This window comes from Parasteatoda tepidariorum, chromosome 4 (genome assembly GCF_043381705.1).
Source record: "Parasteatoda tepidariorum isolate YZ-2023 chromosome 4, CAS_Ptep_4.0, whole genome shotgun sequence".
Lineage (NCBI taxonomy): Eukaryota > Metazoa > Arthropoda > Arachnida > Araneae > Theridiidae > Parasteatoda > Parasteatoda tepidariorum.
In genome coordinates this window covers 67,970,899-68,038,734 of record NC_092207.1, presented here as the reverse complement: position 1 = coordinate 68,038,734, position 67,836 = coordinate 67,970,899, and the positions used below count along the sequence as shown (strand labels likewise).

General features: G+C 29.2%; 2 protein-coding genes across 8 annotated transcripts in view; one reads left to right on the top strand and one right to left on the bottom strand.

Moving 5' to 3' along the window:
• Window positions 1-15,553: 15,553 nt before the first annotated feature.
• On the bottom strand, window positions 15,554-35,509 carry LOC107442766 (transmembrane ascorbate-dependent reductase CYB561). Of its 7 annotated transcripts, none has more exons than XM_016056403.3 (6): window positions 35,338-35,509; window positions 23,243-23,281; window positions 22,068-22,316; window positions 20,439-20,641; window positions 18,962-19,116; window positions 15,554-15,829 (listed from the first exon to the last, which is right to left on the bottom strand). In XM_016056403.3, the coding sequence occupies exons 1-6, from the start codon at window positions 35,342-35,344 to the stop codon at window positions 15,676-15,678; spliced, it is 807 nt and encodes a 268-aa protein (XP_015911889.2). In that variant the 5' UTR covers window positions 35,345-35,509; the 3' UTR covers window positions 15,554-15,675. The 7 variants fall into 7 exon arrangements, with proteins under 7 accessions (XP_015911889.2, XP_071036100.1, XP_015911886.2 ...); XM_071179999.1 differs by lacking the exon at window positions 35,338-35,509 and adding an exon at window positions 32,684-33,423; XM_016056400.3 differs by lacking the exon at window positions 35,338-35,509 and adding an exon at window positions 29,990-30,173.
• Window positions 35,510-56,120: 20,611 nt separating this feature from the next.
• Window positions 56,121-67,836, top strand: part of LOC107442765 (5' nucleotidase C) — a 36,315-nt gene continuing 24,599 nt past the window's right edge. Inside the window, exons 1-4 of the mRNA XM_071179998.1 lie at window positions 56,121-56,446; window positions 60,319-60,494; window positions 61,479-61,553; window positions 63,308-63,363. Of these exons, the coding sequence (XP_071036099.1) occupies window positions 56,260-56,446; window positions 60,319-60,494; window positions 61,479-61,553; window positions 63,308-63,363 (494 nt within the window). The 5' untranslated portion in view covers window positions 56,121-56,259. The remainder of the gene's footprint in view (window positions 56,447-60,318; window positions 60,495-61,478; window positions 61,554-63,307; window positions 63,364-67,836) is intronic.

The window sequence follows — 67,836 nt, the reverse complement described above, 5'->3', positions numbered from 1 at the left end:
GATAGATAGATAGATAGATAGATAGATAGATAGATAGATAGATAGATAGATAGATAGATTAATAACAACAATAAAGAGAGAATGAAGAATAAAAGAAAAGAGAAAATTACAAAGAAAAACTCGAAGTTTAAGATTTATGAAGTCTTATTGATTGCGCATGAGCTGCAAAGAAACATTGAGAAACATAAATTACATGAGAAGAAATAATCTTGTACTCAACTCACGCGATGACATCTTCAAAAATATGTCAAATTAATTGTAGCTCTGTACTTCTGTCATAACACTTATTCTACAGTCTATTTGTGCTTTAATTTGATATTTTGGTAATCTAGTAACTTAGTTGCGGAAATATTTGTTAATCATTTTTGCAAAATGTTCGTAAATATATGACGTCCATTCCTACGCTTTATGGCTATATTAATACAATATTAGAAAGCACTACTTCTAGGGGTATATTATATCTTTCCGTTGTTTTATTTTCTAACTTTAATTATTTTTTTTTAAATTTTTAATAATTTCTTTTACTCTTATTTCTTTAATTTCAATTCACACACAAAAATTTGTAAACATTTAAAAAAAAACTTAAAGGTACATGCCAAATAAAATTAATGAAAGTTTAAAGTTCGTAGTTGTTGTTGTTCCTATTACGCCTTGAACAAGCAAAGCTAGCCAGCCATTTGCCTTTGCGAATTAAGTCAGGAAGGTGTGCCTTTCGTTTGAAAAGAGACCACTGTAAAGGTGAAAATACATCCTAACTCAGAACCCCACGGAGCGATGGCGGATTCACTTATTCGTGAGACCACTTCCTCAATTTAGACATGGATGAAGGAGAAGGAAACTTTCTCCAGATCCCTGTACCACACGTATATGGCATGCGCTCAGTGGTTCTTAGCAGAGTCGAGGATCAAACTCCGGTTCCTGAAGACTGGAGTTCAATTCTTTAACCACTGGGCTACCACGGCGCTTTAAGAATCATTCAGTAATTAGATCGAAAAATTTACATGAACCCTTTTAAATATGAGCCAACGATGACTAAGTCAAGATAATTACTTAGTAATAAGCGGAACTTAACAAGCCTAACTTGCTACGTTCGAAAATCTTCAATCATCTTTAGGTTTTGCATTCTTTATCTTAATGTCAGGATGAAAAAATAAGTTTAATAATAACAATAATACTATTCGATGTAAAAGTTTTGAATCTATAGTATATGTTTAATATTCTCAAATAACTATCTCTCTTTTCAAGATACTACGCTGTTTTGATACGACATATTAAAACTTTTACAGTATATGTTTATTAACCCTTCTTTTTACTTTCAACAGTGAAACTTGCTATTGAAGCTTCCACCTCTTCCCGACTTGCTAGAGCACTCAAAACTATGAAGGATTTTATACCAAGTGGTACATAGAGTTTCAGTCGTTTCCTGACAGTAACAAACCGAATTTTTTGTGATACTATCACCAACAAAATTGAAATTCATTCAAAATTTTGTTTGCTTACCTTCAAACTAGTATACTGTAACTCTAGTTTGAGCTGGAACCAAATACTGGTCGACAGTCCAAATTTAATCGTTTTTAGACTGCAATAAATAGAATTTAATTTCCATTTTAACAACAAATAGAACTTATCACCTTTCCATATTTCGATCATTTTTCAAGTAGCTTAAGAATTAATTGTTCAAATCTAGCTCTGCCTCTAATGAGGCCGAACTGCTCACTTCACCACCAAAGAAAAATTATAGTCAATCAAAATTTCGACAATTTTCGACATGCTGGAGAGCTCGAATTTCAACTGAATCTTTTTATCTGATTGCAATAAAAGCATAATTTCCAAAATATTGTAAACAAAATTCATTATTAAAGTCTCCAGCCTCTGTGCTTGATTGCACTAAATGTCATAATAGCTCTCAAAATATTTCCAATCTAGATTGTTCAATGGTGCAAATTATCTATTTTCCACCAAGACTATCCACCAAAAGACAATACGTGAATATTGTACCAATCGCTACCATGATAAAATTCTTGTTCACAGGCATCATTTTCCAGGCTGTCAAACAAACTGGCTTCTTAACTACAGACAAAAGTTTGTCTTCCAAAACTGTTGTACGGGATTTTTTCAAATGCATTGAAACCCAAACTTTTTCATAAATATCAACTGAATTTTCATATACTAAGGTTGCTGAAACTGTGATGATTAGAAAAGAAGTCAAAACAGGAAAAAACAGCATAAATGATGATAAAAACATAAACAATGTTCCATCATGAATATATGCAGTCATACCACAGAATGATACTACAGCACAATCTAGCATCGAGATCATCATCAAAAGTGATACATTCGAATCTATCATCAAGCCATCAGTTATAATGCATGTGTATAATGATATTATTTCCTCTTTATTACAATGATCTACAGGACTCAATTTACTCTTTACTTTTTCTAAAGCAAGGATAAGATGGCGGCTGACTGTATAGTAAAAAGCTGCAAACATGACTTGGTTAGAAAAAAACATTGGATCTATAATACAATTAATAACATGGATTGTGACTTTATAAACCGGTTGGTGCATTTTCATTCCAAATGTATAAACATCTTCATGTAATTCATTAAAAAAGATGCTTAAAAAGTTTAATGCGAATATATTACCAAAACAAATTAGTAGCCAAACCTTCAGGAGTAATGTCTCCAAGTTTCTGTATGACAGTTCGTAAAGCTCAAAGCGATGCATCAAGTATTTGGCAAGCCTATAAAGTTTGTGAAAACGAATACAAAGTAACCACCTCATAAAAAATGCGATCAAAGATATTAATAAAATGTTATTACCGTATGAATCATTGTGTTTTTTTTTATAAACTAAAATGGTGGTAAGAAAATATATTGTTGAAAGTATGTTTAATAGTAATAAAATCCAATAATACTTCAGGGGTTCTTTGGTTCGATTGAAAACATCAAATATTCCATAAAGCTTAAATAGTTTCAATATTTCCAAGCAAGAATTATTCCTTTTTCTAACTTTCACTTTTGTGGCCATGGTGGTTAAAGTAAATAAAATTTTTAACACATATAGTAAATCTTAGTATGTATTTTGAAGAAGAATTACTACAACTCACAAAAACCAAGTTTATGAACTTCAAACCCTCATAACTTGGCCAATCTATGCATCTTAACTTCAATTATATATCTACTACATTATAGCTTCTTAGCACAAAAAAGTGATAACGTGATTTCATTTCTGAGAAAGCAATTAAAAATAATTTTAATTATGCGTGAAAATGTTCGTATTTCAAATCTTATCATATTGTGGAAATAATTTTATTAGTATTGTGATAGCGTATCGATAGTTATAAAATATTTATTTAAACTCGATATCTGGAATAAGAGTAGCATAACTATAGCAACTATAAAGCAATATTTCAAACAAGGCTGATACATGAAATAAATTAATTGCAAGTACATGTTATTTTCAAATTGATTTGTTTACTAGTTACAACTCTTTTTTTCTGAATGAAAATAAATTTTAAAATTACATTGTCTTAATTTAATGTAATCTATTTCTCTCATACCCTCATGTATAATTCATAAGAATAAATTGCAAACAAAATTGGCTATGTTTTTTAAGAAAAAAATTCTATTATTTCATTCTATTAAAATCTGATAATTTGGGAAATAATAATACCTCCGTTACAGAAGTATTATTATTTTACAAATTATCAAATTATAAAGAATTTTTGACTATAATACCAACTTTACGTTGGAAGAGGATAATTTCAAAGCCAAACTTTTTCACAATAACTTTCCAACTAATTTTGTTAATAGTCTTTTGGTTCAATTTCAAATTATATTATGATGTGAACGTGGACTTGGATTTAGTTTGGTTATGCATTGATTACAGATTTAAAATAAAATTTCGGTTTTGTATTTCCATTATCTTTGTTTTTATTGCTTGTGTAGAGTCCAGCCAATGAAAACATGGCTTACAGCTTTTGCTGTTCGCCACGTTGTTGTTACAAAACCCTATACTTGTATGTATGTAATTTTGTTGTTAATTATATAATATATATATATATATATATATATATANAATGGTCTGAGTCTAAGTAGAATCTGACAGTGATATAAGAAAAACCATTTATAATTATAATAATAAAATCTGTCAATTTTTGTAAGCTTTTCTAGAATCGGTAGGTGTTAGTGATAATGTATATTGTCACATGTGTGATACTTTGAGTAATTTAAGAGCTTCAATCACAAAATTTACAATAATAATAAGTCTAATTTGAACTAGTGTGACACTGATAAAAACAATTTCTTAGGAATAGCTTTTTTTAAGGCAAAGTAATATTTTTTTAAGCTCTCTGCAGACGCCTCTGCCATGCAGTGGCCTGTGAGGTAGTAAGGCAGTGGCGCAGTTATCACATTTGTATAGAGGTACCTCATTTGCTTACTGATGTTGAGGGCTGTAGCTAGGATTTTTTTCGTCATGTACAATATATATATATATATATATACATATATTTATACTGCTACTACTACTACTGGCAATTAAAGTTGCTTCAGCAGTGAAGGAATGCTGATTACAGTATGATATTTATTATGTAAATACATGATGGTAGAAAAAGCAGAAAGTTAAATTTACAAGAAATTAGGCAGTATATTTCCTCAAAAATTATCACCTCTCTGGCATAAATAACAGCCTTTCTCCACCATAATAAGTAATCAAACCAAGATTTTACATCATTTTTGGGAATCTCGTTCAACACCATTTAAAAACTGAGCTGCATTTCATTGAAAATAGTAATCGGTGAGGAGTGATGAGTCGGCTGCTTGGCAATCATTAACCAAGGAATATACATAGGGGAAGAAGCTTAACTTTTATTGACATAATGTACGCCAGTCCCCTAAGGTCAGGTGTGGTCCCTGTGTATAAAGGAAAAAACGACATTTAGGGGCACAACAACTGAGGTTCTTGAAACGGATTTGCATCCTCTTCTCCTCCAAACCAATAGTGGGATTGGGATGAAGAAGAAAAATTTTCACTTTGCACTGCTGATAAACAGTACTTTACTGTTAATTAAGATATTTCTCTGAAAATACTTTTATATCATCCATGTTAATTAAATCAGCTAACGCATTTTGACATAGAAAGAAAGAATAAAATGGCACTTGGCGGGAAGCAACGTACCCAACCTTGCATATAAAGTTGTCCAACAACCGGGTGACAGCTTCTTTTGCGCATGCGCTGGATCTTATTTCAACTGACGCTTTACTAAATCCGACTATGTTGCTCACCCTGTAAGTAGTTTTCCTGATATAGAGTACCACACCGAGCAGTTCCTCGCTTTTATTTCGTATTCGAGGATATGAACTTCTTCTTTCTACATTCTTTGCATTAACTACCCGTTTCCAGTTGCTCAGATATCAGAAAAACGTGCTTGTACCGGTAACAAGTTGACATATCAAGACAATACGGGCAATCTGTAGGCGTGCACAAACTTGCTCTTAAATTGTCACGTTAACGTAACGATACAGGTCTAAACGTTCCTGAAATGTAACAGATGACATTAGAAATATGAGGATACCATTTGGACAATGTCAAATGCAAGTTGATAGCATGCGCTCTTTATCTTGCCACCAAATAAGGATGTAGCAATCGTGGCTCTTAACGCAAACGTGATATTGGTCAATAAAAGTGCCGCCATTCATAGATCCAGGTTAGTAAGTGATTTTGCTTATGATGCAGCGTCGAGGATAGCAGAAGCCTTCATTTTCTACACTAGCGGTTTGTACTACTGCAATCGTTGTCAAACTTTAGAAGCACAATCTTGCTTTGCAAATGACTACATTTCCATACTCCTAAATGTGGTTGTGCGATACCTATTAACCAGGTGGGGAGGATGTCTTCCTTCCTGTCTATTTGAGATAAGGAAGAGCATTTAAATCTAGTCCGATGTTCCGAATGACCACCATTAACCTATCGGTTCAATATTCTGTGGACATTTAAATGATATTAGCCAACATGAGCGTTATTAAACTAGCACGATAAACCATGACCCCAGTAGTCTATAATCTTTTTTTAACGGAAGTCAAACCTGTACTGGTAGGCTTTTCTTCTGCTTACCGTCTGCGCTACAACTATTTTTAAGCGAAAAATAACGTTCAACTGCAAAAGAAGTATGAAAAAATTGCTGTTGAACCTCAGCTTTCGGATACGTTATAGTTGTCACCACTACCACCTACTTTACATGAAAGTACTGAAGATCTAATCATTTGCATAACGTATTTTTTTTCATCTGCTATGAAAATTTTAAGAGTGAAGCGTGGCATCTTCCTGGTGTAACTTTTTAATGTCCCCTAAGAGTTCTTTTAAAACGAAACAAAAGACGATTACCATGCTAATTTCAATACTTAAAATTCAATTAAATCATTAAGGAATATATTTTTGTCTTAAAACATTTAATACTTTTTTCCCAATTATTCCAATTAAATTTAAATTACTTAGTATTCAGGGATTTATTTAAATAAATAATTCCAGCTTAACAGAAAAGTTTGAATTAATCGGACAATCTAGGGCGCAGTTTTTTATTTTCATTCAAGAAAGCCTCAATAAAAATATAAAAAAATAATGACTTTTATGAAGAATCAATTGATGATTAGAAGACTCCTTGAAATATAAATCAAAGGACTTTCTGTTAAAAGTCTTTCTTTGATATCGAAAGTATCTTCCCAATACACTATCGTCTACCCCACAGTATAGTACTGTTACCAGAAATAAAATCAGAAGAGCCCTGAGATCAAAAGAATACAGTGAGAGCTCTTCAATTCCAAGAAAACAAAAGAAGACGCTCACAAGAGTATGTCATTAAAATTTAATGATTGGACTTCCCAATTAATCTCATTTTACGTTGTAGGACGAAAAAAAAAATAATAACTACAAAGATGTAGAATTGTGCATAATAACCTCTTTTTAATCATAAAAATGCTGGTTTTGGAATACCCTTAATGCGTAAGATGAGTACTGTAGAATGTTTTAATAGGATTATTGTAAGTTGTGTGTGCTTTGAGATCAACAGGCCAAAGTTTTGATAAAAGTGAGTGAAGTTAAAATAAAAATATATATGTATAACTTTCAGTCATACTTGATTTTCGATAACCTATCCGCTTTGTGTGGGGAGCTTTTTATGAAAGAAATTAAAGACATATACATTCGAGTTGTTTTTCGTAAATTTATATTTGATTCAGTGTAAATATTTTCAAGTCTGAGTTTCTTGAATTAGTACGACAATGAGCCGATTTTTATCGATCAGGTGGGAGGTTTTAGAAAAGATAACGAAGGTTATGCTTTAGCCTTTCATTTTTGTTTATTAAAGTCAGTTTAAATAACTTTAACTAACGCAACACACCACACGTGAATTTTTCAATCATGCAGGGACTTCTAAAATGTTCATCTTGTTTTGCTAGAATTAATTCAATAAAAGCAAAACGCTGTAAATCATCTTCCTCATCTTTGTTGGTTAAAAAATATTAAAAATTATCCTTAACTAAAATAATTTAAGTAATAAATTAAAATGATGGTTATAAAACGATTGTTAATTATTTTTAACCATAAAGATATTGATCGAAAATGTATCACACTCTCAAAAATGAATCTCTCCTTTTTGATGATTCAAATATCCTTGAGTTGTTTTCAATTACTATTCGCAACCATTTCATTGTAAAATTATGTGCTTTTCGACGAAACGTGAACTGTCAAATACTTGAAGAAACTGCTTCCTCAGTCGAGTTTCAAATTAATGCATTGTGCAACTTTATATGTAGGTAAATAATTTCAATTGTTGGTAATACTATTCCCTCTTGGGTGAATAATATTGCAATGTTGCGTTAAATTTTAACAGAAAACTATGTGGGTAGATATACGTCAATAAAAAACTCACCGTAGCATTCTTTTCATAAAATATGTTCTTTAACTTTTTTTTATCTAACTTAAATATCTTTTATTCTATAAAATAGGTAAATACAGGTTCCAATATATTCTTCAACTTTTTTTCATCTAACTTAAAATCCCTTTGTTCTGTAAAATAGGAAAATACAGGTTCTTATACGTTCTTAAATATTCTTTATCTAACTTAAAATCCCTTTGTCCCGTAAAGTATGCAAATACAAGTTCTTATATGCTCTTCAACTTTTTTATCCAACTTAAAAAAACCCTTGTCCTGCAAAATAAATAAATACAAGCTCCAATATGTTCTTCAATTTTTTTTTTAAACTTAAAAACTATTTGTCCTTATCATCATATTTATCTCATTTCATATTGCATCCCCTAATAAATTTTGCTTAAACAATATGCATTAAGCCTAATTCTTATACACATACAATGAAACTCTTATACTGAAGCAAGTAAAGATTGTATACTTTCTTTGATATTGAATAATGTTCATTCAGGCATTTTTAAGAAAACCGGGTCCTGTGAAAACGAATCAAAACTTAAAAACTATTTGTCCTTATCATCATATTTATCTCATTTAATATTGCATCCCTTAATAAATTTTGCTTAAACAATATGCATTAAACCTAATTCTTATACACATACAATGAAACTCTTATACTGAAGCAAGTAAAGATTGTATACTTTCTTTGATATTGAATAATGTTCATTAAGGCATTTTTAAGAAAACCGGGTGCTGTGAAAACGAATCAATTTTCTTTAAATTAGAGTAGCCATTTTTTCATATCCACTATCTTCTTCAAAGCTAATTATTCTCTATGCAACTTTAAATCTTGTAATACTATGAAACATGAATATATCTCCAAAGAAAAGAGAAATTTATTTTATTTATTTTTCGTGTGGTTCAGATATTACTGTTTTTATAATCGAATTACACCAAGAAGTTTCCGTCATTAGTATTTATCACATAAAATTTTCAAAATGAGGCTAATGGATTTATAACATAAATAAAGACATATTGATTTAAAAGCGTGTGAAAACGAATAAATTTTCGTAAAATTAGAGTAGCCATTTTTCCATATCCACTATCTTCTTCAAAGCTAATTATTCTCTAAGCAACTTCAAATCTTGTAATACTATGAAGCATCAATGTATCTCGAAAGAAAAAGAAAAATTTATTTTATTTACTTTTCGTGTGGTTCAGATATTAATGTTTTTATAATCTAATTACACCATAAAGTTTGTGTCATTAGTATTTATCACATAAAATGTTCAAAATGAGGCTAATGGATTAATAAAATAAATAAAGACATATTGATTTAAAAAAGTGTGAAAACGAATAAATTTTTGTAAAATTAGAGTAGCCATTTTTCCATATCCATTATCTTCTTCCAAGCTAATTATTCTCTAAGAAACTTAGAATCTTGTTACGCTATGAAGCAATGTATCTCAAACGAAAAACAGCAAAATATTTTATTTTTCATGTATTTCAAATATTAATATTTTTACAATCTCAATATACCATGAAATTAGTGTTCATTAGTATAAATGACGCAAATGGATTTATAAAATAAATAAAAACATATTGATTTGAAAGATAAACATGCATCTTTGTATCATTAACAGTTACACAAAAAGATAAATAGATGCATTATAAGCATGACATATTCGTTTTAATGTAATTGCTTTATAAATTATTCATATATTTCTCTAATCACGCCACCTTACGCGAAAATCATAGAAATAGCAAACTGAACTCAATAAATAAATTAAAGAGAAACGCAATAGCTTATAAACTTTCACGTTATTAGTGCTATCTATCAAAAGTCTGCTATTCAAAAAACATTGTATATTCAAGCAGTTTAGCTGGTTTATTAAGTAATTAATTCATGTTTTTAATCTTTCGTGAAAGATGGTAAGCGAAAAAAAGGTATAAATGAATATCGGGCAGGTTTTGAATTTCAGTTAAATCTAAATGTGTCCGAATAGCCAAATATTTAATTATAAATGTGTGATGAAACGAATGTCAATCTTGGATTTACAAGCATTCACTTTAAACAAAAAATTTTTAAAAATTTAAATACTATATCAATGACAGTATTAATAAAAATTAAATCAAATAATATTTGTTTCCTAAAGAATTTTGTCTTAAGACTAGAAATAAGAAAAGTTTAGAAAAGTATGAGTGGGTGGACGGAGCAGAATGGCTCTTAAAAATTTCTTTAATACTGTTAGTAATATTTTTCAGACAAATCAAAATGCTGCAAACAAACAAACAAAATTTTTATTGATAATAAAGTCACGTTGTGGCTGAAAGGTCTTAAGAGATTTTCATGGTCTTCCTCTTTATGTAATTAACATGCACTGTAAAAAATTGATACTCAAATTTTGCGAAATTTTCTTCGCTCCTGATGAAACCGCTTCCTGGTATATCCTCCGCGCGAACATTTCGTCAAAGTAAAAAAATATTTCGTTTTTTGTTATTCTGGTTTCGTCAAATTAAGAATTAATTTCGTAAATGTAAGGTGGTGAAAGAGCGATGAGCTTTCAAGTTGAGAAAACATTTTCGTCATACATTTGAAAATTCGTGTTTCGTCAAAAAATATGTGATTTCCAAAATTAACGGTTCTATAATTAATAAATGGTTCCATAATAAACGAAATACAATTCATGAATTTGTGAATAGTCGGAAGTGTGAGTTTTATTTCCGAGATTGAAGAGGGCAGTAATTGACAATATACTTGTGCTCGTGCTTAGAGCCAAATCATTGCGAAAATCGCATGGATGAGATTATCACAAGTTTATTTCGTCAATGATATTCATTTCAGTGTCAAATAAAAGTGGGAAAAGTTGTAGTATTGTGATGCTTGGGTAACCAAGAAGGATTTTAAAAGCATCAGTGCCATTAATCTTCAAGAATTGTGATTATGATTGTGACAAATCTTTTCTTACTCATTAATATTCAAGAAGCTACTCATGATCAAGTGTTTTCAAATGATATTTATCCTCCTTCTAAAATGTGTTTTGAGAAATCTAATAAAGTAAAGTCACCAGAAAGGGCAAAAATGAAGTTACGTACTAAGTACCAGTTTACGGGAAAATTTATAGCAAGACAAAATCAAAAAAAGGTGCATGCATTATTATATCACTTTATTCATCAAAACTGGTTATAAAAAAGTAACAGTAACATCTCCAGTGCTTATTTTTGTAAATTGCACACTGCTAAAAAAAAAAGATCACCTAATCATAATGTTCAGGTACTTTTCGGTTGGCTAGGCGAAAATCTCGCTAACTATTTTTTTGGCGACTTTTATCTTTATTTTTTAAAAATTTATATATATGGGTCATTCTCACGAAAACTGTCATTTTTTAGTTCATAAAAACCCAAAAAAGTAAGTGAATAAAAAGCTCTGAAACTTTTTATATTAATAGAAATATGTAATGGCATTAAAAAGAAAGTATATATCCTATAAATTATACTTAATATTTAAATAAATTAATTAATTGCACTGTTTAAAAAGTGAGGGAATGACGCTAATAGTGAGAGAATGATATTTTATTTTAATATATGCTTTTCTCTAAGTTACAGCTACCTCAAGTTTGAAAATGATAACATACTAAGTATATCTAACATTTATTATAATTTAGTTTTATATACTCAAAAGTTTTTAAAGGTTTGAGAAATAAAATTGGCTGGCACGATTGAACAAAAAAAATTTAATAATATACTCATCTTGAATCATTCCCTCACTTCAGGATCATTCCCTCACTTTATACACTAGTGAGGGAATGACAAATTTATTAAAATTTAAGAATAACAGTTACGCCTAATTAATTTCTGAAATCAATCACATACAATTATATTCATACAAGAAAGCAACATATAACTATCCACTTTCTCGATGAAGTTGTATTTTATTTTACTCTAAAAAACGACATGAGGGAATGACAAATGTAAAAAAATTTTCCAGGTTTGATTCATTCAAATTTATTCCACAACGAAGCTTCTTTAAGTTGAAGATGAAAACATACTGCAATTTTGTTCTATGATGCCAGTTGTTAACTGCTGAAGATTTTATTAAAATATTTTTATTCTAAGATGATTGCAGGTGATAAGAACATTGTTGTGAGGGAATGACGCGAAACACTGGGGACAAAGTTTAAAATAGTGCTGTGTTAATATTTTTATCGGAAATCTAAATTTAAAATTAATTTTCGGAATTCTATGTTTCAATATTCTGAAATAAAATACACGAATTTGTAAATTTTTTTATTTTTATTTCAGAAACAATTTTTTTTTTAAATTAACAGTGGGGACAAGTGAGGGAATGGCATATTGGTATATTTCAATTACCTAAAATAAATAAAAAATAAAAATTGATAATTTTATTTTTATTCTTTCGTTAGCTTGCATTCTGAAGGACACTTTCCCTGAATTTTTTTTTTNNNNATAATTTTAAGCAGTTTGAATACTTACTCAGTAGCGTAGGTAAGGCCTCCAGCCTGGCATGTTTTTATTAAACATCCCTTATCACTGGGGAATTTTTCTCCTACTTTATATGTTTTCCCCCCTACTGTACATGTATCTGAAAAAAAGAAAAATAAGTTCATAATAATATGAAATAGTGAGAAAAGCATTTGCAACCATGATTGAGCTCAACAACTATTAAGAATTTTTTCTAGTAAATAAAGAACAATAGAGTTCTAAATAATCCACTATACTGAGATGTGCATCTGTAAATAATATCGATGATTAACCTATTTTATTATTAAAAATCAACTGTAATTGAATCTAGATAATATTCTACTCAAAAATAAAAACTGATGGAAGCAATTTATCTAAAATCTATTGATAAGTCATTTTTTTATCCTGATAATGCACTTCTGAAATCTGACGTAAAATATTTTTTTCCATCTATTGCTTATTTTTTAACCTGAAAATGGAAGCTTAGGATATATATATATATATATATATATAATAAATAAATACAGAAAATACGAAGAAAGTTAAGAAAAACAATAAGTTTCGTTTATTGCGCTCAAGCAGCAAGTAAACAGAACTCATTAGATAAGTTCAAAATGAAGAATAAAACAAAGAAAAATTATAGACATATAAAAAAAGGGGGGGGATAATAAGTAAAAAAATAACAAACATCAGTTCTTTTTGAAAAAAAAAAGAAAAAAGGATTAAATTTTATTTAAAAAACCGGAAAAAATACCAGAAAAAAAAAGATATGTTTAAAGATATGTTAAAAGATTGTTTAAAGATATCAAATAGATTCTCTTTACCTTTAGGTATGCTAACAGAATGGAAATGGGGAGTTTATTATCACTTTAAAAACCTTATTTTCAATAATAAGGATAATTTAAATAAGAATAACAATTCAACAATTTTTTCCTAATATTGTTCAATCAATTAAGCAACTTCCAAAAAATTTTGTAATTACTCCCATAGACAAAGCTAATTATGCTATATTCAATAAAAAAATTTATGCTGAACTTTTACGGAATCAAATAATAGTAAAATAGAATAGGAATGCGGAATTAAAAAATAGTAAAAATTTTGAACTTAGTAATTTCAATAATAATATTGTCATTAAAATATTTTTAGCTTTTTTGCAAGAGATTAAAAATTAATATTAGCAATATACAATTTCCTTACTTAATTATCAGTCCTAAATTTCATAAAATTCCAGTAAAATTTAGAACTATCACATGTGGGTCTAATACTTATTTAACTAAACCTGGCACCATTTTCTCTAACTACTTAAATAAGATTATTAACTATATTACTAAAGAAGGTTTCTCTTGGATTATCACTAATAATCAACCGATTTTAGATTTCATTAAACATAATAAAATTAATTCCTTCTAGACATAATAAAATTAATTACGACTTTTGATTTCCAGGATCTTTTCAATAGCATTCCCCTTTCTAAACTAAAAGATGTCCTTTTGAATTATTACTATGATTTTAAAAATATCCTTTGTTGCGATTTTGTTTATTGGGAAATTCTAATTAATTTTTGTCTTTATAGTAATTATCTTTACACTAGAAAGGATATTTTTCTTCAAATTAATGGAATACCACAAGGATCTAATTATTCATCTCTCTTAGCTAACTTATTTTCGCATTATTATGAAAAAAATTATCTACTCTTAGTATTAAATTTGTTTTTAGATATACTGATGACTTAATTATCTTTAATTTCCAAGATTTTACTCTTTTATTGAATGATATATACCCTGAGGAATTAATCTTACTTCGTAATCATGATGATAATATTAATTTAAATTTTTTGGATTTGGGTATTATAAAAGTTGAAAATATCTGCTTTGTTGATTTATGCGATAAAAGAAATGATTTTAATTTTAATATTAATAAACTAATTACTTGGAATTCTAATGTTTTTAGGAGCATCTATTTAAATACCACTTTTAATGAAATGAACAGAATTAAAAGAATTTGTAGTAATATTTATTTATCCGAAAAACAAATCGGCAAACTCTTTCAAAATTTGACAAAAAAACAATGGATACCCAACTAAAGTAATAAAATTTTATATAAAATCATTGAAATAATCGAATATTTTTGTGGATAATTTTTATAATTTTCCCGTGTGCAAATCCATTTCGGGTAAATCCATTGCCAAAATTATTTACTAAATAATTTCTTTGTTAATTTGTATAATTTTTCCATGTGCAAATCTATTTCGGGCAAATCCGTGGTTAAAATTATTTACGAAAAATTCCTTTACTAAATAATTTCCTTTGTTTATCTATACAATTTTTCCATGTGCAAATCCATTTCAGGCAAATCCGTGGGTAAAATTGTTTGCTAAAAATTTCTTTATTAATTTATAAAATTTTTCCATGTCCAAATCCATTTCGGGCAAATCCGTGGCTAAAATTATGTACTAAAATTTTTTTCCTTGTTAATTTTTTCATGTGCAAATCCATTTCGTTGGTAACTAACAAATCAATGCACAGAATAACAAATCACTTCAGCAGTGCAGTAAGAATGACACTTTAAAACCCTCTTGTTACACTCAATTTGCGCTTTTGTTTTCATATTTTGTAATCTGGCAATCTTTCTGCGAAAACATTTTTAAATCATTCTTGAAAAATTTCCCGTCCATGTAAGTTGATCTGATTTCGCTTCTCGCTTTATAGTCCATTTTTATACTGTTTTTTCTTTTTCTTTTATTTTATTTTCTGTTTTTACATGTTATTTTTACTTATTTTTATTTTCTGTGTTCTCTTTTATCTGCTGTATTTTTTATAAAAAAAAATTTTGAGTGCTCCTCACACTATTGTATTAATATACTTTGCTTTGGCTTTATTGATACAATATCAGGTAGCACTCTGTTTTGCGGATATAATTGCGTGGGCTGATGAAAAGATTATATCTTTTCTTCCGGTTTTTTAAATAAAATTTCATCCTTTTTTTTTAACTGTTGTTTGTTATTCTTTTACTTATTATTTCCCCCCCCCCTTTTTTCATATGTCTACAATTTTTCTTTGTTTTATTCTTCATTTTGAACTTATATATATATTTATAATGGTTTTGCAAATTGATATTTTGTATTTCATCAAAAAAAAATAAAGTACTTATAAAAAAAGGAAATAGTTTATTTCAAATAAAAAAAATGTTGTACAAATATTTCTTGCAACCTTAACAATGAAACACGCATAGCTTTGATGAGTTTTAAGATGACTTTGTTTTAACTTGTTCAGTTTGTTGTGAAATTGGGTACTTCATTTGGAAGAGGTTTTCTTTTGTAAGTACTATGCGTTGCCAAGAATACAATCAAAAGCGAAAATACAAGAATCAATAAACCAATTAAGTTTCCAATAATGCCTTGAGCATGAAGTTTCGAATAGCCCCTGTAAAAACAAAATGTATCAAAATTTTATTAGTTTATCATACGAAAATTTTTCGTCTTGTAACATTTAATTTGCTCATTATATTAATCTGTACTGAAACAAAAAAACAACAGTTTAAATATTTCAGAATTGTTCAAAATCATTGATTAAAATATATTTTAAAAAACTATGACAATATTGATAATCGATATTGTAATCAAGACCTTACAAATTATAAATACGTTTGTTAACTTACCCACGATAGAGGCTAAAATTATTCTGGGATTTAGAATCAAGTGAGTACTTGCACTTCAAGAAGAAATTCACGGATACCCACTCATGTGAACAGTGACGTCAGTGCCAGCTGATCGTTTATAAGCGTATTAAAGTTGAGCTAAGTTTCTCCATATAAGTTAGAATGTTAATTAATGTGAAGTTAATTAAATACAGTGCGTATCGCACATCGAATTCCTTGAAATATAATTCTTTCTCGCCTACGTCATTTACTTAACTTAGATTTATTAATGGTTCATATATTTTATTGTAGCCATGATATATTTTTGGTTTGTGTAGATGGCAACTCCGATGCATAATTAATTTGTTTATATTCTATATGACTTCGTGTCTGTCTTTGTGTTAAGTAAAAAATATATAGTGAAAAAATTGAAATATTTGTGAAAAAATCTTTTTGAAAACATATAAAATGTGCCACTCAAGAAATTAATACTAGGCGGGCTCAGCTTTCTCGAAATAGAATGGAAATAACAGTTGCTAACGTAAACAAATGCCACGCTTCAGCAACCAATCAGAATCGAGATACCCAAACTACTTCACTTGCAGGCATCTCATTAAATCAATTTTTAAATTTAGGCCAATTTAAAATACCTTTTAATTTTTTTAACGTTTAAATCACTAGTACTTTGGATTCCAACTCGATTGCAAGTGTACTTAAAATTTCGAACATGCTAGCAAAAAGCGTTACTTTATTCCTCTTATAACAAACATCAACAAATAACTTTCAGTTTCCAGCAAAAATTAAAGTAGCTAATTTTAATTTCACTATCTCAATTATTGACAATGATACGTTATTTCCTTATCGATTTCAAAATCCTGTAATTGAGTAAAAACTTTTCCATGTACAATTTTCCTATTAACAATGGAGTATGATAAGGTTATGTAATTTTCTACCCTTAAGCACAGCAGTTGATAGAAAAGTTAAGCCAGTCCAATGTCTTGGTCAGGTTGTAATTTTCTCAGTTTAGTGAACAATTTAAACTTATAAAAAGTTGTTCGTGTGAATTCATATATTTAAATGAAAATCGTTATATAACTTTCGATACGAATTGATTAAAATAAAATAAAATATTTTCACTAAAAATCAAGCAATCAATCTATCAAACAAATCTATCACTAAAATATTTTTAGCAAATCGCTAGGAAACCTACTAGGATCCGCTATTCATCTACTCATGAATGATGAAAAAATAGAGAAAATTTTAAAACAGTTTTGATTCAATAACTGAAATTTTATAGCCATTGTAGTAGCAGACACAATTACGAGTTTATGACTTTCAATGTTCAACTCCATATCCTAGTAATTCTCAACCCAATCCAGGAGACAAGGGAACTCCTGAATCAAGTATTGGGAGTAATTTGTCTGCATGGAGGCCTTTTTGATTAATCCGCATTTGCGCTATATGGAGAAGAAAACCACGAAAATCCCTCAGTTAGTCCGACTGCAAGGAGACTCACATCCATGCTCTGTCTATCACAGAGGATTTTTTATGTAGGTGCAAGCGGGGCGCGGAATTCGTTTCGACCTGCCATTGCTGGGATTTCAACCTGCGTTACCTCATTGAGAGTCGAACGCTCTATCTCCTGAGCCACCACACCACGGCTTATCACTAATTGAAATTACCAAAATTTTTTAAAATGTGTATTTCAAATTTAAAAAAAAACGTATTATAAATAAAAAAAACTAACAAAAATTTTATAATAATCTACAATCATTTTAAGATAAATTACCATATCAATCAACACTAATAATTATGATTTAAGAGCTTTGGACACCAGGTAGCCGACTAGTTTCGACAACTTTATTTTTTAAATAGTAATATAAAATTTTAAGAAACTTGCTTATTTATTATGTGTAAAAACGTATAAAACTAGGTAAAAAAATTCTGATTTTTATTATTATTACATTAAATAGCCATTTTTATGTAAAAATAAGGTATTTTTCAGCATATACGCTAAACACTGTAAAAACATTTCTATCACCTAATACAAAAAATCCATTGAGGATTTTATTTAGAAAACTATCAACTATGTTTTGGACTATTATCTAAAAAGCAAGTTCATATACTACTTATTAGGGGTCAATGTAGTTTAAAAAAAAGCAAACTTTTAAAAATTTCCGCACTTGCCTTTACGAGAAAAAAATGCATAAAAAATTAAATTCTACTGTTTTCCCTTAGTCTGTTGTTCAAAACATGTGCGCTATAATCATAAACATTCATGAAAAATCGTAAACAGTTATTTTGAAAGCAACATGAGATATCGTATTTAAGGTGATGTAAAATGTTAAAAAATTTGATTTTGATATAAACGCATTTAAAACTTATAATCACCAGTTTTATCACCTTACACAAAAACTACTATAACTTTCTGAATAATAAGAGTGCAAACAAAAGTAAAGTATTTTTAGAAAGCTAAGAGTATAGGAATCCTAAATTTATAATAAACTCATTTTCAAAATGTTTGCCCAAACTCGTATTTTTAAGCTAGTCAGATACCAAAGCCTCTAATCACACACTTTGATTGCCCCAGAAATGTCATATTTGTTCTGATGAAATTTATTATCGGTAAAAGAAAAACTAACCTCTACAATCAAAGAATACAATGACACTCAAAAATACTCACAAAAAGAGACATCATCATAGATTGTCAGTTTTTACCGCAAGCATTTTAGGACTTGTTTTGTTGCCACTTTTGAATCTATTACGGGAAATGCTTAACGAAACTGAAACACCAGAACTAACTAACAGTTTACCGTTTTCTGGACATGTGATAATGTCCGAAACTTCTAACTTTTTTTCCCTGATTGAAACACCCATGGACAAAAAGAACTTTCAAATAATAAAACATTGCTACTTACGAGGTCCAAAGTAGTTTTTCTGTAAGACCCATTCCAGCAGCTGCAACAGACATAACGAAAATTCCCACTCCGAAAAACAAATGAAAAGGCATAATTTTTGCACGCCAGTTAGCTGGTAATCCAGGATATAAAAATACCACGAAGCCTCCAATGTACTGAAAATAGAGATTTAAATGACATTAAGAAATATGGACATTAAATGTTACATTATAGCTCTTAGACTATGTTGATATTTGATAATTTTAGTGAAATATAAAAATAAGTTGTATCCCTTCTACCAAATATCAGGAAAGTGACCGTTAATATAAAAAAAAAACTATTTAAGAAAAAAGATTTGCTAAGTTCTGCTTAAGAAAATAAGGTAGTTTTTTTTTGCTAAATTTTAATATTAGGAACTGGTGGCGCTGCTGACAGGAAAGCCGAAAAGTTATGTTTTATGCTGCATGCCCAACCATTCCAACTGAAATATTTTCCCTCAGATTACACATGTAGTTTCTGCAAATGGTGTTCATTTTGAAAACATTGTTTTATATTTTTAATCATCTATCAGTGTCATTTGTTCAGTAATTTTAAGCTAGATTGTTAACCTCTATTTACATGTCTTATAACAATAGAAAAAAGGACTGCTTTGTTGAATAAGGATGAAGAGTATCAATAATGCTTGTATAGACATTAAATTCCCTTTACAAGAAACATAATTGCATAAATAAAAATAGAATAAAAATAGAAATCTTTGTAACTTGCAAAAATCTACAGCTACAGGTTCAAGATATTTGTTAAGTGAAGAAGTTGTGTGGTCAAATTGAAAAAAGAAACTGATTTTTACCATATCATACAATTTTAAAGTAATTGTTTCCTTCCAAATCCTATCTTTTAAATTGCCTTCTTATAAAAAATGATGGATATTTTCTCTATAATAAATTATTCCTTCACATTTCAAGTCTGAAATGTATTAAAATTAGATTTTACGAATTACGTTGTTTACAAGCTATTTTTAGAGCTAAATTTTGTGCGCGAAAATGTTTTTATCATTAAGCCATAAAGTTATAAAAAATGAGATTAGAAAATATCTGATGAATCTTGGTTGATGATTAATTGGTTGATTATTTTGCTCTTTTCACGCAGGAATGCAATCTGCATAGATACTAGTATATATATGTTGCATATTAATTTTATATTTTACTATGCAAGTAAAATAATTTCTAGAATAAGTAGAAACCTGAAATGCATAAAAGAATAATAATTGAATAACTAAATTTCGATTTATTTATTTTTAATTTCACGAGCATTTATGAACAGTTTGGCGAGCTTCGTTTAGAAGAAGAATAATGGCACCATATCTTCTGGCTCGTAAGAAAACGTAGTAGTACTATAAAATATCAGAAAGGACGCATCCAGGACATATTTAAGTATATTTTACAAATGAGAAATAAAATAAAACATGATTGATGTCCAATTCAAAATTGCCATATTTTACCTGAAGGCAAAAAGCTCCAAAGGCCAGAATGCCTATCCAGCTGTGGAGAGAATACAAGTCATCCATTTTTAATCTTCGGTGATTTTCAAAAACAGCAACTAAGGCGAGAGAGGAGAAAACAATTGCCAAGATGTGAAGAGCTGCGTGAATGATCTTTAGTAATGGTTTAGGCAGAAATCTCAAGACTCTGTATACAATAATAGCTGGAATAAAGAAGATATTTCATCACATCAAAAGTTATGATATTGAAACATTAGTGTTAATTTAAGGCGTTATTGTGAAAGAATCAAATCCCAAATGAGAAGAATTTTAAAAATAAATAATTGGTGGCAAATTTAAAAGTAAGATACTACGAAATGCTATTATTAAGGATTAGTATAGTGGATAGTATCTCATTTTAAATACCACTTCAATTTTTAAAAAAATCAACACAATTTTCAAAATAAAATTATTATTAGGTAGTGATGGCATATACAGCCATTTTGATTTAATAATAAAATGCTTTGTAAAATAGTCTTATTTATCTGTGTGGTAGTTTATGAGATAGGTGATAATTATGACACAAAGTTAAGATATATAAAGCATGGCTATTAATTTCCTGAACTGATTTTCCTGAAAATATATGTGAATTAATTACCCATTTAATATGTTTCAAAATAACATACATCTGTTACTGTAGTCTTGGCTGTGAGAGATGGAAAAACAGTCCATTTTTCGAATGCTACTCAATTTTGATGTGATTAATGTTTCCAACATCCTTAAAGTTCATTTAGTTAGAAATTTATTTTAGTTTTTGGAACAAAAAGTTAAAGGATTTATCCGAAGAGTTTGATGAATAATCTATCTCAACAAGCTCAGGAACCAAAACCTTTTCTAAGTGAACTAGGTTTAGGGATATTACCTGATTAAAAACTATGTTTAAGAATATTACCTGATTAAAAACTATGTTAAAGAATATTACCTGATTAAAAACTATGTTTAAGAATATTACCTGATTAAAAACTATGTTTAGGAATATTACCTGATTAAAAACTATGCGCAAGAACGTTGAAGTAATTAAGAAAGTCGGAATGTCAGAATTAATAAGCTTCCCAAACGAGGACTTTTCTTAAAACTTTTACATCCAAATACAGAAGTGCATTTAGTAGGTGGAAGTTATTTCAAAAAATAATAATAAGTGTCCAAACATTTTTAATGGGTGTGTAATTCACGTAATACTTTTTAGGAATTATTAAATTCTTGAGTCCTGGAAATTATTAGATGCATTTCATATCGATATTAATATTTTAATAATAAAGGCTTATTAAAAAGGTGTGTTTATATTAGAAACATGAATTATCATCACCACTAGCGAACGAGTCAATTTGACAACTCTTGATGACAAATGGACCTCTTTTGAATCGTAACATTTTTATGATTATAAGTAATGCAGAATAAATCGTGTATTATTTGGGTATCTTGTGTTAATTGTGGTATCTGTAATACACTCGCACAAACTGAAGTATTTATACCTGATACGCCACTAATTATTGACATCATTCTCAAGCAAATTTTACTGAAGAAAATTTATATGGGGAGAATGAAAAACTTCGATAAAATCTTAACCATAAAGAATAATATGAAACATACCATCTCCATAACAGACGACTAATCCAAGAACCATGAACAGTGGATGATAATTAAAGATTAATTTCGGATCTGTTGCAACAAAACCACCATATTTGTTACCCCACACTACCAATAGGACGATGAGTGCTACGCCAATGATTTGCGAAATCGCTACTGTAGCCCAAAAGATGATTCCGTATGCATTGTCTTCTTCTAATGAATGACTCCGCCTTGGACTCGCAGATTCCGAATAAGATTTCTGCTTTTCATCTGAAAACAATTTTAAAAATTTTAAAGATATGAAACACTTTGATAACCTTGAAATTGCAGGTTTTTTCCGTAAATTTTAAGTTTGCATAAAAACTGTTTAAAAAGCTTTGTAGAAGAACACCTTGAATGAAATTTTAAAGAGCTCTTAAATTTCAGGTACTTTAAATGAATGGTTGTTAGAATATAATATTAGTTTCTTCTGACAACTTTTTAGATAATGTAGTTTTAAATGTAAAGAAACTGTTTTTTAAGCGGATATTTTTCTGTTTGTATTCATTTTAAAGTAGCATTCATCAAATTAATCAAATTGTCACCTAAAACTGAGTCTAAGCCCTGCCATTCAGAAAACAATTCTTATTTCTGCAAGTGACAGTACAGTACAGTGACAATACAGTCTAAAGCAAACTAACCTCTTTTTCCCGTTATTTTTCTTTTTTGAGGTTTTAAAAAATGTAATTACAATCTTATGCTTAAAACATGTAATTATAAATTTATATTAACCTTTGTAATACGTGGATAAATACGTAGCCGGTAGCATTGTTTTAAAGATACACCAGTTGGTGTTAGTTTTGTAAAAAATAAACTTAAATGACACCAACTTAGCATCTAACCATTCATTTTCGCTGAGTTATTCAAGAACCTTGTTTTTTGGTTACATAAGAGACGTGATGAAGGTTTGCACCTGTTTGTTGCTTGTAACTTAGTTTTTAAATAACGCAAAATCGCCACTTGCTTGTATTTCATGGAATTCTTTTCTTTGTACAAATGAATGCAAATTATTTGCGAGAAAAGTATGCAATTTCTGTAGTCAATAAACTTCAATAAAATAAGTTACTAAAAATGCAATTTACATTTTTCAAAAAAAAAAAAAAAAAAAAAAATAGGTAGGAAAGGAAAGGGTGCAGAAGAGTAAGAAAGTATCTTACCTTCTCCCTTAGGATTATCTTCAATGATGCGAAATGCTCCTATGAAACAAATAAACTAAATTTATTCTTGCTTTTTCAAATTTCTCCACACAGTTCAAAACACGGTTATGGAGGATTTAATATTTGATAGTTTAAAACGGATTAACTAACTTTCAAACTTCAAATAACCTAAATGTTTTTAAAAATTAAAAAAGACCTTTTTAACCACAAATGTTAAAGGAATGTAGCAAATTTAATCTTTCAACAAACTTGTAACATCTAACTTGCTCCCAAATGAATAAATAATCAGTTAATCTTTGATCTGAAGGTTGAAAAGTTATTTTTTTTTCCTCTATATGATACACTCGTAAATTTACCGTAACTTGAATCATCACACAGGAGTTAAACTTCTGAAAATTAATCTTTTTCTTTTTATTAAATTTGGTTTAATAATGGTTGGTTAATCTAGAGACTGAAATATGAGATTTAAAGTTTCAATTGAAATTTTTTGTTACAAGGAGACTTACTTCGATCAAAATACATCTTGCTCAAAATTGCATTCTCTTACTAGAAGCCTTTTAAAATATTTAATTAAAAAGCATTAACGTACTAACTAATTTTGTAGCTAACGTAAGATTTATTTAATGAAAGTAAACTAATCTAATAAGTTTCATTTATTTATTCTTCATGAGATGTTACTGTTGTAGAGTAATACAAGTATAACTTTTAATCTAACGGACGTATTTCCCCATCTACATGATTAGAAGATTATGTTTTCTTCTTAACTATAAATAAGAAGCAAAAAAGTATTTAATCCAAGTTAAGACAATTTTATGAAACGGTAATTTGTAAAAATATTTATGCCAATACTTTAAATAGGAGAGAATTTTAAAGCTAGCTGTTATTTTTACTTTATTTGGATATGATCATAGACGAAAATTTGCATTTATTAGAAACTTTATTTTGCATAACTAAAAGTTCTTTTTATTTAAAGATAATTTCGCAGAAAAATAATTTATAATAAATAATTACATTATTTTGTTGTAATTGCGAAACAACCCTTTCAAAGTATAACCTTCTGTCCTGAACAATATTTATTATTACTAGCCATGGTGACCAGCTTCTTCCTTTATGTCATGAGTGTCGTTTTAATTAATATGGCATTTCAATAATTAATTTTAAAAAATTCAATGGGCACCTGGATTTTTAAATTTAACTCTAAATACTGAAGAAACCCTTGAAAGTTCGTTCACAGAGGATTCTGTGGCTAACATCTTAGCGTTTTGCAACCTCTGCGCAAGAGCAGAATAGAGCGGCATAGACTTTTGAAAGTTTTTAAAAATATATACTGCTCCTGCGCTGTAAACGCTATTGAGATACAAACTGTAAACCGTCTTAAAAAAATTTTAAATTGCAAAGAAAAGAGAAAAGTTAAATGGCATAGCTAGATGTTAGGCATAGCAGTGACGGAACTCGTTCAAAAGTTTAAAAATAATTATTTTACATGAATTTAATATTTTTAAACAGACTACAAATAAAAATTACTCTATTAAAAAGTTTAAATAAGAAATAGATAGTAAAATAATTGACCATATTTATACAAGACTATTTCATACTTCGTCACCAAGTAACGAGATTATTTAGTATATAGCTCATTATGTTATTTAGTATATAACTTATAATATTGTTCAGTAAATAAATTATTACATTATTTAGTATATAACTTATAATGTAATTTAGTATATAACTTATAATATTGTTTAGTATATAACTTACATTGTTATTTAGTATATAACTTATACTGTAATTTAGTATATAACTAATAATGTAATTTAGTATGCAACTTATAATATTGTTTTGCATATAACTTATAATGTTATTTAGTATATAAGTTACTATGTTATGTAGTAGGATAACTTATATGCATGATACTTTGATTGAGTACTACTTCACAAATCTTTTTAAATTTATCTTAGCAGCTTTAAAATCATATTGTGATATACTTGTTTGCACAATCGTGTAATGCCACCATATTTTAATTCTTCAATTCTGCACCATATTTTAACTTTACTTCAAAAATACTTATGGCGAAATATGTTATCAATAATTGTATTTCAATCTGTAAGAATTAATAAAAATTTATTTTCTAGGCCCAGGTAAATTTCTAACGAAATACCAGAAATTTTTTTACCGTATCTTATCTATTTACCATCTCATTTTATCGTTTTAAAAGTATTTACAGATCCCACGCATTTATCAAACTCAAGTGTTGCCAATTGCGATAAGGAAATAACTACAATTTTAAAGGCGTGTAAAACAAACATATAAATGGATTTTTTTTTTTTTAATCCTTCAGATCACCCGCAAAATGATATAAAAATTTCTTCCTTCATATCAACAGAAAAACAATAGGAAAGAGGGGCTAGTGTGAATATTTTTAAAAATTTGTTTAAAAAAAACATATTAAATTCAATTTTTAACACATTAAATATATTTTAACAATACTTTAGAATCTTTCCTGCATTCTGGTTTATATTTGGAATGATAGTTGTATTTTGACACTTGTGACTGTTATATTTAGAATGAAGTTGCCTCCTTTTTTCATAATAATGCTTTAAAAAAAGGTTGTATGTCTACATTAACCCTACTGGGCAAACTATGGAGCTAGTCTTAACTAACTTGATAATTTGTTAAGTAGTCATTTATTTCAAATCAGAAAGGTATATCTAAAGCAAAAATAGAATTAACTTCAATCTAAGCTTTATTGGAAAATAAAAATTGGCATTTTTAGTTAAAATAAAGTTGTAATAGAGCACGTCAATATACTAAGACATTTCCAACGCAAATCAATATATTTGGAAACCATTATTCAATTTGGTTTATTTAATAAATATTTTGAAGTAGCTAACTTATAAATATACTGAAGTAGCTGTACTGAAGTAGTTTAATGCATGCTTGTCCACATTAGTCCCAACACCATGGTTCTGCACTAGCTCCACCTTGACATATGTTTGTTTATGCTTAAAGCTGATTAATGGAAATTATGCGGAACAAAAGTTAAAATTAAAATAGGTAAAAAACATTATCATTTATCACATATTTTTACCTTTGGTTTAATTTCTGAATTTAAAATATGATAATAAAAGATTAAAGAGAAAATTTATAAGTTACTTTTGCACCTTAAAAGCCTTCTTTTACTATTTTTTAATTAAGTATTCATAGCGTGATAGTGCAACTGCACATGAAAGTGTTTACCAGTGTTGCGAATTTACGATATCTCACACAGGAGATTCGACCAATAAATAAAAAGTCATTCAAAATGTCACCTTTAAGCCCATGACTACACTAGCTCCCATTTCCTCAACTTACGAATATATTTTGAACAGGACATTAATACAAGAAAATTCGATTAACAGAGGAGAATTTTTGTCATTGTGATTTTGCTCCATGCATGTTTGTGAATTTTGTGAAAATGCAGGCTAATAGTTATGTTAAAAAGACCAAATTACATTTAAAGTGCATTGACTGTATAAATTGGTGCAATTTCAGGTTATATTGTTAGCAAAAAACAGAGCATTAAAATTAGACGGAAAAAAGACTTGGTCATACTATTATGTGAAAATGTATATTATACTTACACAAAGATTTTGCATTTTAAAAAAATTCATCAATTTTTGAATTTAAATCATTTTGTTATTTTTTGCCTGAGATGTATGATTTTTGTACAACTTTTAACGAATGAAAAAAAGATGATCACATTTATTATTATTGCGACTATGAAGGCGTATTTTTCATTTTACGGGATTTATAATGATGATGCCTGGCAAACAAATCAATACTTTTAAAAGATATTAAAATAAATTAATTTGTGTGAATCTTTCATGTTTTAAAAATGCCTACCTTCATGAAAAAAAACTCTGGATCTTATAGCAAACATATCAAATCTCCCTTCCTATTTAAAGTGCGTGTATTTTATCGTAAAATTCAGTTCAGTGCTTTATAAAAATAAGAAGAATATGAATTATAATTTAGAAAAAAACTTTGCAATAAAAAATTAATTTGACTACTTTGGCTAGAGACAGTTTAAGTAAAACGTACAATTTTTTTTAAATGTTTTAAAGGGGATAAAACAAGAGTTATTTGCATCAGATGAAAAGTGTTCGAGTAGTCGTACTCGTACATTCTTGATAGTTAAAACTAGTCCGATTTTCATTGGTTTAAATTGGACGTAAATGAGCTCCAATGGATTCCAATATACATACCAATATACAATACACATATGCTCAATACCTACACTAAACTACTATATATCTAAGTTATATTTAAAAGTTTAAAAAGAATAAAAGAAGACACTTACGAATCTCTTGCATGGGTAACATTTATAATAGAATTGAGTGCTTTTTTAAAAAAAAAAAAATTATGATTCAGCTAAACGCAGGAAAATTCCATAAATTACATTACCTCAACATTAAAATGAGCTCAGCGTAAATTTACAGATAATTAGCAAGATAAAATTCATCAAGTAAGATAAAATTCATATGACATGAATCTGATATTGAACTTGCGATTCCAATATCCTCCCATGAAAAGATTAGATTAGAAAACAAAAATTTCCAAAATCATGTACTTTCTAAACTTATCTATCTATTTTTATTTATAATTTTTATTAGAGTATAATTAAAACACTTTTTCAATCGAAAACGAAAAAAATAAATAAATAAAGGGATGCAATACAACAAGGATTAGCAAAATGGCCGATATCGACCTCTGGGATTCGATGTAGTTAGGGGTTGATTAGGAGTCGATGAATAAATACAAATTAAATACAAATAAAATTTAATAAGAGAATTATAAAGAATTATAAAAATTTTTGGGTGTCGATGATCAAAAAAGTTTGACTATTCCTCCCGTTAATCATTGTTTCTCAATTACTCAAATTCGTTTATCCAAACATAATTACATACAAAAATTAACTTTTAGTAAATATTTAATTTTTTTTTATTATTTTTTTCTAATAATAGTCGAAAAATTTGAATTGTGGAACACACCATTTTTTACACCATTTTAAATAATATTTTAATAATGTTTCTAATACATGTAATGAATGAAAATTTTAATGTACTGAATAATGTGCATCATTTTAAATAACGTTTAATTTACTTGGCAAAATACAAAATTTGAGCGAAATCCGTCGAAAAGTTCCTGAGAAATTGTATTTTAAAAAAGGTCTTATTTTTTTAAAAAAGGTCTTATTTTTTAAAATTCGACTCTTATACCGATTTCCCTCAAATTTTGTATTTTGTCATATTAAATTACATTTGTTAAAGAGATGCAAAAAATTGTTTACCAGAATATTTACGCAGAAAGTATAGCATTAACGGGTTCATACCTTGGACCTTTCTCATGGCTAAACTATTGGGACCACTTTTGCGAGATTACGGGAGATTGCTCCCTTCTATAATTTGGGTCTGAAATAATATATGCTTATTCAGAGAAAGTACGTTTTTGTGACTGAGTTCGTAACTTCAAATGTCGTCTACACAAATTAATTAGCATATTTGAGGTCCATCCTCGAACCATAAAGATTGAGTCCAAATACGAGAAGATCCGATCATTCGACCAAAAGTTATTCATGGTGGTCCGTTTATTCTATTTGTTTATTTATAATGCGCATTATACACATGATAATATAAAAACTGCATTTACTGTAAAAATTTATGAAGGCAGTAAAAGTCAATATGCCTCGAGCACCCAAAAACAGAGGAAGATTCATTTCGAACATTAATTAATTATAAAAATTTTGTGTATGTCATACTTAAATGAGAATAATAAAAGCCTAGAAAACAATTTAGTTCCAGTTATTTAATAAAATAGAATTTTATGTAAAGATTTAATACAACTTCACTAAAAAAATCGAACTATTTAAAAAAAATTTAATATTGTTGAAATTTAATTTTGTCAGAAAAAAATATCCTGATCGAAAGCAAGGGTAATACCTCTATAAATATTCTACATCAAAAGGAACATAAAGAATACTTTAAACAAAACAATGTCTAAATTATTGTTTACCAAGTAAAACTTAAGTTTCTATTTCATTTATAATGCCTAAATAATAAAAATAACAGCTTTAAAATTCACATATTCTAATTCTTTTTGCCAACTCAATTTTTTTCATTGAATTTTAAATACGTTTTCTATAACCATGGGGATAATTCTGTAGTCTGATTTATTAAAATTTGCTAATTAAAATTAAAAACTAATTATTATATGTTATTAATTAATAATAATGCATTAATTGAATTTATCATTCAAATTAATGTCATTAATTATTATTAATTATTTTTATTATTTATCTATTATCAATTGTTATAATTTGTTAATTAAATTTATAAATTAAATTAATTTTTATATTAAAAGCATTATGTTCTCACAAATTTTGCTAATAACCATGGAAAAACAAATATTTTATTATGGAACGAAAAACTATAGTTGAAAAAGAAAGAACGATGTTTACGTAAAATTTTCTCCTAATATCTAGTGGCGACATCTAGCGATTCGTTTTGCAGGCATATAAACACATTTCCTTGGTCATTGTGAGTTCTCCAAAAGACAATGCTCCACCAAGAAGCTCGTTTCCTTAGAGTGAAAATTTTTATCAAATTACATCGTATTAATTAAGTGAAAAAATAGAAAAAATTCGAGACCTCAATATTATAACTGTTTTTTAAGACTACAGCCGGTTATGTTGATAAAATGGCTTCAGCTTACTTTTTGAAGTTTTCCCTTTCCTTTGCACAATTTTCTTTTCCATTAAGATAAATTTCAAGAAAAAACAAGCTTGCTGAAGTACCCAAAATAGTCCAATTTAAAATTAATTTCAATAATAATTAAGAGACCTTTACTCCATTCACAGACTTAACTCAATGGCGATGACGTCAGCTTTAAAAACAAGGAAGTTACGTTTTTATTTGATTTTGATGAAAGACGAAACGGGGTTGCCAGCAACAAAAAAAAATCGCCAAATCAAACTCTCAAAAAATTGCAATATTTAATTTAGTAATCAAAAGTCGTTATTTTCCAATAATTTTTATTTTATAACATTAAATGGAAAAAATAAATTAGGAATAACTAAAAAATCATTCTGTTAAAAAATTCATTTTTATGTCTGCCTAGACGCTTTAACTGTTAATAATAACTATTAATTAGGTTGTTTTATTTAAAATATTTACAGCAGCTTTTAATAACATCCGTTGTAAATCTTGAGGAAGAGGGATTGCTTAAATCTTTATTTGAAAGTATTTCTCAGCTTCTCAAAATCCTTTTTGTCAAATTGATAGTCAAAAATTTATATTTTTTCTAATTTGGAAATTTCTTCTTAACAATAAATTTCTCAAATTATAATTTACATTTACGAATTTCTTTATTTATAATCTCTTAGAAATTCCACCCCAAGTATTTTTTCGGCTTCTAGATATAACTAGTTTTATAATAATATTTTATCCTAACTATTGTAAAGATATTTGTGTATTCAGTGTGCTTCAATCTAAAATAAATTCAATCTATGTTTAGTTTTATTATACCGTTTAAGAAAAAAAAAAGAATGAACAAAATGAGAAATGAGAGGGGAACTCAGTTTTAAAAAATAACCACTCTTATCAGAATATTTATTTGAGTAACCGGTACTCCATATTCGGCTCGCAAGCTTTGCGTTTGATGTGTACGTTCTTAAGTTGTTGTTTTTTTATTCGATATTTTCCGAGACAAGGTGAGCACACATTTCAGTGTGCTTAATAAAAGTAGTAATGAAGTAAAAGCTGAATCAATACTTTTTATGATACTCTATAATGATAATGATGAAAGACGCTTGGAAAATATCATATGAATTTATATGACTTTGCAACTTTATTCTCACTATATAAGAACGAAATCAAATTTACATTCAAAACTAGTTTATTAAAAAAAAATTTTAAATATATTTGCAGTATATGACCCCCGTTTTGACATTCATTGTACTCTAGCTGTACTCCCATTTTTTGTACTGGATGAAAAACGAGCAAATAACCAATAAATCAGTGCTAAATAACACTTAAATCATGCAAGAAACTAAAAGTCATAAACCGACGCAATTAATAGAGCTAAAATAATTCCAATACGAATAAAATGACTCCAAAAATCTTTCAATGACTCCAAAAAGAATAACAAGTGCATGGTGCGGTAAAGATGATGGTGGCACTTGCACCGAAAACGACAACCACACTGTTAGAAATTCAGAGCCACCTTGAACCAAAAATTGGTATTCATTTGCTGGCTACATAAAATGCAGCTCAATTATACGATATTTTGGCATTTTTACCTGCTTCAAATATCAATAGAAGGTAGCACCAAAGTAGGCGTTTTGCAGAAACAAAACACCTATTTCCAATTTCTTTGTTTGTTTTTTCTTTTATAAAATCTGAGGAAGGTTGCACAATTATTAGGTATATATAAAGAGCTCAAATTCAGGCTAAAGTTGTTGCTATTTACCGTAACAAAGCCATTTACCGTAAGTAGGTTATTTTATGACATACCTCTAACCAGTTTATACCCCAATCAAATTTAAAAAGTGAACATAAAAGAAATGAACTTTAATTAATGCAAATAAAGCATTTACCTACCCAAATAAGTTGATATATGAAAAAACATGCATTAGTCGACCCGATACACCGAGACCGAGTTGTAAATGAAACATGGTGGCGTAAACAATTACCGTTCAGTTTACAGTCACCGACAAAGTTTTGTGTCTTTTAACAAATTTTGGTAAAATCAAACATACTTCACTGTTTATGGTGTAACTAAAATAAAATTATCTATCATTTAACTAAACTTCGGGATAATGAGAAAGTTTGCACCAAATACTGGGTAAAGATTTACAGAGTTTTTTTACAGTGTAACATCTAACCAAAAAGTAAATATGTAGCGACAAATTTAAGTTCAAAGTATAAGTTTAATTTTTTGAGTTTCTCTGGAATTTCATCTAGAAACAACATTTTAAAACCCTATGTTATTAATTTATTGAAACTTTTTATTAACAGTCTATTCGATAAGAAGTGAGTGACTATTATTAAAAGTCTAATCCATAAAAATTAGCTATCTTTCATTAATAGCGTCATTGGCTAGAAAAGTAAACGCACATTAATAATTGCCTATTAGATAAAATATAAGCGTTTATTATTAAAAGAAATCTCAAGCATGACAAATTAAACTTTCATTATTAAATGTTTTTTATATAAAATTATTAAGTGCCTATTAGTCCAAAAAATTAGATGAATATTATAAAGTGTCTATTAGATTTTTAAAACAAATATTCTTAAAAGTTAAATAAAAATTAGACACCAATTATTTAATGCCTGATAGAAAGAAATTAGGCGACTATCTTTAAATTTGCAACAGAGAATATATAATTCCAATAATTTATATACGTACTTCGAAATTTCATAATTTTATTTTCCATTTCAGAGAACTGGTTCCAGTCCTGTATTGTTTGGGGAATCAAAATATTCGAAAAGATCGGAATGAATGTTTTTAGAAAACTGGCGTGGAACAGTAAATTATTGATGAACTTGCGTGCTATTATTCTCTTGCATTCTCTTGCATGTGATTTAAATTAGGCGGCACACGCTATAGTATAACATAAATCCTATAGCTTTAAACCCTAATAAGTTCATAAAAGTATGTGATCCATCGATTAAACTGGACACAGTGTTCTTATTTCAAGTGTTTGTTTTTTTTTTTTTTTTCCCAGAGTTTTTGGACCAAGAAAAATAAATAAGCCACAGATTAAGCACCTTAAGCTCGAAACAATTTTATAATTTTAAAGCACATAAATTAATGCAACATACAGAAAATATTTATTTGGGATTTAGAACTGACAAATACCTTAAATAAAGCAAAGCAAAAATTTAAATAAAATAAATACAAAAAAATAAATTTAAAAAAAAAAACGAAGGTCAATTAAGCAGTAATAGTTTTAGTTCTATTAACAAAAACTTCCTCAGTGTCTGAATACCAAATGATGTAATAATTGGTGTGACCACAAAACAACTTAAGCCTAAATATTCTATTTAAAGAAATCGCCTCAAATTGACGAAAATAAAATGAATTAACGACGAGATGAAATAAAAATAAAAATGAATCGTCAAATTGACGAAAGTAAAATGAATAACGATGAAATGAAAAAATAAAGGTATTTCAAAGCCATCTATTAAGTACCTTACTCTTGGAGTAAAGATTTGATTTTGTGCTATATATACTATCATACTGTAAAGCAGTGGCCCCCATCCCCCCCCCCAAGCTCTTGGGCGCATTCTTGGGCAAATTCTAAATTCCCCCCCTAACTATTCGTTTTATTTAGTGTAAAATTTCCGCTCCCTCCTCCTAGCTTTAAGTGGGCACATCGTGCGCCCACCTTCCTCCCTGGTGGGGGCCCCTGCTGTAAAGAATTATTAGGACTTAAAACTGGATCAGTATTTTATGTATTTTTTTAAGAAAACGTCAAACTGGCGAAATTTTCAGACATAAATGAAAATAATTCAAATCAATCTCAATTTTTGCAAATTGTTATGAGTCTAGATAATGAAGTGAATGACTTTTCAAATGCTAAAAATTAAGATCACAAAGTTTTCGTTTTCACAAAATTACACGTTCTCTACAAATTGCGTTTTTTATAATTAGAACAGAGACCATAAGCTGAAGATAATGAAAACTTAAAACTGTTACAAATTCACTTATATTTAATAATAATATTTACTCTGAAATACTAGTTGAAATATTTATAGAAACATAATTACGAGAAGAGGCGACTCAGGGGATAGAGCGTTCGCCTCATAAAGATGTTTCCTAAGTTCAAATCCCAGCGGTGGCTGGTTGATACGAACTATATTACTGCCTCGCACAGTCCACATTGCACAGTCCCTTGCACCGTCCTCAGTCATAGACGGTGCAAGTCGGGCTAGCCGTGTAAGTTTTTTGCGTTTTCCCTCAACATGTAACGCAAATACGGGTTAGTTCCACGAAAGCTAGCTTGTTCCAATTCTGGTCCAGGTGTTCCCTTGTCTTCTGGATTGAGTTCAAAATTACAAGGCTACGGAGTTGAACATAGATAACTGTAAACCCAAATATGGATCAGCTGTTTAACGCTGGTTATAAAATAAAATAAAAAACATTCAAGTATTAAAGTATCCAGTACCTTATGCTTTTGTAAGATTATTTTATACACAAAATGTAAAGCTCTCCATCAAGTTTAATTATTTTTGAAATTCACAATCGATTTTTCAAAAAAAGGAAATTTTGTTGACAGACGCAAGCGCTTGTCCCTTACCAGAAAAATTAAAGAAATCAAAAAATCCAAATCCTTATAAAATATTTGAACGACCCACAATAACATTATCATTATATAATTTATTTAATTCTTTCTAAAATTATCAATGTTAAGTCACACATCAAAACAATCAGTCGCAAAAAAAGAAAGTTTGATACAAAACAACTGATAAGCATTTGAAGGTTTTGTCTCATTTGATTTCATTGTTTATTGAAAATAAATAACAATCAGTTTCTTAGGTATAAAAAAGATCCCAACCTCTTATCACTAGATTCCGTGATAAAAAAAACAAAAACTTTGTTATGATAATAATAAAAGACAAAAACCAAGTTAATAATCACAAATTGAAAAGTTGAGCTTCAATTTTTCTCTTTCTAACATCTATGATGGATTTCAAATTTAGAACTTTCGATAATTTGAACCTTTATTTTACACAAAGTAATGTAGTGGTTATATATATATATANTGTGTGTATATATATATATATATTGCTGATTCACGTGGTCGTACGTAGCGTGTTAACATTAAAACTTTGAGACGAGTTTGTTGCCACGCTGAAACAATTTTCGGATCAGATTTGATAGAATACCTGAAAGTGACGTTTCACGAGTGTGTCGAACCAGATTGGCTAATGCCCACGTGATGTAGCTTACAGGCATCCAATCATAAGCCTTAATATAAGTCATTATTGGTGTTATTATTTTAATTAAAAAATGGACCTTTAAAAATGCGAAAAATTTTGGTAAATAAGGTTACTCACCTTTCATTGCTTATGAGGTTTTCAATTAGACCAAAGTTGAAAAACTAATTAACCAACAAATCTATATTTCTTTTTTTACATTCTAAAAGAAGGCAGAAGGAAGCAAAAAGAAGAACAGAAGAAGAAGCCTAGACAGGATGCCTTAACATTGCATTGAAGCTTGAACAATTACAGAAATTATCTAGCCTATACACCTGTCGCAAATAAATCTTTTGTTTAAGCAAGGCTTTCGGGAAAAAACTTTTCGAGAAATTAAACTAAGAAATAAATGATTCAATGTAATCATGATAAGTTTTTTCTTACATTCAATTATTGCGAATAATTTTGCCAAGATTTCCATCGCATTAAATTTTTTACTTCATTGTTCTTAACAATATAGGTTTCTTATTAAGTCATTAAAAAAAAACAATTTTCAAAAATGAATTAAACGATATGGTGAAATATTTTTCATGTACTATGAATTTCAATAAAAATAGTTAGGAGGAAAGAAACAATGTTCTTGGAAATTATTTTTTCTCACAAATTAAGAATTTCAATGAAAATTATTTTAAGACAAATTAAAACAATGTGGTGAATTTACTAGTTAAACATGAATTTGTATTGGTGAATTTACTAGTTAAAAGAGAATTCAGCAATGCAATAAAATTACTTTCATTAAAAAATTTCAAAGCAATATTTTTTATATGTATTTTTATTTTAACATTCTGATATTTAAATTATCACTGCACTAAGGAGGGTTCTGTGTATGAAAATTTTAATTTTTGAATAATATTCTCTTACGTAGCCCTTATAGCTTCATGTGAGAGTTAAAATATTTTTGTAAATATAAAGTAAATTGTGTGTTAAGCAATGCCACGTGATTGGTTGGTTTTAACCAAATCTGAATTATGACCAAAACTGTTTTGCTCATTGTTTTTCTACGCAGTTACTTGCAAGGTATATTCCTCAACAATTACTCCGGAGACGCATAACAATGCTTTTATTCATTCAATTGGATGCCTGCAAGTGACGTCATCGTAGATGAATCGTGCTATTTGTCGATTCAGAAGTCAATCGCAGAGACCATACACGCGTTACGTCACTTTCTAGTATAAAATAAATTCTGATTTAATTCACACGATTAGGGCAGAATCATTTCACTTCTTCTCGATTCGCAATTTCTCCTGCACTTAAAAAATCTCTCTCCCAAAAAATAACTGAAACTAAGTGGCGTTTCATTTAACCTATTTAACTGATTATAGTTTTGGGGGAAATAACTTTTAAAACAAATTCGTAAAAACATAAATCATATATTTTAACATAAATTTTTCTACCGCTGAAGGAGTTTGTCTCACAATGCGGATGACATCTTTGAAACTATATCAAAAAGATTAATTTATAATATTAAAAAAATTAGCATCAAAAGCATGTCCTCGTAAGCTGAAAAACGGGAACCAGTTTGGAATTATTTCAAACCTCTCCATAGCGCGTGGAAAAGCATTTTACCCTGATTTGTCCCTCTCGGCGCTAGTGGTTTTTCCTTCTCTGTTTTTCATATTTTTTTCTGTTAGCTACTGAAGATTTTTCAGTTGTGGCTCGAATCTTAATTTTTTTCATTTTTTGTTGGTAACTTTACGTTTTATATTTCAAAATACACCTTTGCTTCTTCTCATTCACGTCTGGCAAGTTTTGATAATGGGCGCCTTTTTTTAACGCTTGAAATATATCGACTGTTATCTCCTATTTGTTTATTTTTGAAGCAAATGAAGTTTCTAATCAGGTATGTCCACCACACTTTTAAAATATGATTTGGTTTATAAAAAAATTCATTGAAAAAAACTGTCGAGGTTTAAGGTCTGGTGCAGTTTTCATTTATTAATTTATCGATTAAAAATTTCAAATATTTTAGTATATTGTAAAACATATGCGAGTATAAAAGAGACATTGCATGTTAATAAATAAATGTTTATAGATTTCAAAAAAAAAATTTCTTGGATAGCATAATTGAACTTGGATATGTATGAAACATCATTTTAGAGAAAATAATGCATAAAAAAATCTTAATATTTTGTGACACACTTCAGTAGATGACGTGGCACAAAGGAAAATACTTCATTACAATCATGTCAAGAAAATTATTGCTCTTTCGTGACGAACTGAATATAGTCAAACAATTCTCATTTACATATGCGAAGTATTCTTTTTTTATTATTATTATTCATAGAATCGTGAAAATCACAAAATAAATTCTATTTTATTGTTTGTTTTTTGTAAGAAACTTTTTTTGAGCTTTTAAAGAAACCGAGTGAGGGTTGAACTGAAAAACAGTTCTTTGAGAAGTTATGAGTCAATTCCATAAAGAAGACATTTTTATCATTTTTCCATTAAATATTTTTTCAATTGTTAACATTTAGCGATTAATATTATGAAAGACTAGAGTTCAGACATTGCATTTCAAATATCATTGTTTGTATTTTTATCGAAAAAATACAACATATTTTTTAAGTTTTATTATTTTAATGTTAAAATTTTTATCATAAAAACAAGAAACGACCAGAAAAATTTTCAAGTTTGTGATCAATTGATTTGATGAGTAGATTTTTGAAAAATAAATATTACTTCAGAAGAATGAACTGCTAATAAAATGTTTCGTTCAGGTGATACTTCAAACTGATACATAAACTAATGGAAGAAATTGGTGAATGTGAAAAATCAACGGACTCAACGGTAAGTAATAAATAGCAATGCTTCTTTTATTTCCTAACCTTTTTCATTGGTTTTGATACATTTCAAGAGTTCATATTAGAATACAGAGTTTGAAAGAGAAGTGTTTCCAGACATTGAAGATAATAATCGTGTATATAGGTTAATTCTATGAGTTGTTTGTTCCAAACGTAATGTCCAATTACCAGTGAACTGTATATTAATCGGATCATTATACTTAAAGATTGAATAAATTGTTTATACATTAAAGGTTTCACCGGATGTATATGTAGCAAGTTTTTAAGAATTTCATTTTAAAAAGAGTATCAGTATACATACAAAACTAGACTAAGATACCAAAGTATCCAAAGAACAAGCAGAGCAAGCTCATGAGGCCCTCTATTTTCATTTTAAATATTAGAAAATATTATAAAATTGTTGTTATAAACTCTGACTAATTACTTTTAGCTTTCAATTCTTTAAACGTTATAGATGTAACAAGCAACATATATTATTAATTATGTGTGGTTAATGTGAGCTATACCAAAAAGTTGAGTCTTTGAGATTTTAAGAATAAAAGAATTATAGCAAGACAACGTTTTGTGTCTCATAAAATATTATCTTATATTACTTAAGTTCAGTTTATAATGCAAATAATGCAAATCACTGGAATATTATGTTTCGAACTACTCTCGATTAATTATTTATTATTTATGCTTGTTTATTATCATGCTCGCGGCTAAAAGAAAAAAGAAGAAAATAAAGAAAGATAAGAAGAGACCCTAATTTTTTTAATATGGAAATTGAAGAAAATCAAATTAGCCAATTAAGAGGCAAACAAATATTAGCCTTTTTATTGACTGGCAGAAAAAAAACAATACAAGTTATTATAATGGATTATACATCAATAAACCATTAATTTAATTGCTACTATTTTCATTCGGTTAATTTTTACGCCTTGAAATAAAAAAAATTTAAAAGTACAACGTAGTAATAAAATCATAAGAAAGCACATGACTTTTGTTTCAATTCTAGAGATAACTCTTAGTAAAAAATTTCAAAACGGAAATAAGATCAATGTTATCGATGAAAATGAAAATCATCCTAAATAAAGAGGAAAAATTAAGGTGATAAATCTATTCAATTTTGTTAGTTTAAACTGGTTGTAACAATATAAGCGATATATTTAACTCTTAGCATCGATAAATAAAATTTTAAAATAAATGATAACGACCCTTACTACCGCACGTAAAACATTGTTAATTTAAAGTGTGTGTGATGGTTATCACTGTGAGGACAAAAGGTTAAAATGGTATCAAATTCATTTCTAGATAGTCACGTACAGTACACTTAAAATAATAAACAAATAAAAAAGACATTTTGAATAACTTTTGTTTGAATGATCGGATTTTCACGAACTAAGAGCCAATCTCAATGATTCAGATGGGTGACCTTAAATATGATAATTAGTCTGGTAACATTTTAAGTTGCAAAATCAGACATGAAACCATACTTTCTCACCTTTACCGTACAAACCTTTTTATCGACAAGTATGGGTTTTTGACCATCAAAATATAACCGCAATCTAAAAAATATAGTTCATATAGTTTGCCAGAAAGCAGTAAAAGTTTGGTGTGTTTAACGCTAATTTCACCTTTTACGCAATTCGCTATATCTCTAGAACTAATGAAGCGAATTAAAAATATTTTGCACACAATTATAAAAGTTGTTTATTGATAAATCCATAAAAATATAATTTTAATAATTTGTTTTATTACTTTAACTGATAATGGTCATAAATTTCTGAATCGTTAAGTGCATAAATTTTTCCACAATTTTGAACCAGGTAGTTTTAAAACAAGAAAAAAATACAAAATTTGAACGAAATCGGTCAAATAGCGCCTGAGTAATAGAAAAATACCTGCTTTTAAACATTAATTTCTCAAAAACTGAAAGGGCGAAAATCTAAATCCGTCCAAAATAAGAAGAATGTTTATTCAAAGAGAGTATCTAATTCAGTAAATTAAAAGATTGTCTGTACTAAGAAATTAGCATCTTTATAGTCACCTACTTGAATCATAAAAATTTACTCATAGTTCATGAGAATCTGATTGATAAAAAAAATTAGTTAGGGTGATATCTAGTTTTCTCGTGCTGATTTAAAAACAAATCTTATACAAAATATAACCGGAAGATTACTTAGTATTTATTAAACAACATCAAATGATAAGATTGTTCTCATGCCTTTAGACATTTTAATTTATTATTAGTTTACCGTTTCCTTGTCTATTAAATGTTTGAAGGTCTGTAAAACTAAAATAAAATACTTTCCAAGGAGTAAAATACTTTCCAAATTAAATGAAAGTAAAAACAAATACTGTATCAACCTTTATCACCCAATGTGAACCAGTGCGATAAAAGCTACTAAAATAGCAAAGGGTTAAATGGTATCAAATTTATTTCTTAAAAATCTCATGCATTAAAACGAATATTACTCAATACCGAAATATTTCTTTTTTATTTATTTAGTTCGTCAAATGATACAATTTATCTTATATTTGTATCAAATTTCTACTTATTGTTCATTGAGTGCTTACTCAACTGTTACATTTTTCATTAAATTAAAATTTGCATGATTATTTTATTTAAATGATTATTTTACTTGAATGACTATTTTATTTTAATTTCTTCCTGAGGTATTCAGTTTAAGAAGAATTTTTCGATTTTACTAATTATTTCATATTTTTACACGGCTTTACTTTTGCGTTGTTGACCCGAATTTTAATATTTTATCATGGCGATTCGAGCCATTTACCCCAAACAGTTTCGAATATTAAATTTGTTACACATAATTTGTTACATATAAGTTTGTACATAAGTTACATTTGTTAAATTTGTTACATATAACTATTATTTTGACTATTATTTAAATTAAATTCTTAGCATTATGGTACATTTATTAAGTATTCGCGACACATATTGTGTTTTTTTGTAATTTCTTACAAAAATAAAATTAACATTTGACTACATTAATCAAAAGTGTATTAAGAGAAGTCTTCATTAAGTTTAAAAAAACAATATCAATATAATTTACATTAGTTGTTTGTTAATTTTTTTTTAATTTAAAAAAAAAAATAAGCTGGCATTTTAGAATGGGGAAAACATTCAGTTTTTTCAATTCCTCCCTCTGAAAAAGACTTTAAGATTTTTAAAGATTAATTAATTATCGTCGAAATTACCTTTTAAAAGTATGGCTGTCATCGTTTAATTTGTTCCTGTTTTTCTTAGAAATTACTTTAAAAACATTATGCACAAAAAAAACAAGATAATAACAAGATCTTACTCTCAAAAATTTGTAATCTAGTGGTGTTATGTGTCAATGAAACTTTTAAGGTATCTCTCTGGAAACAATACTGATGAACAGTATAATGTAAAACTGTCACACTTAAAAAGATTTAGCTTAACTCTATATTTTCGCAAGCCCTTCAATTTGAATATAGACTCGTTTCCTCCAAAAGAAGTTGAATTTAGCTTAGTTTGTTTCATAGATGCCAAAATTCAAATACTCTATTACATGAAATTTGCGTAGCAACCATATTGATATATACCTATTCAATGGGAGAGATGTTATAATAATAAAGTATAATAGTTGTTATTTTAAATTGGAAGTCTAAACATCGATTAAGTTGCATGAAAGTAATTTTGTTAGAGCTAAAGCGTATGGTTTAGAAAAATTGCATTGTAATTATTAATCACTTAATTTTTTTTTCATTCATTCATGTATTTCTTTTGAAAAATATAGAGAATAATTACGAAATTTCTTCTTATAAAACGTTTTACTTTAATAAAGACTTCAGTAAAATAATTAAATATTTGAAAATAAAGAAGCTTTTAAAAGCAATATCAGAGAATTTTAAATTATTTTAGTACTGAATGTTTCTGAAATCAATACGAATAGATCACTAGAATAGGAACAAGGTGGGGAGTGGAACCAGGCATCATATCCCTAATATTAAATAAAGCAATGAACTATATAGCTCCGTATGTTTGCATACGAGGCGTTTGTTTCATATTCTGAATTCGAAATAGCTCCCACTGCTACTTTTTCGTGTTCCTTTCAACGTATGACACCACAGTTCCTGGCCATGTGGATTAAGAATTTGAATTCATTTTACAAATTGCATTGAAGAGCTGATTCATTTAGGCTTACTGCTATTAATGCTCAACTCCATGGCATTGCAATTTTGAGCGCAACTCGTAATTTGAAGGAAATTCCTGAATCAAGAATTGGGGAGAAAATTGTCTTTGTGAAGGATTTTTTGATGGAAATGACACACATTTGCGTTTCATGATGAGGAAAACCACGAAAATCTCCCACGGTTAGTCTGACGGGAAGGGGGCTCTAACCCATGATCCGTCTACCACTGAGAATACTTTACGTATGCACTGTTGACGGAGTGATCCAGGTGTAGGATTAAGCTTTGGGAAAATTCTTCTTCTAGTCTTCGTGGAATATTTTTTGATGGAACAAACCCGCATTTGCTTTATTTGGAGCGGAAAATGTATTATAAATAAATAACCATTTGTCCAAAGAAGAGTTCAAGAACATTTATCGTATGATCTTGGACCACGCATACATTGCTTTATAGGAAAGGCGTAGATCTTGGATTCCAGAAAATGGAAATTATCTGCATACCGTTATTTTCGATTGATATCTATTTCAAATAGCACGAAATTGTGCAGAGTTCTGGAGCAATAAAATGGTTGTTTCTTATGATAACAAACCTTTAAACGGAGTACCTTAAGAAAAATATTTGTTGTAATCCATGAGTGTAATCCATAACTGAAGATCCTAGTTAAACTTTGAAATTTACAAAAGTACAAGCAACCTGATATAGTCATAAAATGCAATAGTCTTGGGCTGGCTCGGACATCTATTCCGATGTGATAACACAAATCATGTTTCTGATCACTATCTGATTCGGTTTGCGATCTGATAATAAAAAAGCTCACTTTTAATAATCTCATGGGAAACAGAAAACGAGGAAGACCACCAACTTGGTGGCTTGGCTCGGTGGAGAAGGACATTCATATAGCATATAACGGAAACTTGATGAGCCTTGCTGCGAATAAGACCAAATAGCAAAGACTACTTGGGACAGCCTTGGCCTCCAACATTAATTCCGATGTGATAACATAAATTATGTTTCTGATCACTATCTGATTCGGTTTACGATCTGATAATAAAAAAGCTCACTTTTAATAATCTCATGGGAAACAGAAAGCGAGAAAGACCACCAACTAGGTGGCTTGGCTCGGTTGAGAAGGACTTTCATATAGCATATAACAGAAACTTGATGAGCCTTGCTGCGAATAAGACCAAATAGCAAAAACTACTTGGGACAGCCTTGGCCTGTAACGGGTTGTAGTGCCTTGAAAGAAGAAGATGAATGTTTATTTAAATTTTGTTCGATTTTAGACGATCACCCATTACCAAATATTTGATACTAATTCATTAGCAGTGTATTAAACGAAACTCAAAGAAAATCACCAAGTTTCGTCATGAATGCATCATATGATTCCTTATTTGAACTTAGAGGAATTTAATTTTTATTTTATAATTCACACTCATGAAATGACGCATACATAGAAAAAGATAGTAATGAAGTTATTTAGTTTAGAGTTATTGGAGCAAGAGCCAGTTATGGTTATTATCGCACCTACAATTAAGTTTGTAAATAACAATAAAAATGCAATTTAAAAACTAGATAAATTAATAAAAACCTATGTTTTTGAGATAAGAAAAAAGGTTGACAAAAAGATCATCTCCAATTAATAAAATTAATGATGTATTGAAGCTACCAATATGGCATTGTCTCAGAAATTTAAATTTTTTATACTGTATGAAAATGTAACTAATGAAATAAAATCAATTAATTAAGGTCAATAATTTAATAGCTCTAAATAAGTAAATAAGTTTTGTTATAACTTTCTTTATTAACTTAATGCTTTGAAAACTTGGTGACCGTTAAAACTTTTTATAATGTAACGCATTTGGCTTTCAAATTGGATGTAAAAAAATGTTTCGCTTTCACATAATTGTGTTCCCGTAATAAGACGTAAAATTTATGTTGATGTTGTATAACTACCCGGTATAAATTCAATTGTAAACTATGGGTTAGTATTCAAAAATGTATATTTACCGGTTTTTGTGTCCACAGTAGCGGCAGGTTACTTGCAGCTGGTACTTGTTGTTTGAATCTAAAAATGAACTATATCTAAATGAACGCGGTGTAACAACTCCAATTTATTGGTGGCAAAAATTTAATATTTTCAGCAAAACCACGAGAGCAAAATTAAGCATGTGTTTTAGTCGATAAAAAAAGGATTTGATTTTCTTCGGTCATATGAATCATGTGATATCTGTCAGCAGAAAGCTATTTTTAATTTTTATAGTAAAAGAACGAGAATGAATTATCTAAAAAGGGTAAGGATTTATCTACAGTTCTGCTTCATAATAGTGAAGGTATCTTATCTAAATTTTATCATGAAGTTATTACGAATCAAAAAGTTACATATCATGGTGTTTTACTCACAGGATGTAAATGTTTGTGAAACAATGAGTTATATTGACAATTTTTTTTTGAAAAAAGAAGTCCTTCATAAGGTCTCATTTTAGTAACTGGAGATTTCATTATTCAACTGTGGGGATATGGTAATTAATTCAGTGATATTTAGGCCCCAAATTAAAATAGTTAAGAAAATAATAGTGAATAAAAGTTACGTGTGAAAAAGTGTAACTTAATAATGAAGAGAAAAAAGATAGCCAAAGTATACGTATAAGCTCAAAATAAATTTTTCGAGAATTTAAATATTCAGCTAAAAAAATTAACTATAATAATTAAATTTTTCTAAATATGCAGACCCGTAGTGACTCAGGGGATAAAGCGTTCACCTCCCAATGGAGTGACTGACGTTCGAATCCCAGTGATGGCTGGTTGATTGAAATTCTGCTCACGGCTCGCACCGACCATTAGCTATGTATTAAATTATCTATGTTTATATAAAAATGGCGTATGAAATGTAACCAAAAACTAATGCCTCACTTAACTTTAATAGTAAGTAAAATAATATCATACAAACTAATTCTGAAGAACAAATCATGAATGAGATAAGGGTTTGCCTCGCCTCCAAATGATGTGAACCCGGTTCGAATCCCAAGGGTGGCTGGTTGATAGAGAGGCTCCCTGCTCGTGACGACCACAGTCCTGTGACGTAAAATGCTCTCAGTGATTGACAGATCATGGGCTCGAATCTCCTTGCCATCAGGCTAATCAGGAGAGGCTTTTGTGGTTTTTCTCTCCGTGTAACGCAAGTGGAGATTAGTTCAATCTAAAATTCCTTCTCGACGCCCAATTTGGATCCTGGAGTTTTATTGTCGTCTGGGTTTTGTACAAAACTAAAAGGCTACGGAGTTGAATATCGATAGTCGTAAACTCAGAATTGGGTCGGAATATTAACGTCGGTTGTAAATTAAAATAAAATAGGTATATACAAGGTGTTCCGAACAGAGTATATAGTAATACAAAAGAGAGCACTTGATTAATATTTTCGTAATGAATATTTTGTAATAAATATAATGTCTAAAAAATTTGCAAATTAATTTCACAAATTAATATTTAAGCCAGAAAAAAGAAGAATTTCGAAATCCAACGAATCACTACAGAAGAAGACAAGACTGAAAACATCAAATCCTATTTAATTGTTGGAAGAAACATTGATGATTTGAAAGATGATTACTAGAAAAATCCCTAAGTTTCACCATGCCTCCAAACTGGTTTTGATGTTTATTATTCCACCTTACTCACTAAAAATTCATTCAGTCTCAGTAGGGTATTTTTACTGTTTAAATATTAATTTTTGCCCCCTATTGCATATGTGTACACTTTTTTTAAAATGATTCATTTATTTATTGATTTTCGGCTGGAATGCAGAATTGGGTGCCTCTTGTATCAGAACTAGTACCTTGAAATTTTTACTGCTCATAAAATCTTTCATTTTCTTACTGTTTCTATCCTTATTTATAATTATTTTAAATCTTACTTATTAGTCATTTTCCAGTTTTCTGAAAAAACATAAGAGAGGCCTCTAATAATAAATTTTTACCTATTTGTGGATGAATTATAAAATGTATATTAAGTGTAGTCATTACGGAACACCATATGTAACCTAAGGATATTATCACAGTATATTTTAAAGGATTAATTCTTGAAATGAATTATAAAATGTATATTAAGTGTGGTCATTGCAAGACACCCTACACTACCCTGCAATAATGGAAGAAACACTTACAAGGTGTACACACACTCAATAAATACTTAAAGGATTATTTTATAACTTTAGAGACATTTAGTTCATGCTATTTTTCATACTTAGCAATAAAATTCAAGATTCAGAGATTTAGGAGGTCTACAATAAATTACGAATGAATACAAGTATTTTTTATCAACATACAAGTATTATCCTTATGGAAAAATACAAGTATTATCTTTATGCCAAAAAATCAAGCAATAAGCTTGTAACTTATATCGATTAATTTATTTGCTATTTTAAATAGCTGCATAAAATTTCATAAACCTAGAATAAACATTTATAGAGATATGGAAAATTTTTGAAAGAAAAATTATTTTTTGCCATACTTGTTTTTTTCTCGTTATGACTTTGTATTTATTCAATAAAATTAAGCAAAATATTTTGTGCAATTTAAAATTAATTACCAATTTATTGATTTAAAAATTTCAAAAAATTCGTTAAAAATTGCTCAAGATATAAATATTTAAAGTAGTTTTCTAATATTGCGTATGCGCAGTTCTTCATAATTTTGTAGTGAATTGTATTTAGAAATTAATGAAAAAGTTCGGTTGGAACATCTTAAAAATTTAGAAAGTTTTTTCTTCAAAATTTAAAACTCAATTTTCTAAAAAGGTTTTGTATTTTTTAAGAGATAGCTCAAAACAATCAGAGGTTTTCCACAAATGTTGTTTTGTATAATAAGAAAAAATTTAATAGCGAATGATAATACCTTACAATAATCGTTTAGAAACCAAAATGTTATAGTATAGGAAAAGAAAACATACTTTTATGGGGGATGACCCCCCCACAATACCGGTCACATTTTTATTGTATCTGATTTAATTGTACAAAATGAAATTTGTGGAAAACCCTTTATCATTTTAAGCTTCCTCTTGAAAAATACAGAAACTACTTTGAAAATTACTTGAAACTTTTTAAATCCTTAGGATATATATACAAATCAAACATTTTTCATTAATGCAATTCACTACAAAATTATGAAATAATTTTTTTGTAATTTTTTCTGCACTTGCGCAGTATAAAAGAATTACTTCAAATACTGATATTTTTCGAGATTCTTAACTTTCTTTCTTTAAATTTTAAATCAATAATTTTGTAATCTGTACGCGAAGTGTAGTGTTGTCATCAGAAGGTTGCGTGTTCAAATCACGTCCGGGTCACCAGTTGTACGCGACAGGAATACAGGATAAATAATCAGAAGACATTTTTTAGAGCAACCATTTTTATTAATATTTTTTACCTGTTTTTTTCTCTCGTTGCCATTCGCAACTCTCTTAAAAATAAGATGAACAGACATGTGACAATGACATTCCTGCAAATCTCTTACTATATATAAAATTCTAATGATGGTGTCGCAGTTTTCCATTGTTGTCGGTGCATTTTTAGTGGCCAGAAAATCACGTGGTAGGATCCAGTTTCCCCACATTCATTTCCATATTGCTTAGGTTGTCATCAGCATAAAATTAANTCAGAGAGAAAGCGATGAAATTTGCCATACAGATAGTTTCAAGCACGAGGAAGGTCACTGTCAACTTTAGAACATTTTGCGACAAATCGTTCTTGCAGGAAGAGCGAAAAATGAAATGAAATTTTCTGATTGGTTAGGCGTTAGCCATTGTTTCAAAATTTAACGATTCAATTAACACATATTTTAAAGATAAAATCAGTGATAATTGCTAGCATATAGCTCAGTTTGAACAAAAAGTAGTTTATTGCAAGTATTTAATTATTTTATATTCACTATGTCAGATGAATTCAATGATCATTACGTGGTGAGTACGCGTGGTTTTCGTCATCAAATTTATACTTTGTCTGATGCTACGCGATTTTATTTTATTTATATTAATTCTTTTAAACATGTTTCTAAAAAAATACTTATTTGAAATCAACGGTAATGCTATAGAAAAAAAAAATATTTATGTATTCAAAAGCGAAAATTAATAGAAAAGTGGTACTAATTCGTTTACTAGAAACATGAAAACTCGACGCTAATGAGTCTTAATTACGCCAATGATGTTTAATTAATAAGAGTAATATATGCATATTGAAATAAAAGAAATAAATGCTCGTAGCACTTCACAATTCTCAATACTTAATAAAAGTAATAAACTATGCACTAGAAAGAAAAAGAAGTGGAGTAAAGGTATTTATTTGTCTAGAAGAACCGAAAGAAGTCGTCTTACTATCATTTACGACAATGGTGCTTAATTAATGTTGATAATATGCATTAATTGAAATAAAAAAAAAGTAATTTCTGTACTAAAAAGCAAAAATAAGGTGAAAAGCACTCTGGATAAACTTAAAAAATCTGCATATTATTATTGACACTAATGCTCAATTATTATTGATGATGTGTATTAATTGAAATAATATAAAATAAGCTATGTGTTTAAAAAGCCGAACCCATGGTAGAAAAATTAATGGGAAATTCGCTTAAAACATTAAAATATCGCCATTCACAGATGACGCTTAATTCAAATGTATTCCTGACTGTAATATGTACTACTGGTATTATGGTAATTGGTGATTTAGTATTGATAAGAATTCTTCAACAAGTTTTCCGTAGTTTCAGAATGTATTTTTTTCCAGTGGTAACTAAGATAGTGTATTAATATTTTTTAATGAATTAGAATTAAAATAACTTTTCTCCATCACTACTTTTAATTATTTTAACAGTAAATTAAAGGTCAGGTTGAAAAATGATCATGCTCCAAAACCCTTATCAAGATCCATTTTTTTTTTAATTAATGCAGCTTTAGTTGGCGACCACTGACAAATACGTATAAACTCAAATGTTGAAGGATTATGTAATAGGTACCAAATATACTTACATAGGCATAAAATATCTATCTATATTATATAAAACGCTTATTAATACCTATACTTAGGAATTAAGTGTTTATGAATGACATGGTATGACTTATGAATGACATGACATGGTTTATGAATGACATGACAAGTAATTATGAATGACATGGTATGAATTACAAACAAAGAGCTCTTCTTACATCAAAAACGTAAGGCCACCAAAGATTACAACATATAACGTTAAGTAAAATGAAAAATTTATTTTCGCTATACTTAGTGGAAGAACCAGATAAGAACCATTTTCAGAAAGAAAAAAGAACACAAGCATCCGAATTATTTTATTATGAATTTACAATAAGGTGGGACTAATAATTCTTTGCTTCACTTTATTTACCTCTGCCTAATCTATGTGAATCTATCTAGTCTATAAAAATGAATGTGAGTGCGCGCGTGTAACATAAAAAGTTTCGAAACACTTTCAGATTAAAAATAGGGAAAATAGCTAGGTCAGTCAAATTTTAAAAACTGATTTACCTTATACCATTTTAGCGGACCATCGGCACGATTTTAGCGGACCATCGGTCAAAATTCGGGTTTTATACTGCATTCCTAATTTTTACTTAATTTATCACACTCTTACTGTTTAAAATTTTATCTTGTTATACACCATGTTTTTAACTCGACTCTTATACAGTCTTGTTTTTAATCATTTTCGCTGTAAAATTTACAACTGGGTCCCTTTTGACCCAGTTGGTTTTAACTCACGGTTTTAACTATTTTGGTTTTAGCGCTATATTTACCTTTTAGCTTGTTCTTTTTAGCTTGCTTCAATTTTACATTTGTCTTCGTTAATCCTTTTACGGTTTTACCTTTTAATCATCTGCATCACGCTTTTGGTCAGTCCCAGCTCAGAAGTAGGGGTCCGAGCAACATTTGTATTTACCCGTTTGTAACATGGGCATGTGCCTGGATTTTATTTGTTTTAAATCAAGGTTGAATTCCTGTGTTCTGTGAGCCTAATACTCATTCGGGTCCCTTTTTGGAGTTGTAAAGGGTTGGTTTGTATAAGGGTCTGTTGACCAGTTAATAAGGGTCCGTTGACCTAATCCAACCACCCAGTAATACTTTTATGCCCTCTTATTTTTAATTCTTATTCTTTTGCTCAAACTGTGTAATAAGTTTTCTGTTCATGGCCTGTTGCCATTAATTGTTTTGTAATATTTTTGTGTTTTTTAATTAAATGCCACGGGGGGGGGGCTTCGCCGGGTCCCTCGGCTGGCGCATGTGCCAGTTGCTCCTCTCTTTCACGGCGACGAGACCATACACTCCATTTCCCGCATACCCACATCTTGAGACTAAATGTGATAAGGGTGTGTTACATAGTCAAAATCATGTTGACGGATAGCCTGGTCGGTAGGGGGATCAAAACCTCTGGGGGTACTGGATTGGAGATCGATCGTTCTCTGATTCAGGTCAAAATTACGATCTGTGGATTAATGAGTCCGCCTTATAAACAGGTGCGACGTACAATGTGGCGAATTCAAATTATTGGCCATAGATGGCGCCACTGAAAAACAAGAATCTCACACTCTGCCTTAAATCTGATCGGTTTCACCAAGCAGGGTTGCCCGTGTGGCAAGTGGCATTAGAACCAACTAACCAACGGAATTATGCAAATTCAAGATAATGAAAAAAATTCCCAACTTCCGGAAATTTATAGGGATTTTTCAGATACTTTGGCTATAAGATAAATATGATTTAGGGACCATAAGAATTGAAACTCAAATGGTAAGATTAACATTAGACTTACCAGTGTCATTTTTGTCTCTCTCGTTGAAATAAAAAACTAAATTCTTAAACTTCAGAATATCGACCACTGTTTCCTTTTTTTAAATCTTGTTTTCAAGCGAAGTGTACGATACTGTCGATTTCAAAGCCCCGAGTCACGTTTTCAAATGTTTGAGCCAGTGGTGGAAGCAGCCTGTCGAGGCTTAGGCTCATCGCAACGCTAAGGCGTCGGAAGGCTTTGACATTTAGAAAGGTGGACCCTGTTTTTAAATGGCCTCAGAAAATCGAGTGATCTGGACCCATTGGAAAACGGCTTGGATGTCCATGGGACAGGTGAAGGGGGGATTGGGCGGTACTTTTGACATTTGAAAAAGTGGGCGATTTTTGTCGAATCCTGTTTTGACTGGCATCGCATGGCATCAGGAAACATGGACCCATGGGCTGCTGCCACATCCATTGGAAAAGCGTTGCTTTGAAAAAGCGATGAAAGGCGATCTGCTCTGGAATCGTGTAACATTTTTTGAAAAAACCTGGCTTTGTGAAACACGGAAGAGCTGTGAAAGAGGTTGGGATGCATGGACATCCATGGAGTTGGGGAGGCTCTGAAATCCTTGGGGGTGGCTCGTAGATTTGGGTGGGACAGGGGCTTTTTATTATTTCATCTTTTAACACAATATTTCACGTAATTCACATGATTTTATCTATGCTTCATAAAGAGATATGATTAGAAAATGGATGTCAGAAAACAACAGGTTACTTATTTCTTAAACTTTGTTACAAAGAAAAACTTTTTTTCTCTCGGCTGGTGAGTTGGGTCGAGCAAAAATTTTGACTAGTCGAAATTTAATTTTTTTGAAATGCAACTTTTGGTGTCTGCTTTCTTGGCATCATAAAAAAACATATATGTATATATTTTTTTAAGCTGAGCGTTTGAGGCAAATCTCGACGCTCTCGGTTCATCATCAGAATGTCCTTGAGTCAATGACCTTTGCATCCAATTCATCTCGCAAACTGCTTACCGGACCTTTAATACATTTGGCATGAAATGGCTGCGAAGGATTGTGGCCGACTGGTTTTCGAAAGATTATGTGACAGAAGCATTGGTGTGTCGCCTGGCAAGCGAAATACGCAATTGCCTCTTCACGGTACCATTCGAACAGCAGTATTACATCCCTCCCGACACCTACTCGATTTGCTTGGAGGCGATGGTTGACATCCCTCATCGAACGAATCGCCAGCACGTTTCATCAGCAATGTCTGGACAATTGAATGCGCCAGCGTCAATCGACGTGTCCCCTGTGAAGACAAGCCATCGTGCAACACGACTTTATGTCAGAGGGACATTTTTTTAAAAAAATAGGACTTAAGCCCTATTTTAAGTCCTACTAAATAGGACTTAAGTCCTATTTTAAGTCCTACTAAAAGAAAAAGAAAAAAGGTACAATTGTACCTTTTTTCTTTTTCTTTTTTTTCTTTTTTTTTGAAACACGCATGAAGCCAACCTTGATGGTTTGGGTGTTTACCTCTTGCGCACACACATTGAATCTTTTTTTGAAATGGCTTCTGCGGAGGCCCAGTTTTTTTTCTTACATTTTTGCTGAACAATGTTGGGCATGGGGTTCTTTTCATCCTAACACATTTCAAACGCACACAAAACACTGCATCACGACAGTGCAGTGAGAATCGAAGCTTTAGGACCGCTCCTCCTCACTTAGGCGTTTTTTTTAAAAAAATTTGAAGGGGTCACGGCTGAATGGCACCAGCTGCGGTAGGTGGCCACTTTGACCTTGCTGCACTGGCAAGTCGTGGAGGGTAAATGCCATCCGCAGGATCTCCAGGACCCTTAAACTTGCAGCCTTCGAACGTGGACGGTGACGTCACTATTCCGCCGAGTCTCTTCTATACTCCCGTCCGTTAGTAAAAGAAAATCCTAAACTCGAAACCCCCGACGATCGTCGGGGGTTGGGATTCCCTACACTGCTTTCGAAAGCAGTGAAGGGAATCCCAGCCCTCGAACAAAGGATTGAACCCTCCCCCTAGCAAGTGACGTTGTGTATCGAAAGTTATAAGAAAGTGACCAATGGCTATTGTTTATCCTTTAATCGTTTTCCCCTCGCTATGCGGTCGGGACCTCTTTCACAGAGTACACAGCCTTGTTTCTGAAAGAGGATGAATTCTCCTTTCATTTTGACAATTGGGTATAATATAGCCTACGTCACAGGTTGTGTTGTTCCTACTAAATTTAACCCATGAACGGCATTTTCTGCGAGCCTAACTTCAAGCCACAAATAAACAAACGAAGTGTTCGATCGTTTAAATAGCTGCTTGCCAGATTTTATTGCATTATAAAGAAAAGTTATTGAAACTAAATACAACTAAATAAACAACAACAACTAAAACAAATAACAACAACTACTAATAACAATAACTAAATAAACAACAACTAAATAAACAACAACTAAATTCCATTCGTTTAGCATTGCGTCATATGTTGTTCCTACTAAATCGAAGTAGTTGTGTTTTTTTCATATTATACCCAATTATGTAGTCTGAAAATAAAATATCTATTTATTTCAATCTTTCTTCGAGAATTTAATATGTAGTATTTGTTTTAAATTTGCTTGCATTATGGATGGTGTTTTCAGTAGAAATGTAAACAATAATAATCTCGAGCTGTATGCCTGATCTAGTTCCGGTTAGAAAGTTTGCAGCTGCTTACTGCATGTTATTGTGCGAGGCGATATTTTCAAACGGATAATTTTGTTTTCAATAAAAGAAATAAATTAGATAATTTCAGATCTTAAATCTGCCGTATATCATAAGATATTAATGTTATTATGTAATTTTGGGGAGTTTGAAGTGAATATTTGTTTTAGTTATTTAGAGATATATTGTTAAAAACATGGTTGCTAGATTTTGAATAACTCGCTTTTTTTTGGCAGTCTTGATTTGGCCTCTTTCCATAAGTTTATTACTGTTTGTTCTTGTTTTAGGCTGTTCACCATCTTAGTGTTAACACTTTTAGCATTGTAAACACAAGTATTGTTAGCATTGTAAACACAAGTAATAAGTAATCAAATACATTGTTTGCAAGAATCTCAAAACACAATGATGCCAAATGGCTTTAAAAGATAACGGAAACAGTAACCCGGAAATTAAGGCGGCACCGAGCTTGCAGCGTTCCCTGTGTAGAAAACACCATCCATTGTATTTATTTTAAGTGAATCGATTCACGTATATTTACTAACAGTTTGTGAAAAATGTAAAAAATAACAGATTACAATAACAGATTACTTAAAATAAAAAACAACAGATTACAAATAAAATACATCTTTATTTATTACCTTCGCTAAAAATCACACTTTTAATTTTTTTTCAAATATATATTTGAAAAAAATATATATAAGTAAATAAATAAAATAAATAAATAAAAAATAATTAAATATATATCAACTACGCATATGTGTAGTTGATTCATGCAGAAATTTCATCACTAGATTATGAAACTTTAGAAATTATATTATATTATCGAGAGCTTTTAGATTTAACGAACTATAATTATCAATAAGGGTTATTTAATTTGAAACTTTTCCTTTTTCTTATTTTTTTGAAAAATTTCGTAACTTTCTATTTTTATTTATTTTATCATTTATAAAAATTTTTATAATAATTATTTTAAAAATAAATTCTATTACTTTCTATAATAATTATTATAGAAAGTAATAAAATAATCATAATTTTAAAATTATGATTATTTTATTACTTGTAATTATTTTATTTATATTTGCAATTCATAAAATGCGAAGCTTTATACCAAATCTTATAGTTTTAAAGGTACAGTGAGTATCGAAATAACGCACAATAAATAAGCTTTAATAAATAGGTAGAATGCATGAACTAGCAATTTCTAAATAATTGTTAGTTTAAATAATCTGAAGAAAAAAATTGCATTACAATTTTTAAAAAAACAAATTACTTTCTCAATTTTTCTCTTCTTTTTTCTTTTTTTTTTGTTATGATTATTCTTTTTATTTTTTTCTTGCAATTACAAACTTATGCATNATGTCTGGACAATTGAATGCGCCAGCGTCAATCGACGTGTCCCCTGTGAAGACAAGCCATCGTGCAACACGACTTTATGTCAGAGGGACATTTTTAAAAAAAAATAGGACTTAAGCCCTATTTTAAGTCCTACTAAATAGGATTTAAGTCCTATTTTAAGTCCTACTGAATAGGACTTAAGTCCTATTTTAAGTCCTACTAAAATATCACCGTGTTATATTGAACTGGATTTGGAAAAAAAATCTCTGCTATAAATTTTTAGCCTTTTATTACTCTCTGGCATTAAATCCAACTCAGAAGACGTGGATGCCTAGTAGTCATATTTTATTTAAGAATTTCATGCTAGAGCTTTTATACACAATTTCACTGTTGTCGTTCTAGCCATAAGGGTAACTCGTGATATTTTTTTATATCACAAATTCGTGTTCGAGATTAACTCGTTACAAATATTTTTAATACTTTCAATTAAACAAATTTTTAATTTCAAAATATCCTCAATTGTTTTTATATTTGATGCTGGAGTTTAATTTTTGCCTAAAAGTCATTCGAAAAAATATTTGCTTTTTGTTAATATTTGTTAAAATTATTTTACCGTAATACACACATCTGTAACAGCATTGAATTCGGATGTTATGTTGTTAGTAATATTACCAACAACATAATTATAAAGAAATTGTTCTTCAAGTGCTTGGCCTATTCTGTTTCAATGTTTGACATGTTCTGGTTAGTTTTTTAAAGTTCTTCTACCTTTTCCTTATGCAAATTTTGCTTCTTATTTGCTGCTAAGAAAATATCGTCCGTCATTGCCAAAGGTTATGGTGGAGCTAATGCCCGATATTTTCAGGCTCCCGTTAGAGGACGTACTCAAGTGTTGCGATCGCGAATAATACACAGCGTTTGGTGCTATTTACACTGTACAACACGTGTGCGAATGTTTCGAAACTGATTGTGAAATACTCGCAAGCGTGCATTATAATGCAGTGAGAATGCTCCATTTAAAGTTTGAGAGAATGATAAAACTACTCGGCCAGGGAAACCCCATTATTTTTTTTCATCTATTTACTCTATCATTTGGCAACGTTTAATTTTTTGTTTACTAAATTACTGTTTTCAGTCCTCTTGTACTTATATTGTGGACCTGAAAACATATAGCTAATTTTACTTTAATAGCTATTAGGATCCCTATTATTCACTTATTTATAGTTCACAATGTTCTGCAGACCGCTCATACGGTTCTGCTTTTCCTTAAGCAGCATGCCTACATGCTATTCTGCTAAAAATATTTTTAATCGCGTTCCCAGTCTAAATTTCCTACTTCCTAGCAGAAATTCCAGTGATAAAGCAAACAAGGATACTTTGTTGGAAAAGTACTATGTTGCTAAACAAGCTTATGAGGGTATTCTTTTTAATATCCGTATTTTGTGACTTATTGCGAAAAATTTCCTTTATCGAAGTAGCTTGAAAATTCTGTATGAAAGTCATCAATAAATTAATGTTAAATATGAATGCAGCAGAATATTGTTTGTTTATTGGTCCTGCCTTTTATAAATTAGTAATTAGAAAGTTCTTTGTGTCTAAAAAACACTTTTCATGAATAAAGTTGTAAATAAATCAGCTACTATTCGATTAGCTGGGCGCTAGTAAAAAGTCGCCAAAAAATGTACCTACACCTCCACCAAATTCTTTTTTAATTATTTATTTATTATTACTTTTTGAAATGCATAGACATATTTTCATTCTATTTTAGAGCCACAGCCGATCCAATTCTGAATTTACTAGTATTAATGTTCCTCTCTGTAGCCTTTTAATTTTAAACCAAACCTAGAAGACAAAGGATCTCCTGGATCCAGCATTGGGACAAACTATCCTTCACGGAGGAGTACTAATCCGAATTTGCGTTACATGGAGAGGTAAACCTCTCACGGTTAGCATGACAGCAAGGGGATTCTAACCCATGATCTGTCTACACTGATGTTTTACAACAGCATGAGATAGGAACTAGGGGTCTGTGCAGGCCAAGTTTACTACTGTTTAGCAGTACCTTCACAAATTCAACTTCAGGAAAAACAGTAGTTTCACAAAATACTTTAAGAAAAAGTTTTATTTTTGTATCCCGTAAGAAACGATAAAACCATATTTTTACCATATATTCTGTTGATTTTTAATATAATTTTTAATTTTCACAAATTATGTCTTAAATTTTCACAAAATGAGTACGTCTCAGAAAAACCTAGACAGATTCTTGGGAACAGAAATCATAATGACCAGTCACCACTTGGCTAATCGTTAAGTAGATACCATAAGTCTTTTAAGTTTATACTGCAGGCAGTTAATAAGTTGTATAGGTTTTAAAGATTTTAATTTGACATTGATATAAAACTTAAATTTTTTTATTATGAGCCCTGGTTTGTGAATTTATGAATATTATGATTTTTTTAAATATAAATCTATATTAAATTCTTAAATATTTAGATATAATGGCTTTCTTTAAAGGGTAACTAAAAATTTTACTCCTCAAGTTTGTTCCATCTGGTGATATTTTTTTCTGTGTCTAAGCTACCACTACATTGTTGTTGCCAACTTGGTGACCATTTTGGCACAGAATCCTAAATCTCTCATACATCAGTAAACATATGTTAGGTTTTAGTAGGTAAATCACAACTACTCTTAAATTCTACTGTGTACAATAGGTATGTAGAGGAGGATTCACAGTCTTTTGATGGATTTTTTTTATTTTAGTTTTCAATTTCTATTTTCTTTCCTTTTCGTTTAAACAAAAATCATATTTTGGTTTCTATTTATAAGTAGTATGATACTTTTTGTTTAGCTGGGTGCTAGAGAAAAAATGTGAAAAAAATATAGACCTTTGCCAGTTTTTTTTTATAAATTTTTTCATTTATTTTTTAAAAACATAAAAATTGAATTAAATAAATAAAAATGCAAAATAAAAAAAATTTAAAGCAGAATTTTTTTTTATCCTACTTACATGATAAGTACTTTATTATGATATGCATTTAATTTTTATTTCCTCTTAAAAATGGTGCATATCTTTTTTTTTATTAAAAATATTTCAGTCTTTAGAACTTTTGCAGCTTTTACTATTAACAATATGCCCATATTGTCATATTTAGATAAGAGAATGGTAAATAAATTATTTTAATCTTCTCTGCGAGTGCAATGCTTGGAAAGCTTCATAAATGTTTATATCTGTAATTCAATTCTAAAATTTGAAATCAAACTTGACCTTTGTTGTTGTTTCAATTTTTTATTAATGTATAATGTTAAGACATATCAAGTTATATGATCTTGGTGACTTGTTGCTCTATTTCGAAAATCATTCAGTGTATGGGATCTAATTTCAGAACTAAATGTTATACTCTCATCCTTTCCTACAAATCTTTAAAAAGAGTCTCACTGTTATGCAATAAACCAATCTATGATGCTTTCTTATGTTTGTAATAGCTTTCACATCTTAACTGCAAGAATTTGATGAAATCTAATTTTATTTGCTTCAATTTTAATTAAAGTCAAATCTTCTGAAGCATAATCAATTATTTAATCCATCTTAATAGATTTCTTATGCATCTCGTTAAATTGACCAGTGTTCTTCCTAAACAATTTTAGAAGGTCGGACCATCTCATCTGCGCTTTGATCCATATAAATGCACCCTCATTGCCTTTTTTGTAAAAATAAGCCGCCATCCCTTAAGAGAACTGACTTTATACTCATTCCATTTAAAAATGAACTTACTGTTTAAATAATAATTACATGGATTACGTGGATTTGGCAACATTGGCGATGTTTGGGAAGGCAATAATGTTTGGAATCTGTAATTGCAGATTTTGCTAGACATTTATTTTTTAAATAGTTGAGTTTTAATTTTCCTCTCTTTTAGTGCCACTGCCCAGTGTACATTTATCTGGTATACCCTACACTGATTGTTTTTAGATGTGAAGTGCCACTACCCGATATACATTTGCCAGGTACACCAACTTTGATATGCAATGATGATAAGCGCTAAGGCATCATTTCAGTGTTGGTGACATTTTCCCAAAATTCTGCCAAGCATATAATGTATTAAGGGATTTTACCAATTTTGATAATTATGAAGCTTCGGGAAATTTTTCATTTATATATCAAGCAAATCAATTTTCTGGAAAATGTTGGTTTTTTCCACTTTTAAATATTAACAACTTAAGGATACACTTGCAATCATTACAAATCTTTTTCCGTGCCCTACNTAAGGATTAGAGGTTATTGTGAAATAATTAATTTTAATAAGTGGATGAGTAGGTAAAGAAGTTCACTACTTGAAATACGCGTATACATTTAATGAAAGTTATGAAAATACAGAAGGGGGCTATGGAGGTAATAATATATAATTTTTTTTATCTTAGTTTTATTACGATCTTCTAAAAAACGCTAATAAACACAATTATGTTAACAAATACAAACGATTATGTCGGAGCTATAACAAAAAAATACGCTTTATATTTCATTTAATGCAGAAGAATCTAATGAAGATCAGCTTATTTGAAAATCTGAAATGTGACACCCATATATAACTTGGTGAATGATAGATACGTGATACCGAAAACAAAACAAAAACATAAGCACACAGCTGTTTGGCGATTTGCAAGACGCTCCTTCAACGCCGATAGTTATTTTCGCCAACCCCTTTACAATCTACGGTATGTTTTGTCAATACGCATACCCTACACTGATTGTTTTTAGATGTGAAGTGCCACTACCCGATATATATTTGCCAGGTACACCAACTTTGATATGCAATGATGATAGGCCCTAAGGCATCATTTCAGTGTTGGTGACATTTTCCAAAATTCTGCCAAGCATATAATGTATTAAGGGATTTTACCAATTTTGATAATTATGAAGCTTCGGGAAATTTTTCATTTATATATCAAGCAAATCAATTTTCTGGAAAATGTTGGTTTTTTCCACTTTTAAATATTAACAACTTAAGGATACACTTGCAATCATTACAAATCTTTTTCCGTGCCCTACAAAATTTAGAAGATTTTTTATTTTTCTTATAGGAAATACCATCCTATACTTTATAAAGAACAAACATGATTGTTAACTTTTTTTAACAAATTTTAGATTTTTTTAAAGCAGTGCTTTAGTCTGCGTGTCCTTGACTTTTTACTAGTTAATATGTAATACTTTTTAAATTAGTGATTTCTGAAGAATTTTAATTAAGTGATTTTTAGCGTGACATCACTTAATAAAATTATTTTTTCTTTCAGCTGATTTACCACCACCTGATGTGAACCCACTTGGAGTGTTTGCTAACAACGAGTTAGATTTGTCAGATATTGAAGTATATGGCTTTGATTATGACTATACCCTTGCTGTATACAAGGAATCACTCCACTATTTAATATATGATTTGGGTAGAGATTGGCTAATAAACAAGTTTAAAGTAAATATGGTTTCTACTTTTTTAATGATTTTATATTTGTTTCAATCAGATTATGATTAGTTTTAACTTTTGCTTTAATAATTGTTTCTATCTAATTCATAAATCTGTATAGCTGGTTTTAATTTTGTTTTTTCAATTTAATATATATATATATATATATGTGTGCAATGGAACCCCGTGTTTGCCTTTTTTGTTGGACACAAAGCGGGAAAATTTGTAAATCAGTAGAAAAAAATGTAAGCATATTTTTTAAACATTGACAGAAGATCAACTGTTAGAAAAATGTGTAATCTTTATTTGTTTTTAGATACAATTTGACATAAAATTATCAATGTCTTAAATATTTCATCCTTTGCTCTATAGCTTTAAAAACTGCTCTAGATTTTTTAATGACACTGTACTGCTTTTCCAAAAACATACGAGTCTCCATAGTAGTCTTTTTTTTTTCTGAGTATTTGCTTTCTATGTTATATCACTTCTGCTTTGATATCGTCACTGGAGAGTAATGAATGATACTGTAAACTGTTTTACCATTATTGTGTTGTGTAAAACCAGATTACATTATTACTGATATAGTTATAATGTACTATGTATGTTTTATTTTTGAAAATTTTTACATTACTTCTGAGATTATTTTATAATTTCAAAATTAATTTTCTTATTTAATCCAAGAAAATGGAAAGAAAAGTGAAAAAATATTGCTTGATAAAAGAGTTATTAAGATAAAAGAGTTTATACATTTTCAACATTGTACCAAACATAAGAATTCCTTTTCTTTGTTAAATCCAGAATTTCATTAAATAATGATTATTATAAGAGGGCTCTCTTTTACATTTTCATCTATGCATTTGAAACAAATGAAATGGTCATTAAATTTTGGATTTGTTCTTGATTGTTATGAAAGTAATAGAAAGTATTTATTATAGTTATTCATTTATTTATTTTTTTACAAAAAAAAATGTTCTTAAAATTTATTTTTTGCAGTATCCTCAAGAAATTAGACAATTGGACTATCAACCAGGTTTTGCCATTAGGGGTCTCCATTATGATATGCAAAAGGTATATTTGTTAATTTTTTTATTAGCAATTTGATTTTAAAATAAAATCTTTATAAATTTTGTTTTTAACAACCTAACTCTGAAATGTATGATTTTCCTTGCATATTAAGTGAATAGAAATATTTTTGTAAACATATACCATAATGGATTTCTTGATTTATTAATATCTTTCTTTCAATTTAAATAAATAGACACTTTCTTAAACATTTTTAGGTAACTTTAATTTTTATTTCTTCATTTTATTTTTAATTTTAGTAGCCTGTCAGATTATTTAAATAAGAAAGAGATATCAGAATTTGAATTGATCATGGATGAATTGTTTTGCTTTTAATTTTTGAAGTGAATCTATGCAATTGTTATATAACTTAAAGTAAATTGTATAAAGCAATGTAGGTCTATGACAGTCTTTTTATTGGCAGAGAGTTTACAGAGATTAAGCTTTCATAGTTTTGAAACCTAGGGCATAATGTTGGTAATGTGAAAAGTCTTGGGCACCATCCCTCTGTAGATCCTAGATAAGCTGGTACTCTCATTGTTTTGAAGCTGTATGGGATTCATTGGAGACAGCACCAGTTCATCGTAACCATAGTGCAGACCCATAACTAATGTGCCATCTTTGTTCAAAATTTGTATAGGCTTTTCTAGTTCTTATAAGTTCATTATTGTATCTAAAGTACATGTTCTCTCGATTGAAAAATATTTTAATAAACATGTTAGTTTATGCCAGATATCCTCTTAACTTTTTCAATCATGAAGTAGCAATTCAGTGTTGAAATTCAAGGTGAAGCATTAAATTTTGTCTTGAAACTATATATTATATTTAGTAAATTTAGTAGCAAAAGAACATTAACTAAGCAAGATCATTTTGGCATTAGATGATTGTTATAATTTTCCTATTTCCCATTACAACTAGCAAAAATCATACATAAGTAAAAAAAGCAAAGTCAATTTAAGATTCACAATTTGTTAGTTTACTATTTTGGCACTTGTTACATTTGTTACAAATTTTATCAAAACAATTAACAAATTTAATTAACCTTTTGACATAAATTTCTTTTATTGAATAACGAATGTACTCTTTTGAGCATGAGAAGTCTTGCAGCCCAATACAAATAAGAAGTATCTCCCGGAGTGGAGAGCGTCTTGAAATAACCTTATACAAATTGCAGTCAGGAGAATCAGCAAGTTTAATATGGTGCAAGTGGGCCTGAAGGTAGGGAAAGATATAAACAAAGGCTGTGACAGATTTAACTTTATCCAGGGTGCACCACAAGGAAACATGTTACACTTCACCCTTAAATGTGAAACTGATACAAATTGTTGACTTTTTTTTGTATATTTAATGCTTTACCAAACAACTTGTTAAACAACGGACACTCACATTTTTTTAACACATATTATCATATTTGAATATTGCGTGTGACTTTTTTATAATTATGAACTTTTTTCCTATAATTTTTTTCAAAAGTGCTAAAAAAGTTTCAGTTTATTATATAACATCTTTCAACAGGCATATTTGTATCTATTTTATACAAGTTAAAACGTTGTTTTAAAATGTGTTGATTAAATACATAAATTTTATACTTATTTTGTATTAAAAAAATTTCTAAACCCTTCTTCTATTGCTTAAGACTTTAAAAGTAACATATTCAAAATCAAACAGGTAAAATGCAACGCAAATGAATTTTTATATAGCTATGTTTATTCGTGAGATATAACTTAAAATTTTTATCTTATTAAATTTTTAATTTTTAGGGACTGCTAATGAAAATTGATTCCTTTCATCAAATTCAATTTGAGAGTGTATATAGGTAAGAATCGATTTTAGTAAATTATTAATGTATAAAATTAAGCTATTATTTTAATGTATCAATTGGTGTATACAATTAAGTTAATAACTTTTATGACTGTAATGAATTCTAATACATTGTATTGATTCACTTATACATACATAATAAAATGAGATGGGTGTTTGTGAATCCAGTATATTTTAGATAAAGAAAAATTCTTATATGTTCAATGTGGATGTTTACCAGAGATGTTACAGTGTTCAATTTTTTTTATTATATTTTTTTAATTGAAAAACTTTATTAAGATTTTTGTTTCCTTTTTTTTTAATTTTCTGATTATTTAAGACTGATGTATTCAAATTTATGTATTAGAATTTTTATTTTTTTCAACCATAAAGTTCACATTTTTGCCTCTCATTTTTTCTCTCCAGAGTTTAGAATTTTAGGAAAATTAGTTTTGAAAACTCACTTTTTTTATTTATTTTTTTAACCCAAAAAGTTTTAGTTATGTTATCCGAGAATTAATGATAGATATAAACATGAAATTTGTATTTAAAATTATAAACTTTTTTCACTTTTTATTTACTAGATGACCCTTTAGAACAGGGGAAAAGGGTGATTTTTAAATCTAAATATTGGGAAATTTAGTTAAAACCTTCAAAAAGTTTGAAAAAAATGAATTAATTTGAGTTTGAGGTGACAAAAGCATTAAAACCTGTTGCTCAGATGTGTTAGCAAAACCAGGGTTTACACTAGCATTTCTTAAAGCGGTATCACAATAAATTTAGGAATGCTGAAAAGTGAGAAAAAGCAGTAAAATAATTGCTGTGCAGGGATTCCAATTGGTTCTCTTTTCCCTTGAGGTTCTATTTTTAGAGTAAAGTTTGTTTTAGTCCTCTTTTAAATGTTTTAGTCCTCTATGTCCTCTTTTGAATGATAATTTTAAAGAAGTGTTTTAATTACACTATAATTGCGATGCACTCTATATTATCCTCTCTCTTCATCATTCATCAATTGAAAGTCAGTGATATTGTTAGTGCACTGTTGCTTTCATAGATTAGTACCGCAATTATTGAACCTGGAGATCATTCACCAATTTTGATTTTATTTATGAGTTTAAGAAATTTAACTCTGACTAATCTTCATCACTTTGAAAGTTTTGTATATCTTTTATTTGTTTGATTTAATAAAGATAAGATTTCTTCATAAGACATCTTCAGAATTCTGCTTTATTTTTCTTTCCTCAACAGAGTTTCATTGTAAGATTTAATTAATTATTCTAAAATTTCAAATATTTAATAGGTTTAACTTTATAGACGATCCATTAAGTGTACAAAAGGGATTGAAGTAGGGGAGAGTTGGATAAAACGGGATACCATTATTGTTTTTATTTACTACGGAATATCTGTTAAGGTAAACCATACATTATTTTTTTTGTAGCTACAACATTTATTGAAGCACACAAAAAACATATTTTAAACTAATTTTAATGACTGTGAAATAGAAAAAAAAATTAATTTCCAAACTCTTACATATCCCGTTTTAGCATACTTGGGTTGGATAAAACGGGATAGGGTTTACAATGTTTAATTTTTTGCATATATATAAATATGAAATTCAAATATGTAAATAATATTGTTTATATATATAAAAAAGCTCAAGTCTTCATCAGAGAAATACATTACAATTAGCTCTAAAGAAAGATGTGAAATCCTAGAGTCGAAAATAAAATGCTTAATAATGAACGTTAATAAACAAATTTTGCATTACTATGTAAAGAGACTGAATTTTTCAAAAATATATATAGCTAATATAAATAAGTTGGTCTACATTAATAGGCCTACATTAATATATGGCTTTTTTAAAATGTAATAATCCAGCAAATAAATAGGTGGATAAAACGGGACATAAAAACTCTATCCCGCTTTATCCAACTCACAAGTGTCCCGTTTTGTCCGACTCCGACACTTTTTGAAACAAACATGACTGATGCCTAAATGTGAAAAGAAAATTAGATAGACTGCACATAAAAATATTGGTAAATAAATGGTTAATTAAATTTAATACTCACCGGAATTTTATTCCCATATATGTAGGCAGTACAATGTAAAAAACAACGCACGTAAATGTAGAAAATGGTAAAAAAATAGAGTAAAACAGTTCTGAGATCTACAACTTTCTATGAAATAGCGATCTCGAGGCGGGACGCACCAAGAATGACATAATCACGGTCGAATAACACGTTTCTGTCTTTTTCCACTAGATAGCTGCAATAGTTTGGTCCCTATGCGACGTATCCCGTTTTGTCCGACTATCCCGTTTTATCCAACTCTCCCCTATGTGATATAATTTATCCTAATTGTTGTTTCTGCATTTTGAATACTCTTGAATTTTTTTTTGAATATATATATATATATATATATATATATATATATAAACTTGATAAATAAAATTTCCCACTTTAAGGGTGAATTATGGGTCAACTACTTAACTGTTTTTGAAGAAGAAAACACATCTAGCACGATTGGGATTTTGTTTTAACACTCTAAATTAATCTCTTTGTACTGTTTATTTAAAATTACTTTGATCACACTAACAATATATTTGTTATAAAAATTTCAAAATGGTAATCTGAGGGGTCATTCATAAATTGATCTGTTTATTTTAGTTTAAATATTTAGCTGCATTTAAAATTAGAAAAAACTTTGATTAGAATTATTAAGTTTAGATTATAAAATATTAAGTAAATTACATTTATAAGAAATATAAATTTATTTATTTTTTATTTACCATATTAATTCTTTTAAATTGTAATTTTAATTTTTTATGTGTAATATGAAATATATATTTCTTGTTGTTGTTGTTGTTAATTTACGTCGCACTGGAGCTGCACATTGGGCTATTGGCGACGGTCGGGGAAAAATCCCGGAGGATAATCCGAAGACATGCCATCTCAATTTTGATCCTCTGCAGAGGGGATGGCACCCCCGCTTCGGTAGCCCGACGACCTGCGCTCGAAGTCGAGCACTTTACGGTAGCACAGNATATTAAGTAAATTACATTTATAAGAAATATAAATTTATTTATTTTTTATTTACCATATTAATTCTTTTAAATTGTAATTTTTATTTTTATATGTGTAATATGAAATATATATTTCAATAGTTTTATGTAACAGCACAAAATTCAGCTATTATTTATTTTTAAACTTATGGTTGTCTTTTTAATGTACAAAGTATTAAGGTGCACAACCTTTCTGACTGAAGGGCCACTTTCACAGCAGACTAACTAACGAAGGGCTGCATGTGTATTTAGACATGTTGACGGCAAATATAGTAATATTTATTTAAGCATTAGTTATATATTGTAAAATTTCTAAAGTTTAAACAAGAGTCTTAAAAAAAGTAAAACCATTATAGTCCAAAATAAAATTTAATACTTATTTAGAAATGCAATTTATTATTTCTTTCAATTGATTATTAGATTTTTATATAGTAAGCATTATTTATATATATACAGTAGATGGCGCTTAATGTGATCACGGTTAATGTTATCAATCGTTTAATGTTATCAAAATCGCTTAGTCCCGTCCGCTTATATCAAAATACATTGAAAAATCATCGTTTATTGTAATCAAATGTTCGTTTATTGTTCTCAGTTTATAGGTAAATTTTATTTTCCTGAAATCAATAAAAACAAGAAGGAAAACTTTTTTTGTGTTTTGTGAAGTGTTTCCTGAAACTTACCAAAAGTCCAAACGGGGCTGGTATATTATCTTTTAAGCATGTGTTATTATGAGGGGGGGGGGTATTTTGCCGTTTTCGGTCAAGCATTGTAAAATTCCGCAGCACTGTACGATTTCAAATTCCCGGAAATCCTAAATAAAGAGAAAAGAAGACCTGCCAGTAACGTGTCAATGTTTGTCACGAGACCCTTTTCAGAAGAACTAAACAATGTGACAGATGATATGTTCCAGCCGCTATGGGGTGACCTTCAAAAGAGAACATTGTTTCGGATATGCCACTTGATATTGGCAGGTCCCTTACTGAATCGCTATTGGTCAAACAATAAAATGGGGAGGGGGATAGTGAAACTGCAACATCTAAGTGTTTAAAAGACGAAAAAAAATCATTTTTTAGCTTAATTTTTTTTTTCGTTTATTGTAATCAATCGGTTATTGTTATCAAATCAGGTTCGACCCGATGTGAGCCGAAAAAGATCACTTTAGCAACAAAAAATTGAAATCAGAATTACAAACAGCGAACAGTTTACGTTTCCTGCCACTTTATGAATTTCTCAGGCTGCAATAACATTGCATTAAAATTGGGGATGTAACAAGTATTTGGTCCTTTTGTCACAATTCAGTTGGTTAAAAGATCGGGCAAATATTCGACAGAGTATTTTTTAGAAAAGTATTTTTCTTAAGTTTTTTTTTTTCGAATTTGTATAGATATAATAAGGAATAATATAAAATCATTTTTTAAATTATATTAC

Bases quoted from the DNA above. Each gene is read 5' to 3' on its own strand.
- LOC107442766 (XM_016056400.3), bottom strand. From the start codon at position 30,032: ATGGAAAAGAAAATTGTGCAAAGGAAAGGGAAAACTTCAAAAA. The intron at 22,317-23,242 runs GTAAGATACTTT...AATTGTTTTCAG, and splicing joins AGATAATCCTAAGGGAGAAG to ATGAAAAGCAGAAATCTTAT. The intron at 19,117-20,438 runs GTAAAATATGGC...CTCTATTTTCAG, and splicing joins TTGGAGCTTTTTGCCTTCAG to TACATTGGAGGCTTCGTGGT.